The sequence below is a fragment of the Odocoileus virginianus genome, chromosome 23 (genome assembly GCF_023699985.2).
Source record: "Odocoileus virginianus isolate 20LAN1187 ecotype Illinois chromosome 23, Ovbor_1.2, whole genome shotgun sequence".
In the NCBI taxonomy this organism is placed as follows: domain Eukaryota; kingdom Metazoa; phylum Chordata; class Mammalia; order Artiodactyla; family Cervidae; genus Odocoileus; species Odocoileus virginianus.
In genome coordinates, this window is record NC_069696.1 from 13,490,118 (window position 1) to 13,559,433 (window position 69,316).

The 69,316-nt window shown below is 56.8% G+C and overlaps 2 protein-coding genes and 2 long non-coding RNA genes across 7 annotated transcripts in view; 2 read left to right on the forward strand and 2 right to left on the reverse strand.

Annotated features, from left to right (window-relative positions):
* Positions 1–364: 364 nt before the first annotated feature.
* CERK (ceramide kinase) lies at positions 365–38,008 on the reverse strand. Its single transcript, XM_070454168.1, has 15 exons — positions 37,824–38,008; positions 36,911–37,740; positions 31,970–32,107; positions 17,838–17,951; positions 17,319–17,441; positions 15,750–15,875; positions 14,463–14,526; positions 12,709–12,854; positions 10,250–10,324; positions 9,573–9,725; positions 7,650–7,755; positions 6,283–6,359; positions 5,390–5,595; positions 4,438–4,649; positions 365–2,365 (listed from the first exon to the last, which is right to left on the reverse strand). Exons 1-15 carry the CDS (start codon positions 38,006–38,008, stop codon positions 2,293–2,295), a joined length of 2,628 nt encoding a protein of 875 aa, XP_070310269.1. The 3' UTR covers positions 365–2,292.
* Positions 38,009–53,095: 15,087 nt separating this feature from the next.
* On the forward strand, positions 53,096–61,200 carry LOC139030581 (uncharacterized). 4 transcript variants are annotated; one of them, XR_011482968.1, is made up of 4 exons: positions 53,096–53,180; positions 54,323–57,700; positions 57,930–58,096; positions 58,170–61,200. It is a non-coding gene; the product is annotated as an uncharacterized lncRNA (long non-coding RNA). The 4 variants fall into 4 exon arrangements; XR_011482969.1 differs by having other exon boundaries at positions 53,117–54,426; positions 54,734–57,700; XR_011482967.1 differs by having other exon boundaries at positions 53,117–53,596.
* A 4,329-nt stretch (positions 61,201–65,529) lies between these two features.
* LOC139030670 (uncharacterized) lies at positions 65,530–66,349 on the reverse strand. The gene is made up of 2 exons (XR_011483085.1): positions 66,127–66,349; positions 65,530–65,728 (listed from the first exon to the last, which is right to left on the reverse strand). It is a non-coding gene; the product is annotated as an uncharacterized lncRNA (long non-coding RNA).
* A 73-nt stretch (positions 66,350–66,422) lies between these two features.
* Positions 66,423–69,316, forward strand: part of TBC1D22A (TBC1 domain family member 22A) — a 261,290-nt gene continuing 258,396 nt past the window's right edge. The window contains 1 exon segment of the mRNA XM_070453523.1: positions 66,423–66,673. Coding sequence (XP_070309624.1) covers positions 66,612–66,673 — 62 coding nt within the window. The 5' untranslated portion in view covers positions 66,423–66,611.

Sequence of the window (69,316 nt, forward strand, 5' to 3'; positions counted from 1 at the left end):
CACAGGGAAGGTGTCGCCCTGCAGGCAGACGGTGGGGGGAGGGGGGAGGCAGCGCTGTCTGCATTGGTGGCTGCGTCACTGTCTTCTGCTCAGAACACCTTCATGCCCAAGTGGCCCACGTGGGGTGCTGTGTTCCGATCCCCTGACGTGGAGAAGCAAGGGATTCCCTCCTCCGTGGGGGCAGGGGAGGCTCCATCCACAAGGGCACACGGGGAGGAGCCTGGGGGTGAAGATCAATTCCTAGGCATGGGTGGTAGGTTCACCATTGCTCAATTTCTTTAAATTGTACCTGTTTTCACACACACAAAAAATACTCTGCTTTGAAAGACAACAGGAATTTGTAAGAGAGAGAAAAAAGGCCACATTCTGCCCAAAGTAACAACTTTATTTGTCTTCTCAAACATATCAGAGCAAATTCACCGTTTTCTAACCTTGAAGCCAGCAAGATTAGAAAGGAAGTTAAGCCACTTTCCGTTCCCACCGCCAGTTCCACGGGGCCGAAGTGAGGGCAGCGTCAGCCGGTGCTGGCCGCCCTGGCCTCTGCATAACCGGGAGCAAGGGAACCGCGGCCCCACTGAGCACGGCGGAGGTCACGACCAGACCAGCGCTTCCAGCGACCCCAGGTTCTCTCCGTCCAGCCATCAGTTCTGATTTTTCCTTAAAATCCTGGAGTTTAGGCGCTGTGGTTGTTCCACCAGAGTCCTGGCTCGTGGGAAGGTCGGAAAGGTACTCTGGTCCCGGGGTGGGGTCGTCCGCAGCTCCTGGGGTCAGGGTGGGGGCTCAGACAGTCACATGACCCCCAGGGACAGTTCCAGAATCTGCGGTTTTGTAGGTCAGCAAGCAGTTGGTGGATATGGCCAAGGCCACTGGGGAACCATGTGGCTTATGGGGGTGGGGGTGAGGGGTTCCTTCTTGAACAGAACATGCTTACTCTCGGCCTAGACTGGTTTTCTAGAAACGGCAGTGGGTTTCGGGGCAGACCAGTGATTGACGTTTCCCAGGGACAATCGAGACTGTGGAGACCCTCTTGGGGACCCAGTAGGAACACGGTCTCCTGAAAAACCCCTGTCGAAGCTGCCCTGGGTGGGAATGAGTGATGAGACAGGACATTTCACACGTACGAGTTCTGAGAATGAACGACATCTGTTAGATGCGAGGGTGCCCACCGGACCCTGTATGGCGGCTGGCGGCTCTCAAACCACTTCTTGTAACAGTCGAGCTCCCTTTTCACAAGTCCAAGTGGGGGCAGCATCCTCTTAGGTCTCAGATGAAGCTGTTGCAGACGTGTCGTCCACGCACTGAAGCACAAACGCAAACAAAACTGGGCCGAGCAAGGCGCCCCCCAAGCCCGGTCCAGGGTGGGGCCCGTACTTGCACAGCAAACAAATGAAAACACGGCCAGCGAGGACACTGTGTATGCTCTTCTGGTTTACAGGACAAATCTTGCAATAAATACATGGAAGGAAGTGTGAAGACAACAAAGGCATGGACCTGGGTCACGTGTACAGACTCGGGGCTGCGGGAAGGGCACCCCGGGATGTGGGACCCTCTCCCCAGGGCGGTGGGGCGCTCGGTCTGAGGTTCACGGGCTGCTTCCCATCTGCTCACCAAGCTCAACCACGGCAGCCCCCGCCATGGGGACAGCGCTGGGGGCGTCTAAGCGTTAAGACACTTGCCAGGGCTTCACGAGTGGCCGGTTTCCGGGGCGCCTGACCTGTCCTCCCACCAGATTGTCTAGAAGCACTGCTGTGATGGGAGAGGGGACTGAGCTCTTCACAGCTATGGGAGAGCAACCCGGGGAGTCCCTCCCGCTCTCTGGACCAGGCTGCCCTGGAGGCGGACTAGGACATTGCCTTGTAGATGCGCGAGACGGGAAGGGTCCAGGTGGGCCGCTCTAATCGAGAGGGAAGAGTCAAGTGCTACAAAGAGAACCATGACTCAGCAGGCGCTGACCACCCCACTCCAGAGCAGGTCCTGCCGAGCAGCCCAGGGACCCCGAGGACGCGCGCGACAGAACGCACCACCCCTGAGCTGCTCGTTAGAGCCAGGGCGGGCCGTCAGCGCACCCCAGCCGGCACGGGCAACCTGCTGGGGCTGATGAGACACATGAGATACAGCCACAGACGCACACAGAACCGAAAATGCCAAATGCATCCACAAAAATTGCTGACAAAAACGTTATTTTTTCTAAAATCAATATTCAACTATCAAAAATAAATTTCTAAATTTGAATGTATCGCAACATAATTGGTCTGTCGTCATTGTCTGAGACACGGTCCCCACGGCCAGCGCTCAGCCGCGGGACTCCTGCTTGGGGCTCTCTTCGATTCCTCGTGCGAAGAGCCGGACCAGCTGGCAGTGGACCCTGCGGAGACAGAGGGCCACACTGAGATCCCGACCCCTGGCCCCGGGGAGAGGCGGGCCTCAGTCACCAGGGGGGCGGGTCAGGGGCTCGGAGAAATGTCCGGGCACCCCTGAGAGACCGAGTTTGCAAAGGGCAGTGACGGCCAAGCGGAGATCCAGGACTGCGCAGACCCACCCATGAGCAGAGGGAGAGCCCCACAGGCCAGCTCCCCGCCTCTCCTGGGTCCGCTCATCAGAACTGAGCCGACAGGGCTGCAGGGCGGGTCCCACGAGGGCCACTCGGAGCATCAGGAGACGCAGTCCCGGAGGCGAGGGCCCCCACCTTCCACCGCAAGCACAGCATGTGAGCCTGGGGCTGGGAGGTCTGCAGCGGCTCCTGGGTTCCCCTCTCTGGCCTGGCAGGGCCTCCTCCCCAGGTTATGAATGACGTCACAGGCGCCTCAGAAATGCTGCGTCATAAAAACCCCCAAAGTGACGTTCTGTTCCAGGCACTGTAATCTTTATCAGGATGCATAGGATCTACTTCGTGAGAGAACGCCTTTTCTAACTGTCAACCATTCCTAAGCTGGCATTAAACCTACTTCCATCTCCTGAACTTGTGCCCTGAGTCTACCGAAGGCGGAGCCCCACACACAGGCCCACGGGATGGGTTTTCCTGGGACCGTGGAGGCCCCCTGCCCTGAGACGCAAGGTGGGCAGTCACGGCCACACTGGCTGCGCCCCAGCTGCGAGAGCAGCAGCAAGCAGGCCGGGCCTCGGGGAGACTGGAGAGCCTGCTTCTGCCCGTGGCTTTGCTTGGACGCTAAGGGTAGAGAGACCCGGCTGGGTCAGTGGCTGGTTGCCTGAGAAGCCATCTAAAGCGGGGTTATAAGCGAGGACACACGTGGCATGCCGGAATGTGGAAGGTGTGCCCACCTGTCCTTCCACGCTGCAGGGGTGGGGCTACGTGCTTGCTTGTGATCACCTCCCTCGTGTAACCCACTCACTATGGTCAATGAGGGTCCAGTTTGGTTTCCTTAAAGTAGGCTTCCCTGGTGGTCCAGATAGTAAAGAATCTGCCTGCAATGCAGGAGACCTGAGTTCTTCCAGGAAGATCCCCTGGAGGAGGAAATGGCAACCCACTCCAGTAATCTTGCCTGGAAAATTCCATGGACAGGAGCCTGGCGGGCTACAGTCCAAGGTGTCGCAAAGAGTCGGATATGACTAAGCGACTGACACTTTGGCTTTCACTTTTCTCTCAAGATCCTAAAGGCATTTGTAACAGAATAGAGAGAATCCTTCTAGAATTAAACAGTTCCCCCTCAATCTCTTGGGGTATTCCCAGGGGGAACTAGTGGTAAAGAACCTGCCTGCCAATGCAAAAGATGTAAGAGATACAGGTTTGATCCCTGGGTGGGAAGGATCCCCTGGAGGAGGAAATGGCAACCCACTCCAATGTTCTTGCCTGGAGCTCCCCATGGACAGAGAAACCTGTCGGGCCACAGTCCACGGGGTCGCAAAAAGTTGGACACGACAAAAGTGACTTAGCGCACTTACACCCACACCTCCATCAACAGCCCTTTTAAAAAAAAAAAAAAAGAATGCATTTGACTATGTCCTTCCATGGGGAAAAAACCCTTCTTGGCACTTATATTAAAAAAAAAAACAAACAATCTTTCTTGGCACTTATATTTCACCTGGTTATGTAATACATATAACCAGAATGCAGATTCCCAAGTCCAGATACAATAGGCCTAACGGATCTGGAGCTGGAGGGTCAGACCTGGCACCTGGACCTTAGCTTGGTCGTGGGTTCCTTGGGCTGGAGCACCTCCTGGTGGAGTTAGTAGACCCAGGGCTCCAAAAGTGCCCACAAAGGGAGTTTGTTAGTTTAACTCGTTAGGAGACGAGAGGGAACAACAGTGCAGGACGCGGCAGAGAAAGTGAAACGGAGGGGCTTCCACCCCCAGCATCTTCCCAGCACTGAGACAAGGGCGTCTCCCGGGGACTGTCCCTGGGCACGCCCGTGTGTTCATGGCGGGCTCTCACACTCCAGGCGGTAGGGTGCCATGCTCCCGGGGCCCCTCCGCTCACCTGACCTCGATGGCCGGGCTGCTGAGCACCTCCCCGTCGCAGTTCCAGGTGCTGCTGGAGGCGCGGCAGCAGCAGGCGCTGGGGTGCTCGCTGCACAGCTGTCCCAGCCGCTTCTTCCCGCGGCCCAGCACGCTGCTGTCCTCGTCCTCCGCCGGCTTCGACACAAACTGGAACTTCTTGACGCGATAGACTTCCACGAAGGTGAAGTCAAACTAGCGAGAGACAGCCAGACGGGAACGCGCTCTCAGCGGCGCTGCGCTGGGGGCATGGCCACCGTCAGGGGGCCTCCCAGCGAGCCCCGCCACAACGTGGGGACACGAGAAACGGTCACCAGCGCTCTTAAAACCCGGTCTCAGCCGCGCTGCGCGACACTCGTTACGGAGTTTCCTGGTTCCCAGGCAGTGACCTGTACCATTCTTTACCTTTTTAACAAGCGGTAAAAACACATTAAAAACACCGTTGGATCAGATCTTAGAAAAAATTTAACAGCTGTGAACTTTACTACAATCTGAGACTGATCAAGAGTTGCAACTGGCTGGATAGCGTTAGACTCAGGATCCCCCGCGCCACGTCGCTACACTCATGAGAGTGGCTAAGGGTGGGTCTGCTGGGAGGGTCTCAGCAGAACCCCTTCCCGGGAGCCTGAAGACTGTGCTGTAAGTGGTCTGCGAGGGCAACAGAAAACGGCCCTGCATCAGCCTGTCCTGTCTGTAAACAGGAAAAGAAACAATGGGGAAGTGTATGGAAACATTCACGCCGCCTAGAGGCCGTAATCAAAGACTTTATAAGTAGACTTTATAAGAAGGAAGTATGACCAAGAGTTCACAGTGGGTGAAAGGCAGGCAGAGGCATCTCTCCTGCTGCCCCGAGCACGCACAGAGGTCTCCCCGCCCGGGCCGCCAGGCGGAGGGTGCAGCTGACACCGGCGGCGTGGAGGCGGCGGTGCCCTTACCTGGTCGCCCTGGTTGGTATGCCTGACCAGAAAGCGCAGGAAGTTGAACCGGGAGCACTTCCGGATGAGGATGAGGTCGGAGGAGCCGTCCCCCAGGTGGGCGGCCGGGGAGAGGCCCTGGGGGCTCCGGGGACAAGCGCAGGACATGTTGGTGGCGTTGATGGCCAGGAACTGCCCGCAGAGGACCTTCCACTCCTCCACCTCCTCTGAAGCGGGAGGAAGCATCACCGTTCAGTTCAGTTGCTCAGTCTTGTCTGACTCTCTGCGACCCCATGGACTGCAGCATGCCAGGCCTCCCTGTCCATCGCCAACCCCGAGTTTGCTCAAACTCATGTCCATCCAACCGTCTCACACCATGTTAAATCGGGGCCCAGCAGGTGGGGGTGGGCTCCTGCCCCTTGGCATCAACACAGAGACAGCCCGCCCGAGGTCACCTCCCGAGAGGAAGTCCTCCCCAGGGTGGGCGGGGACTGAGGGGCTCTGGGACCACCATCTAGGGCAGGGGTTGCCAGATCTGGCCTGGCAGCTGAGTGTGTGTGGCCTGTGAGTTTAGACTGAGTTTTACATTTTTACATGGGTTGGGGGGGGGGGGTGGAGGAATCAAACGAGGAAAGTATTGTGTGATGGATGAAAAAGACATGAAACAAATTTCAGCATCCACAAATAGCCCGGGGCTTTCATCTAGCCCTCAGTGAGGCCACTTGCTGACCCCCGTTCTAGAGCGTCCTGGAGACAGGCGCAGAGTAACTCAGAGGGCCGCGTCGAGAGGGGCCCTTCCACAAAATCTGCTCTTCCCCAAGGTCCGGCAGAGGCCACGGGCCCTCGGCCTGGAGGGACGGAGGAGCAGGTGCTCTGCAGAGAGGGAGGGGGCCCGCCACGGCCCGGACACCTACCCGTGCCGTCCAGGCCGTACAGCGAGCGCTTCTGCTCCTCCTCCAGCTGCTGCCTGCTCTGCCTGCACACGGAGCACCTGCGGCAACGACAGCCCCGGGTCGGGGGCGCGCGCACAGCGGGCCGTCAGCCCCTCCGGCGCGGCGGGAGCGCGCACAGCGGGCCGTCAGCCCCTCCGGCGCGGCGGGAGCGCGCACAGCGGGCCGTCAGCCCCTCCCGCGCGGCAGGAGCGCGGCCTCGGACGCTTCACTTACAAATATTTCGCTTGCGCGTTAATTTCAGCTCTCAAAATCAGATTCGCTCCCAGAAATTACACAGGCAACAACATATCCTTCTCGGAAACTTATGGACGTTCCAAAGAGCCAGGCGCATCCCTTGCGGGCCCTGTGTCGGCTCCGGGGAGGGGTGAGCTCGGCCCGCAGTTGCGGGGGGCGGCACCGGCGGGAGCAGAAACCAGCTGCAGCTCCAGCCTTGGACCCGCCTGAGCCCTTGTTCCCTTCGCCCGACAGGTAACACGGCGGCCGTTTGGTCCAGCGGGTGACAAGCGAGTCAGCGGCTCAGAGCAGCGCTCACGGGAGCCGGTCGCAGGCCGAGGAGGGTCTGGGGTCCTCGGGCACCGCGGGGCTCCGGCCGCCCAATGGGCCCCGGCCGCCCAATGGGCCCGGGGCTTTCGCTGGTGGAATCAGCTCATCGGAAGCCGAGCCAGCGAGGCTACGCCCCCAGCTGGTGGATCCTACGGCCTCAGATTCTTCACTCAGAGGAGGAAAGGACTGGGGCGGGGGGAACGGCCTACTTGCGAATGACTTAAAAAGGAAGGAGGACCATGAGCCCATCGAAGCCCCGCAGCCTCCCGCGTCCTCAGACAGCGGAGCAGGGACATGGCGGGGGCGGGTGGGCCGTGGCCACAGGGCGACCCCTGACCAGGCTCCGGGTTAACCCGGGCACGTGCAGTTCACGGCAGGGGCGCGCCGGGTGAGAAGTCAGTGCAGCTGGCAGAGGGGCCCCGCTGCAGACCCGGCCTCTCCTGACCACAGGGTGTCCCCGTCCAGCCGGCTCCATGGGCGCCTGGAGGGCGCACACAGAGCTGTCTATAAGGGCTCCTCTCCGTCATTTCTCAGGCCCCCAGCAGGGGGACAGCAGACCACCCCCCACCGGAGCACACAGCGTGGGGTGAGTCCTCCGCCGGGTGGACGATGGCCCAGGAGCCGGCACGAGGGGTCGCGGTGGAAACCCTCAGGGTGTGGGGGACCCTGGCCGCTGGACGTGATGAAGCAGCACCCCCACCTGACACTGCAAGGACCGCCCACTCAGCCCCCACCAGTCCTGCTTCCATCTCCTCATCCGAACAGAAACACGTGGGTGCGCTTACCCCGCCCGGCAGGGTTTCCGGTCCCTCGGGGAGCCCACGGTGTGCTGAGCTGGCAGGAAGGACACTGTGCCTTCGTAGCAGTGATGGGAGAAGAAGGTCTTCAACCCTGAGGACAGAGCGGGAGAGAGAGGGGACGGCGCTGTCAGCCTCGCGGAGGGGCTGGCGGGTCGCCGGGGACGCTGGGGACAGCGTCCGCAGGACAGGGCCCCTCTGGCCCCGGGCTGAGCTGCCGCCACTGTCTTGGGGCGCTGCAGGCTCCCGGCCGCCAGGGTCACCTTCTGTGCTGGCAGAGGGGGCGTCTCAGCCACCGGGGACCCCTCGTGGCCTAGGGTTCCGCCTGTGAAGCCCCGCACGCACTCCCAGGCTTGGCCCTGTCTTCCTCGACTCTGGGGTCTCTGGGGCCTGCCTCTCATGACAGAACGCTAACTGAGGAGGAGCTGCTTCTCGTGGATGAGGAAAGAGGGCGGCTTCTTGGACAGAATCTAGCCCTGGGGAAGATGCCGCGGAGACAGCTGAAGTGACGAGGATGTAGATAGAATACTACATAAACTCAGCTGACAAGCAGAGGCGGGTCTGAGAGGGCTGACTCGGGCTCTGAAAGAAGGTCTACTGTGGGTTAAGCACTATCAAATTTCACTGCAGGCTACAGAGACGTCGTTTCTGGAAGAAGAGTCGATCTATGCAGCAACCTTCACTGTTGGCTTATTTTAAGAAATTGCAACACCCTGCGTTCAGCACCCCCCACCCCAATCTGCCAGCAGCATCAACTCGGGAGGCAAGACCCTCTACCCAACAAGGGTTACGACTTACAAGGCCCAGATGGCAGTTAGCGGTTTCTAACCACAAAGAACTTTCAGACTAAGGTATGCACCTTTCTGAGATATAATGCTACTGCACACAGTACGCCACACTATGAGTGAGTGAGTGAGTGAAGTCGCTCAGTCGTGTCCTGACTCTTTGCGACCCCATGGACTGTAGCCCACCAGGCTCCTCCGTCCATGGGATTTTCCAGGCAAGAGTACTGGAGTGGGTTGCCATTTCCTTCTCCAGGAGATCTTCCTGACCCAGGAATTGAACCCAGGTCTCCCGCATTGTAGGCAGACGCTTTACCGTCTGAGCCGGAAGTCCACCATACTACACTATAGTGTATACACAGCTTTTATAGGCACAGGGGAAGCAAAAAATTCATGTGACCTGCTTTATGTTGACATTTGCTTTCTCCAAGTGGTCTGGAACTGAGCCCTACATGTCTCCAAGGCGTGCCTGTAAATGTACCCAAAGTGAACCATAAGGGGAGTGACCAGGGAAACGACGCATTAAGTACAGCAAAAGAGGAGGGAATTCCCTGGCAGCCCAGTGGCTAGAACACTGCGTATCCATTGCCCGGGGCCTGAGGAGTCGGGGAGCTAAGATCCCGAAAACCCCCTGGTGCAGCCAAAAAATAAAAATAAAGAACTTAGTAAATACGGCCAGGGTGTTCGCCTCGGCCACAAGAGCGTCAAACTCTGACCTCTTTATCCTTTCAAGCTCCCTTCTGCACTGGGGCTTCCCTGATAGCTCAGCTGGTAAAGAATCCGCCTGCAATGCAGGAGACCTGGGTTCGATCCCTGGGCTGGGAAGATCCCCTGGAGAAGGGAAAGGCCACCCACTCCAGTATTCTGGCCTGGAGGATTCCATGGACTGTACAGTTCATGGGGTCCACAAAGAGTCAGACAGGACTGAGCGCCTTTCACTTCGCTCTGCATTTAAACACCGAAAGCTGGTGCTGCACACGCCCTGAAACTGCTGGCCCTCACTGGTTCATCCGGCCTGGAGTCGGTCGACCTCCCCTTGGCCCTGTACCTGGGGACCCGCGGACCCGCGCCCCAGGGAGAGCGAGGAGACAGGGGCTGGGGGTTCACGGGAGGGTGGGAGCTGGGCTACCTGAGAAGTCGTATCTGATGAGGCCCATCCACCGCTTCTTCTCACTGTCCTTGATGATGTCCCCGTAGAAGCCGTAGCCCAGCAGGGACACCGAGTACCGCAGGAGCGTGCTGTTGTGATGCACAGCCGACACGTCCATGGACAGCGAGTCCCCTGCAGGGAGAGGCGAGTGGGAGCCGCCCCCGGCCCCAGGAACGGCTCACAGGGCCTGGGACCTGCCTCAGGTTTCCAAAAGGGGCTTGGAAAGCTTTTCTGTGGGGAGGGAACAACAACGGGGCCAGGAGGCTCGCTGTCTTGTGGAGTGGGGGGGGTGTGTCCCCCCAGGATGATAAGGGGCCAAGTCCTGAGCAGGAAAGAGGGCTGAGAGCAGGGCTCCAGACAGGCGGGGCCGGGCGGGGGCAGGGCGCTTGGCCAGTGCAGGGGCTGTGGGGAGAGCCAGCCGGCGCACGGGTGCTAGGCGCCCCAAGGCTGGGTCAGGGCCCTGGAGGGTCTGAGCAGCGCTTGTGTTTCTCAAGGTCACCCAGCTGGACGAGCCGGATGGCGGCAGGGGAGGGCGGCAGACAGGGCCCTGCGGGCGGACGGGCCGGGGCGCCCGCATGGCGAGACAGACGGACACCCGCGTGCGCCTGGAGCCCTGGGGTCCCGCACGCCGGGCGTGGCGCTGACAGGGCGCCTACCCACGATGATGTGCAGAGCCGAGGTCTCCGCGTCGTTTGTGCCGACTGTCGAGTAACACACGCAGTCCGTCGACCCTGAGACGGGGAGAGGCCCTTGACGTCACTGCAAGAACTTAAGGTCCTACGTGTTTCCAAATAGGGGAGTAATAGTGCTTCCTTCTCTTCCAGAGACGGAGGAAGTACGGCGTAAATACAATCCACCTACGAAATTAGTTACTGAGGTTGTTACTGTTTGGTGTTCAGTCGCTCAGTTGTGTCCAACTCTTTGTAACCCCGTGGACTGCAGCACGCCAGGCCTCCCTGTCCATCACCAACTCCCGGAGTTTACTCAAACTCATGTCCATTGAGTTGGTGATGGCATCCAACCATCTCATGCTCTGTCGTGCCCTTCTCTCCCTGCCCTCAATCTTTCCCAGCATCAAGGTCTTTTCCAGTGAGTCGGCTCTTTGCATCAAGAGACCATAGTACTGAGGTTGAGTCATCAAGAATGCTGAGACTGACCTTGACTACTATCAGTGAGCTCCTCACAGAGCTTTTAGAGACCTCTTTCTGGGCCCTGTGTGGGGCGTGGTGGGGTGGGATCTTAGGGGGATGGGCAGGACTTGCAGCAGTGCCTGGCTGCTATGAAGATCAGCAGCAGCCCTGGGGCTCCAGACCACCAGACCCAAGGGGCTCAGGGGGAAGTGCCCACAGGACAGCTTGTGAGGGTTACAGAAGCAGCCCAGGGACCTGTGAGTCGTGAGAGACCCGGAGCCCCAGCCCAGCCCAGTCCCGGGTCGTCTGTGAAGGGCAGGTGACCTCAGAGCACCCAGCTAGCGCCTGGATCAGTGATGCTTCAGGTCCTCCCTAGGTCTGTCCTGGTTCTAATTGGGTCACCACCTGAGTGGGCAGATAATCTCCCAGGTGCTTATTTATAGCAGACTCCTGCGCCCTGCCCCACCCCCAAGATCCTGACTCAGTAGGCTGGGGATGGGGCTGAATCTGAAATTTAACATGTCTGTGGAACAGCTGAAAAACCTAGTCTAGACTTCCCCAAAGTAAACTGACAGTGCCCAGAATTGCACAATAAATATTGCACAACACGTGACCAGCACCAGCTGAGGCCCATCAGTCACCGTGCTAACAGGCACGCGAGCTCCGGCCACAGGCAGGGTCCAGACGCCGTGTCCACAGACCCCAGAACATTTTACACATCCCTCAGCCTAAGGCACGTGGGATGGAACTGCAGGTCCATGGTTCTGAACAGACGCACTGGATCGCAAGCGGCCTTGGTCATCTCTCAGAGCAACGGAATCTGGTCCAGTTTGAGATCAGGGTGAAGGCTCTTTAGGTGTTAATAGTTAATCTAAGCAAACTGATGGCTTGTGGCTGGTAACAAACTCATAACATACAAACGTACCCTCTGACTGACTGTGCAACCTCCCCAGCATCTTCAGCTAGAAGACGAGGCGACAGCACCATTCACATCCGAGCCTGACCCACCAGGGTCCCTGCCGCTGCGGCCCAGACAAGGGCGGGGAGGGCGTCCCCTCCCGGTTAGATGTATGCAAAGCCCCGGCCTCACCCCTATCCCCTTACTACAGTGGGTTCTTCGAAAGAACGAGGTGCTTTCTCCAGTCACGAAACAAGCTGAGGCAGCCAACTCGGGACAAGCCAGCCACCTTACAGCCCAAGCCCCCCCGCCCTGACACCCAGCCCCCGGCTCCAGTCACCAGGTGCTTCTTCCAGGCTGCCGCCTGCTCTCCGGGCTCCCCTTCTCCTCCACTGTGCTCCGGGCCCCCCACTGCCCACCCCCCACCAACGGCCAGCTCTCTGAGAGCACAGACCACAGCCACCACCTGGTGGGAACCTGGGGCCCGGGGAGGAGGCAGCACCCCTTCCCGCACACAGCCGTGGCCCCGCGTCAGGTGCGTGGGGAGAAGGGCACACCTGAAATGGAGTGAGCCTGAAGGCAAACACGGGCAACCCGCCCGGCCTGCACCCAGGACACACCCGGCGACTGGCCTGCATGCCCAGGGGCGAGACCTGGCACCCGCCCTGCCCAGTGGACAGACCGGGACACCCGGGCCCCCCCAGTGGACAGACCTGGACGCCGGGCCCCTACTGAGTGAACAGACCCCATCCACCCCACCCCCAGTAGACAGACCCTCCCCACCCTCCACCCGACCCCGCCCAGTGGACAGACCTCCCCACCCATCCCCACCTGTGGACAGATCCCGCCCACACTCCCCCCCCCCCACCCCCCCCACCGTGGACAGACCCCGCCCCCCCCACGTGGACAGATCCCGCCCACCCAGCCCCAGTAGACTAGACCCCCCACCCTCCGCCCGACTCCGCCCAGTGGACAGGCCCCGCCCACCGATCCCCTAGTGGACAGACCCCAACGTCTGGCCCCGCCCAGTGGACAGACCCCGCCCACCCCGCCCCCAGTGGACAGAGCCCGACGTCTGGCGGCTTACCCGCGGGGATGATGCCGATGCGCAGCGGGCTGGGTACCAGCGTGGCCCGGGGCTGGTTCTGGTCCACACCGGCGTCCCTCTGTGTCCTGCCCACCAGGCCGTGCAGGACCTCGCTGAACATGCCGTCTCCGCCCACGCACACGATGCTGCCGGCGGAACAGGGAGCGGACTCAAAACTTGATGCTGGCTCCCAGCTCCCCCAGGGTCCAGGCAGGGCCTTCCCGCCTGCCTGTGCTGCTGGGCCAGCCGGTCCCTACCCACCCACTTTGCTCCTGCTCCCACACCAGATGGCGTTAGACCCCCTGTGTCTAAGGAGGGGAGACTTCGGACCCGCTGGAGCCACAGGCTGGGCTCTGAGAGGCCGGGAAGGGTCTGGCCTGGGGGACCAAGTGAAGGTGGGGCTGGAACCAGGCCTCAGGGGACGCCCCTGCCCTCCAGCCCGGCAGCTGAAAGGTAAGCAGGCAAGACCCACACAGGCCCCTCTTCCCCTGCCAGCCCCTGACCAAGGCCCCCAGGAGCTCGGACCCTCTGGCAGGTGACACACGGCTCCCTCCCGGGCCCTCCCCCACCACGGCCCACTCCCGCCGTGTGACCCTGGACCTGCTGACCCTCAAGCGGCCTGACGTCCCCAGGGCCACAGTCACCCACTGGGGACCCAAGAGCTTTCTCGGGGCCCTGGGACCCGGATCAGCGACACTCAGGACGCCAAGCACCAGCAGAGACGGTGCCGGCGGCCCTGGTCACACAGCTGGAGAGACAGGGACCAGGGTCGGACAGACGCTGGCCGCCCAGGCCCTGAGCCTTCCTGTGACCGGACTGGCCGGGCCCTCAGCTCAACTGACTTCCTCCACCCTCCCCGGTTGGCTGCATGGACTTCAAAACCTGTGTCAGCCCATCTCACTGCTGGGTGACGCTTGGTGAGGATCCGGTCATGAGGACTAGCTGATTCTCCCCCAGACGTCCTGGAGAGCATCCCCCTGTCCTGTGTCCTCTGCCAGCGTCCAGCTGCTCCTGCCCGGGACCTATAAGCCCTGGCGGCCTCCCAGGTCCAATCCCATCTCCGTGCTATTCGCCACGTGGGTCTCAACCAACACTCCTGCGCCTATAGGGGCGCAGTGTGTGAGCTTCCCGTCTCCTCAGCACCTTTCCCCGCTCTCTGCTCATCCACCAGGCCCTGGCCATGTGCCAGAGTTGTGCCGGCATGGGGACAGCTGTGCCCGAGGCAGAGGAGGCCGGTCTGCAGGAGCTGACCAGCGGACAGGGACAGCAGAGACGCAGACTCTGGCCGGGGCCAGCCCCTCCTGCTGTGGGACACAGGGACCAGCCCTGCACCCCTGCGTCTGAAGGCCACGCCTGCCCCGGGGCTCTTCTGCTTTAGGGAACTAACGGGGCGCGGGCAGAACCGGGTCAGGACAGCACACGGGTGACGGCGTCTGTGTCAGGGCCCATCTCCTGGGCAGTGATGCCCGCATCTTAGCTCTGAAGGACATCCTCGATTTTAGGGCATACACACACATATTTAAGGACAAGAGGGGATCACCTTCAAATGAAAGGATTTCTGTATGAGGCAGTGAGACAGAAGGGAAACCAAACTTCCACGGCGGTCCTCTGAGGAACAGAGGAACGCAGGGTCCTCTGCACATTCCTGCTTTGCCCAGTTTGCAGGGGAACCAAGTTTACTTCCAGAGGGAGGGAGGGAGGGAACAGGGCCGGTGAGGATGGACTGAAAGTAGTGGATGGGGATGCTCACTCACCCATCGTACTTGTCTATGTTGAGCTCATACAGACTCTCCTTGGCATGATTGGCACGTTCAGTTACTGTGGGAGAAACAACATGGGGTTGTAGCGTTTACACTGAAGTCTGAGAATCTGTTTAAAGTGAAGGTGGGTTAAACCACTTTAAAATGAGGTCCTGTAAAATCCTCTGGTGGGTTGGCTGTAAGGAATCCTCCTTAGTCTTCCCCAAATCCCCTTCACAGAGAGGGATGGAGCTGGCCTCGGGGAGCACGACCTCCCAGAATACACTCCGCGGATAAGACGTCCCGTTATTGGCACTTAATTGCCAACCAATAACAATTTTGGGGGGAAGAGGTTACATCTTCTATTTCATAGTTTCCCCTTAGCAGCCAAAGGGCTTTGTAAATTTTAGAATGCCAAATGTAGAAAATGTCAATCCGCAGTCTGTTTACTCACTATAATTTTTAAAACTCTCTTGTGCACACGATTTTGTATCCTTTCTCCCCTAGCATCTTATCACAACCCCCTTTTTATCATTAAAACTTCCTTGTAAAGACCATTTTAAAGAACTACAAACTATTCCTCCAGATTCACCACAGTGTTATCCATGTTTCTTATTTGGGGCATCAGCGGTTTCCAGTGTTTCACTTTTATAAAAACGAGGCAACAGACGTTTGCATACCTCTCTCTCTTCACAGCTGATGGTTTCCCCTGGAAAGTTTAAAAAACCCGAAGACTCTTGACCCGCACTGCCAAGGGGCCCTTTAATAAGTTTGCACGAAGCCTCTGAGGTTCTGAACAGGAGGCACTGTCTCCCAACAGCCTCCCGGCATCGAGAACCTGCTCTGAAACTCAGCGCCACAAGTGTGGCATTGTACGTGTTTCTTAAAACGCCACTCACCGGTGAAATGATTTCTAAGCCTTACTAACTGCTTGCATCTCCTGCAAGAACTTTCTGTCTGTGGTCTTTGTCCTTTTCCCTCGTAGTGTTTTTCTTGAGGGATTTATATGCTAACTGTTGGCTGGAACAGTCTACACTCTTTACTTTGCATTTTTCTCATTCTGGCATGCTAAACCCCTGACATTCTATTTTGTTAAAAGACTCTTAGACAGGGAATTCCCTGGCGGTCCAGTGGTTAAAACTCTGCACTTCCATGTTCAAGGGTCCAGATTTAAGATCAGGGAACTGAGATCCCATGAGCGGCATGGTATGGCCACACACACAAAGTCTCATCCAGCGAAAACCTTCCCTGGATCGTTCCCAATCTTTCTTCTGCACACCGCGCAGAGACCTCATGCCTTACCGATAATGTCGGTGGTGATGGAGGCCAGTGTGAACAGCGGGGCCACCTTCTTCTCGTAGATCCGCTTGCCCTGTCCTTTCCCTCCGAGCGGGTTGATGAACACCAGTAGGTGCTTTGGTCTCGATGCTACAGAACAACAGCAGCGTGTAAGTCGCAGTGAGGGGATGCGTTCAGACTCGTCCAGAGGTCCAGCTGGACAAGCAGCGGACCGAGCGCCAGCGGTCTGAGACTCGGGGGAAGGTCAGGACGCACTGGTTAGACGGCAGGTAGTAGACACCTGTCCCATCCAGCAGAATTAGAGGGTGAAATGCAGAGACCAAGTCCCACCGCCCAGATGCGAAGCCAAAGACGTGCTTTTTCCAAGCCAGGAAGCTGCTCTGAAGCTGCTACATGGGAAATGCTGTCTTCTAATACATTAAAATTCACTTTTTAGATCTAGATGCCAAATTAATTTTAAATGATAGAAAATCAACCTAAGCACATGCTTTCTTTTCGGTGGTTGATGTCTGTACTGAGTTTTTGAGACTGTATTAAGACTATACCCACAACAGATAAGCAAAATAACATATAAAGGGTGATAAACAGTAAGCTCCTACTGCATGGAACAGGGGAACTATATTCAGTATCGTGTTATAAACCATAATGGAAAAGAATCTGAAGGAAAATACACGTACACACACACACAAACACACACACATAACTAAGTCACTGAGCTGTACAACAGAAATTAACACAACATTGTAAATCAAGTTTGTAAATCAAATGCTTTTGAAGTGTGGTGTTGGAGAAGACTCTTTTTTTTTTTTTTTTGGAGAAGACTCTTGAGAGTCCGTTGGACTGCAAGGAGATCCAACCAGTCCATCTTAAAGGAGATCAGTCCTGGGTGTTCACTGGAAGGAATGATGCTGAGGCTGAAACTCCAATACTTTGGCCATCTGATACAAAGAGCTGACTCACTGGAAAGGACCCTGATGCTGGGAAAGATTGAAGGCAGGGGGAAGAGGGGACAACAGACGATGAGATGGTTGGATGGCATCACTGACTTAATGGACATGGGTTTGGGTGGACTCCGGGAGTTGGTGATAGACAGGGAGGCCTGGCGTGCTGCGATTCATGGGGTTGCAGAGTCGGACATGACTGAGTGACTAAACTGAACTGTAAATCAACTATTCTTCAATTCAAAAAATATATATACCCAAACAACATGGGTGTTTCAGGTACAAAACGAGCAGACACCTACTGTGTTTTGAGTGGGACAGATGGACCCTCATTACACAGCAGTAATTCACAGCTGAGACACCCCCACATGGACACAGGTGCGCCCCCCGGGCACCGGGTTTAGTCCTCTGTCCACCTTGAGCTCAGGTCTCACCACCCCACTTCCCAGGAGAAGAAACCCAGGCCCACACCAAGGGGCCTGCCCAGCCTGGCATCCGTAAGTGAAGGCGCTGGCACCCAGGGGCCAGGCTGCGGGCACCCCCCCGCGCGGTCCTCTAACCAGCAACGTGTTCAGCAGTCACAGCGTCTCGCCACGCCCGCCTCTGCGCTGAGCGCAAAGCAGGCACGTACTCAGCGCCTCCAGCAGCTCCCGCAGGGTCTGCAGCCACAGATGATACAGCCGCTCCTCCGGACACCAGAACGTCACCTGCGCCCACCTCCAGCGGCGCCGCCGGGCCCTCCGCACACGGTGCACTGCGCGGAGAACACACACGTGAGCGCGGCGCGGCCCCAGCTCCCCTGATGCGCCCCTGTCCTGCCTGGTTCATCCCCTCAAGCGTCTATGAGGGAAGAGATCCTACCCCTCAGTTCTTTTAACCCATGTAAAGAAATAAAAAAGATGAACAAAACATTAAAAATAGAGCTTGGATGTGCATAACTGGTTCACTTTGCACTACAGCAGAGATGAACACAAGGCTGTAAACCAACTGTACCTCAGTAAAAAATAAAAAAACCAGAGCTTGGAAAAATGACATAGGGACCTCTCTATAAAGATAAACCAAGGACACAGTGAGTCTGGTAAGCGAATGACAAGGAAGTTCTCTTTCACGTGAGCTGCCTGGAGCTGCGAGGGACTTTCGGGCACGTCACCTGTGAACGCGTACGGCTTTTCCATTTTCTGCCATTTTCCGCTGGTGTACTGCTTCCCGTTAACGTCCGTCTCCTCAACGGTGATGATCTCGGAGACAGGCACAGAGCAGGCATCTGTAAAGACACCAGGTCCTCACTCAGCGGGCTGCAGGGCTCACCTGGACAGCGGGAGAGCGGCTCCACGGCGCTGGGGCGCCCTGCGTTCAATTCAGCAGGTGCCCCGAAGACAGAGGACAAGCTCTGTGTCATCTTAAGCCTCTGCGCTAAATAAGGCTGGGACCCCAGTCCACGCCATCTGAAGTCGGGGTGTTTCGTCCACAGGGACTGAAGTGGGCTGCGAGTTCTGAGGCCAGCTCCCGTGCTGAACCCAGGGAAAGGTGTTCACACCCCAGCACCTGTGGTTCAGTCTGCTCAGAAATGAAGCAGGAAGGAGGCCCGGGACAGACCACGACCCCGCAGTGTGCGGTGAGTCAGGGCCACACCAGTTGGGGATGGCAGGAGGCTCGGGGTCCAACCACCCACTCGGGCGCAGGAGGAGGAAGGGGGCGCCTGGGTGGGTGGGAGAGGACAGCACGGAACACCCTCGACTGGAGACCCAGTCGTCACCACGGGCCTCAGGTAAGGACACAAACACAGCCGTGGGAAGTGCGAGGTGACAGCCTGTAACCCAACGCGGGGCCCAGAAAGACCGCGCCAAGGACAGGACCTGGAAGCAGGGCGGCTGGAGGTCAAGCCCCCAGCGAGAACAGGCTACGTCCCCCAAGCCCACCGGCGAAGCGGGTCCCCGTCCACCTGCACGCAGAGGCACACGGTGACTCCTCGCGGCCCCAGGCTGGCTCGGACACCCGCAAGAGCTAAATGAAACGACGGCGCTGGGACACTTGGGATGACCTTGCATCACCTGTGGCCTAGTGGCCTAAGGAAATCAAGTTACACGAACCAGCTCAGACGCCTCAAAGTTCTGAGAGCGAGGTGTCCCCAGGGTCAGAGGTGCTGGGGTGGGGCAGGAAAGGGACACTCTTACAGCAGAGCTGGAAGCTGGCTGGGCAGACCCGACCCAGTAGAGCCTCCACCCAGGGCCTCCCACCCAGGCTCTGACTCTCCGAAGCTGTGACCCCTCTCGTACCCCCTGCTCCCGAGGGGTATCTGCCCGGCCTGCCAGCGGTCAGACCAGAGGAGGCTGGGAGGGGCTGCCTGGGAGAGAAGCGGGGGCAGGGGCGTTTGGGGGTGGAGCCTCGCAGAGGGCCCGAGACTGGGGTGCTTTCACTGGGTGGGGTGGGGGGCTCTAACACCCCAACAGGGAAGAATCCAGGCTGACTCTTGCCATCTTCTGCTACACTCAGCTGACCCACAGCTTTCTCTGCTGCTTGGGTGAGAAAAACAACACCACGTCAGCAGGATACAACCTTTTACACGCGCACCGCTTGTACACATCAACAGACGCGGTGACAAGCGGAACTATTTTCTCTAAAAGGGATAGAGATCATGGGGGTCTGGAAAAAAACACACACACACACACACACACACACACTATCTACATCTTGCTTGATCGAGGAAGGACAAGTCCAGAATCCAGGATCCGGATGGAGGCTGTCCTGGGTGAGCCTGTGCTGGGGGTTGTTGTTATTGTTAAGGCACTAGGTTATGTCCAGCTCTTTGTGACCCCAAGGACTGGATCCCACTGGGTGCCTCTGTCCATGGGATTTCCCAGGCAGGAATACGGTGGCAGTGGGCTGCCATTTCCTTCTCCAGGGGATCTTCCCGACCCAGGGACGGAACCCACATCTCCTGCTGTGGCAGGCGAATTCTTTATCACTGAGCCACCTGGGAAGTGTGGCCGGCAGGGTGGCAATCAGAAAACAGGACTTGGTGAGTGATGGACTTGGGACAGAGGCCGGTCCCACCCGGCTCCCTCGGCCCCTCCGTCTGCTAGGCCGAGAGTTCGGCCCGAACCTCCTGATGACACGTGGGCCGGCACCTGAAACCGGCAGGGGCTGTGGACGCCACCTGGTTGGGGCGAGGAGGGAGGGGTCCAGCACAGACGGCAGGTCCCTTCCCGCCTCGCTCGCCTGCTGCCCCCGGGCCTCGGAGCCTGCTGCGTGTCGCTTCACGTTTGCAGGTCCGTGTCACACCCTCGTCTTCAAAACCCTCCTCTCCAGTGAGGGGGCCTCGAGAGCCTGGGAGAGGTCAGTCCTAAGTCAGGCATGGCTGGCGGGATGACCCGCTCAGAGCCTGTCATTTTGTCTCTGGTGCTGCTGGCTGTGTGTGGCTCCAAGAAACAGTCACGGGCACGGTGCAGGGAAAGTGGCACCGCGGTCCCCGGGTCACCCTGCCTGCGCTGTCGCGGAGGCGCCTCCGGCCTCAGCAGTGCCCGTTGTGTGAACACACGTGGGAATGGCCGTCCACGTCTATAGACAGACCCGGGAAGCACACCTGGCAAAGAGCTGATGGTGGGAACTAGGACCACTTTCCTTTTCTGCGCTTATTAGCATTTCTCTCCCATGGCTTGAATTCTGCATAATCCTGCACTGCATAAAAGATTAGATAAAAAGTCCAAAGTCTTCTGTGAAAGGGTAAGTGACGCAAGGCGCTGGAGTTGCTTTCTGACCAGATGGAACCAAATCAAGGCCGGCACCAGACTCGCCGGGCGGACGAAGGGCCTGGTGCCCACGCTGGCCGCTGCGCCTTCCCCAAGCAGTGCCTCCCACCCCACCGGGGCGACATCCACGCCCAGACGGCGCTCCCCGAGCTGCTCCTACCGCAGCGGGAGGCGCCCTCGTGGTCACTGGCCGACTGTGCCTTGTCGCAGGATCAGTGGCCGAGGCTCCTAGGCGTCCCCTCTCCTTTTATAAAGTCACAACCCAACGTCCCCTTTTAAACAAACTTCTGAACAGAAGGTTCTGGAATGGACGCTTGATTCCCTGGGTGCCTCCCTGGCCCAGGGCTCCCCCGCCCCCACCCCAGCCCCTCTTCGTGGTGGGGCTGTCTATCACTGGAGGGTTTCAGCAGCACCCCTGGGGTCCAGCCACTCATGCCGCCCCCTGCCCACCGCTCCGGTTCTGCCAGAGGTCGGCCAGCGTCTCCCACTGCCTCCAGGGCTGGTGGGCTTAGCGACCCTTCTCCAAACATGAAGCAGGGAGCAAGCTGAGGTTCCGAGCCCAGTGCCAACTCCTGCTCTGATCAAACAAGGATTTTTTTTTAACTCTGGATAATCACCCCCCTATCCCCCCAACACACACACCTAAAGCAGAAGTCAAAGATTTTCAACCACGGTTCAGCCAAGTCAAGCAGGCTTGTTGGGATGGCAGTCTTACTGGCAGCCTTTCTAAAACCTCTGCTCTACCAAATTACTAAAGCAAAGTGACTTTCTCAGGGTGATTTTTTTAATTTCCTGAGATGAAGAAAAGGACTCCGCCTGTGGCAACGGCCACCCCGGGGACAAATGGTGCAGGGGGCGCCCACGACTGGGTCAGGCAGATGGAAACTGCCCTCTACCACGAGCCAGTCCTCTGTCCTCCCGGGGACCGAGCCGGGGGAGGAGGACCAGGGTTCCCTCCACCTCCTTTCACGCTTGGACAAGACCATTCAAGAGGCAGAAGACCCCCAAGGCTACCCAACCCAGGCAGGAGCCCCCTGCTCAGCTCTAGCTCCGGGAGCTCGGATTCAGTGACCTCCCAGGCTGGTGGGAGATGCAGGAGACGTGAGTTTGATCCCTGGGTCAGGAAGATCCCCTGAAGGAGGAAATGGCAACCCACTCCAGGACTCTTGCCTGGAAATTCCATGGACAGAGGGGCCCGGCGGGCTACAGTCCACGCGGTCGCAGAAGTGGACACGACAGAAGCGACTCAGCAAGCATGCAGGCTAGCAGTGCCCACCCTGGGTCACAGCCCTGCCACTGTGAGACCCCGGGGCCCGAGGGACAGAGGACCTCACCAGGTCGTCCTGCTGGGTGTGCAGTGAGCCAAGTTCGGCAGCAGAGAGAGGCTTTCCTCCCGAGGCAGCCGCGCACTGGGACAGCATGGAGAGCAAGCCTCGGGCACGCCTCCCCGAAGGCCAGGGGCTGGGGTCCCCGGGGGACGGAGCCGCAGGGCCTCCAGGGCGCAGGCAGCGTGGGGGAAGGTCCATCACCGTGCACTGGGTAACCAGGCGCCGGCCTCCACTCGGTCAGAAACGGAGGCGCTCAGCTCCCCCCGAGGGCAGAGTGTTTGGCCCTGTGATGTTAATAGGCCAGTGAGTGTACAGCCACTGTGGGAGACAGTATGGAGATTCCTTAAAAACTAGCAATAAAACCACCATATGACCCAGCAATCCCACTCCTAGGCATATACCCTGAGGAAACCAAAACTGAAAAAGACACATGTATCCCACTGTTCACTGCAGCACTATTTACAATAGCTACAACGTGGAAGCAACCTAGATGTCCATCGACAGATGAATGGATAAAGAAGTTGTGGTACATACATACAGTGGACTATTACTCAGCCACAAAAAAGAACACATTTGAGTCAGTTTCTGATGAGGTGGCTGAACCTAGAACCTATTATAGAGAGTCAAGTGAGTCAGAAAGAGAAAGATAAATATCATATTCTAACGCATATATATGGAATCTAGAAAAACGGTACTGAAGAATTTATTTACAGGCCAACAGTGGAGAAACAAGACATAGAGAATAGACTTATGGACGTGGGGAGAGGGGAGGAGAGGGTGGGATGTATGCAGAGAGGAACACGGGCACTTAGATCACCGTATGTCAAATAGACAGCCAACGGGGATTGGCTGTGTGGCTCAGGAAACTCAAACAGGGGCTCTGTATCAGCCTAGAGGGGTGGGATGGGGAGGGAGCTTCAAAAGGGAGGGGATGTATGTATACCTGAGGCTGATTCACGTTGAGGTGTGAGAGAAAACAGCAGAAGTCTGTAAAGCAATTATCCTTCAATAAAATAAAAGTCTCTGAGCGCACACTCGCGCCGGCCCAGCTGAACAGTCAGTGGTCCTGTCTCGTCTCAGCCAAGGTGCAGGGACCAGACAGAGCTGACTCCAAGCCTCCGGGAGACACCCAGGCACACGTTGTGTTGTTTACGCTCTGCGCTGCCTGGAGGATGTGCAGTTGTGAAACCACCTTAATTATGGATGCAGGTGCAGCAGATCCAACTCAAACCCACCGTGTCACCCCGACACCCCCGCCTGTCCGACGGCACAGACGTCCCTCCTGCTCGGCCCCCGGGCCCTGTGGGAGCTCCCTCCCGGCTCTGCGCGTGTCTGCGTGTGCGTACATCTGTGTGATGTGTACCCATATGCTGTGCAGCTGAGGAGTCACGGACCGACAAACACCCTCTGCCACGGCTCGCTCCAGGCAGAGCCGTCCCCCAGGTCCTACAGGACACACGGGGCCTTCAGCTGCACCCCCCAGCTCTGACCCGCCCTGCCAAACTCTTGCCCGGGCCCCCCAACCTGGGCTCCCCGCACACCCTCATGAGCCAGCTGTGGTGGAACCATCCACAGAACCACCACGAAAACCAACACACAGCAAGAGGGCTTGGACGCAACCACTGCGAAAATATTCTCCTGTCACCTCAAGCCAAAGGCTTCCCAAGAATTCCGTGCTGCAGCTCTGAGCTCACAAGTCACCAGTTTAAAACCACAGGCAGCAAGGCTCCTGGGCTTCCCCGGTGGCTCAGAGAGTAAAGCGTCTGCCTGCAGTGCAGGAGACCCGGGTTCGGTCCCGGGGTCGGTAAGATCCCCTGGAGAAGGACGTGGCAGCCACTCCAGTGTTCTTGCCTGGAGAATCCCATGGACAGAGGAGCCTGGCGGGCTACAGCCCACGGGGTGGCAAAGAGTTGGGCACGACTGAGCGACTAACACGCTAGCAAGGTCCCCACTGGACAGGTATTTTACCAGCGCACTTGGGGGAGACACTCTGACCCAATGCCACAAGGCAGCCCCTGACACTGGTACTTGGAAAGGATGCTCACGATCTGAGGGACAGTCCACAAGGCTGTGAGAGCTTTTGTTCCGTCACACCTGAAGGGCCTTGAACATTTAAGAGAGAAAGTCTCATCGGGCGCGCTAACGGAACGCGCTCTGTGCCACCTCCCAGGTGCCCAGCGGGCAGCGCCGGGCGTGCTCAGACACGCCTTCACCTGGTCCTCCCGTGTGGGCAGTGGACTCTGCCGGTGCACACCTCGGGGACGCTGAAAACACCCACCCTGAGTGTCCTCTGTCCTCATCCCAATGCGGCTTCACTCCTGGTCTTAAGAAGACTCGATGTGGAATCCAACAGAAGCAAAGTGTTTAACTACTCTCTACAGACATTACAGATTTTGAGAAACAGCTCTTTAGGCAACTCGGTCATAAAACAAAGAACTATAGACCTCCTGTTTATTAAGGACAAGACCGTCTTTCCATGGAACAGCATGAACTACCTCCGTGATAAAAGTGTTTAGAAAGAAAACAGCTGGACGTGCAGAAAGAACCACTTGTGTCCCAAGGGTAAACGTGAGTGATGCGGTCACAAGTCATCACCCGCTGGAGGACGCAGGGCAGGACTGGACGACAAGCCGCGCAGACAGAACCGCCGCTCGCTCACCAGAAGTGCTTCTCCCTGCCGCCCTCCTGCCCTGGGGGGTTAAACGCACGTGGCACAGTGCTGAAGTTTAGGATTTGTGATTAAACTGCAGTTTAGGATCGCATTTTTTAAGTTTAAAATGGAAATCTTCAGTGGTATCAACCTTTGCAATGCTGTAAAAACTAAGCAAATTCAAAATAAAAGAAGACAAATAAAGAAGAGGCAACTTTTTCATAAAATTGGAAAAAAAAAACTCTTGTTTGAATACGTCTTTGATTTTTTTTTTCTTTATTATTAAACCTCTTGAAAACCTAATGTCCAGCTACGACCCTCATTTTGGTCATTTTTGTTCATTCACGGTGAATTCTACAACTTATCTAACACATTACAAATCACAAGAGAAGTAAGGGATGAATTTATAAGGCTTTACTGGAATGTATGATCACAAAGAACTTGCTTGGATGTTAAGTAAGTGTGCTCTGGCCACACACTCACAGGGGACCTCTGCTATCCCTCAGCCAAGCCACTGGTCCCCACCCTTGCTACCCGCCCCCCCACACACACCAGATACACACACATCACACCTGGGTACACAGACACACACCCAGATGTACACACACCACTTACATACTGAAGCGAGGCGTCCCCTCACCCACAGCCATGCTCCCCGACTGCAGGATGCGGGACCGGCAACCAAGTGTGGACGTGAACATCCACAGAGCCACTCAGAAATTGGTGAAGAAAAAGACCTTAACAAAAATAACAACAATAATCAAGCAGCCACGTACAGCAAACGGTTGGGATATCTTTAATGTTGAAGGACGTAAGCTTTCACTTACAAGACCATCCTTATCAATAGTGTATCAGGGTGGGTAATTTTGTTAGGTTTTGCACCTTGCATAAAATCATGCCTGTGTGCTAAGTCCCTCAGTCGTGTCCGAGTCTTTGCAACCCTGTGGACTGGAGCCCGCCAGGCTCCTCTGTCCATGGGATTTTCCAGGCAAGAAGACTGGAGTGGGTTGCCATGCCCTCCTCCAGGGGATCTTCCCGACTCAGGGACTGAACCCAGGTCGCCGGCATTGGCAGGCTGACTCTTTCCCACTGGGCCCCCTGGGAAGTCTGCATACAGTCACATTGTGAGTGATTTCCATTTCTCCAGGAATGCGGCTCAGTGACCGACACCTGGCGACTCAGAGACTGAGATCTGCTCCCAGTTCTTCACTTTCAGGTCCTTCGGCCAAACTTGAAGGTGCCTCTCTCTGCGCCTTTCAGTCCAGCATTAATTTTTCTTCTAATAACAAAGCAGTCTATTTCTTAGGGCCATTAGTACAAGCCATTAGCAAATATTATCATTGTTAACAACTCTAAACACTCTTCTCCCGTAACACAGTCTTTTCCAGAAATGGACCGAAATTTTGTAACCAAACCTGGGCTGGAAGCCTCAAGGCTTCTGCTGACAAGAGACTCGGTTCTCTGGCCTCCCCTCCCCGTTCCCAGGGAGTGTGACCTCGCTGGTGTGACAGGTGGTCACCTCCCTCCTGGGTGGGGGCCGAGGGGCCGCGTGTTCCAGAGGGACCACGACGACGAGGCTGCCCAGGAGATGCTCCCAGGGTGGCTGCAACGCCCGGGAGCTGCAGCCACCACCAGTCTCGGCTCCGTCCTGCCCTTCCCAGCGCTGGCCGTGACCTGCGGACACTGGGGGCTTCAGAGCTGCGACTTGGAGTAGAAACGTCCCCACCATCTGTGGGTCGCTTCTCTTACAAGGTCCCGGATGGCCAGGTGCGCGGCTGCCCACCCCACAGCGCACACCCACCTGGACGGTGGTGGGCGGGGGCCAGGTTGCCCCCGGGCCCAGTGTCAGGCTCAGGTGGCCCCGGCCACCCCCCAGGGCTTTTCTGCATCAGCGCCCGCGACAGGACAGGACCGGACCTTTCAGGAAACGCTGCTGCCGCACCTGCTCAGGACGGGCTTCTCTGTGGGTCCCCGGGCCATGGGTTCCAGGGACAGGCTGCAACAACCCTTGCCCGGTAGACCTTACCCCTGCGGAGCTGTGTTTGCACACACAGGACGCGGCCGGTCCCCAACTCCCTCCTGCACAGCCCTGTGCTCCTCCGAGCACAGGCTGCCCCGGGTAAGCGCCCCAGCCTAGTGATCGGGACTGAGGGCTTGGGGGCCCGAGGGGCACCCCCTGGCCGCTGAGGGCGCAACCCCTGACTCCTGCGCCCAGATCCCTGCTCTCCCCACCCCCCGCCAGGAGAGGCAGTGGGGGCCGCTGAGAGGAACCCCAGAACCTGTGTCCTCGCAGGGGGCACACCCCAGCATCTCGGGGTCCGGGCTCTAGAAGAGCCCCCAGCTGGCTCCGAAGCGGGGCAACTCGAGGGCAGCTCCCTCACTGCGGCCAAGATCGCCCGCGCGAGGCGGCAAACACCATGGCAGGCTCGAGAGCGCCGGCATCGGCGGGGCTAGCCCAAGACTCCAGGGCCGCCTGCGGCCAGCCTCTCCCCGCGGATTGTGACCAAGAGGTCTGGGCAAGATGGGAGGCAGACAGTTAACTGAGGAGCCCAGAGCAGACAGCAGCAGGCCGGCTGGCCAGAGCGGCGCCCCCGCGCAAGGAGCGGCCCTCACAGGCCCTTCCCTCTGTCTCCATCCCTCTGTCTCCATCCCTTTGTCTCCATCCCCACCTCCGGGGCTTCCCTGGTGGCTCAGCTAGTAAAGAAGAGACCTGGGTTCGATCCCTGTGTTGGGAAGATCCCCTGGAGAAGGGAAAGGCTCCCCACTCCAGTATTCTGGCCTGGAGAATCCCATGGACCGTACAGTCCTGGGGGTCATGACTGAGCGACTTTCACTTTCACTTCCACCTCTGCTCCAAGGGCAGCCTGAGGTCTGGAACTGCACGCTGGATGCGTGTGTGCTAAGTCGCTTCAGCGTGTCCGACTCTGTGTGACCCCCTGGACTGTAGCCGGCCAGGCTCCTCTGTCCATGGGCTTCTCCAGGCAAGAGCACTGGAGTGGGTTGCCATGCCCTCCTCCAGGGGATCTTCCACACCTCCAGGGGATCCTCTCACGTCTCCTGCACCTGCAGGTGGGTTCTTTACCACGAGCACCACCTGGGCAGCCCAAGCCCGCTGGATGCAGAGAAAGAAAGCCCACCCCTCTGTCCAGAGGAGCCAGAGCGCGGCCGGCAGGGCTGGGAGGGCTCCCTGGCTCTGCCGGTGGACGGACACGTGCCGGCTCCCTCTCGGCCTTCGCGAGCTGAACACGTGGGCCGTGCAGAGGGGCCTTGGGAGCTGAACTGGCGAGTCTGTCAGCTCCAGGTGCCAGCCTCACCCGAGTGACCAACACCAGGGAGGCCTTAAGAGCTGGACTGATGTGGAAGCCCCCTCCCACCCCCCTGCTATCTGTGTGCAACCAGGCTGAGCACCTGCCTAAGAAAGTCCTCCGGGGACTCACAACGTAATACCAAAAACGCCCAGCCTGCAGAATTAACCAAGAACCCGGTGACCCTGAGAGGCCCGGGGGAAAGCCAGGCGGCAGACGCCCCCCCGGACGCCCCAGGCATCCGAGCAGCAGACACAAACTTCAGTGAGGTCGTTAGAGCCGGGCCCCGTGAGGCGCTGCTCTGAACGCTCCTAAAGTGAACGGAAGGGCAGAAGCTCCCGGGACAAAAAGAGGCGACCAGAAGGAACCAAATGGAAAAACTGAAAGGACAACATGTGAAATAAAACAGCCACCAGCTGGGATCAGGAGTGGAGTGGCTGTGACGAGGAAAGTCAGCGAAGCCCCACAGCTCGGCAGGAATAACCTGCGCTGAATAACAGGGAGGAAAAAATGTTTTAAACACAGCACAGGGGGCTTCTGCTCTGAGATGAAGGGCGAGACTGCTCCCCCCTGGAGTCCCATGTGACAGTAATGCCAGGAGACTCTGGAGGGCGGGCAGAAGCAGGAAGCTGACCGGGGCCCTCGGGCAGGAAAGACGGCGGAGAGTTCTCTGGGTTTCTTCCTGCCTCACGTTACCTCAGATTTGAAGACTTCAGCAACTGGAAATGCCAACGGATACAAACAAAAACCTCCAACCAAGGTCGCTCTCTCTGGTCAAAGGACCAGGAGCGGGAGAGCCCAGTGAGACGAGAAACTTCTGGACAAGAACTGTCCTCCTCCAGCAAACACTCAGAAAACCTGGCCCCCCCACCCCCGCCTGCAAAGTCTGCCTGGGAGTCTAGACCTCTATCCCCCGGGTGGGGGGAGGCACCTGACACTCCCCCAGGGCGGCGTGAGGGAAGCCAGCACTTTCACCCCAGCCGGCGGCTGGAGCCTCACACCGCACAGGGCTCAGAGGACCTCCGCCTCCTCCCAGCACGAGTGGGGGGCCCCTCACCTTCCTCGCTGGGCTGGTGTCAGGGGACCAAGGGGAGTCAGAACTTGCACCACCACCAACCTCCAGCCGCCCTCCATGGCGCAGTCACGGGGCATCCCTACCCTGCCAGCCAGGAGGTCTCAGTGGAGGCCGAGTGGGGGGTTCACCCCGCAGCAATGGGGAGCACCCCCTTGGCTGCTGATGAGGCCGAGGGAAACCTGGAATTCTTCCCCGATCTGGCAGTAACTAGTACCCCTCCTCCCTGACCGCACAGTGTCAGAGAAAGTCAGCTAAAAGAGGAAAGTTAAATAAGATCCAAATTTTCATAACGTAAGGCAGAAATGTCCAGGTTTCAATGGAAAATCAATCACCATGCCAAGAACCAGGAAGATCTCAAAATGAGAGGAAAAAAAGACAATCGCTTGATGCCACAACTGAGATGACAAAGATGTTGGAGTTATCTGACAAGGATTTTAAAGCTGCCATGATGAAAATGCTTCACGAACAACTACACACTTAAATGAAGACATATAAAGACTCAGCAAAGAAAAAAGTCTCAGCAAAGAAACAGACGATTACAAAGAAGAACCAAATGAAAATTTTAGAACTGAAAAAATACAATAACCAAAACAGAAAACAAATGGGAGGACTCAACAATAGCATGGAGACAGAGGAAAATCAGTGAACTAACTGGAAGATGTGACAAGAGAAATTACTCAAATTGAGCAACAGAGGAAAATTATTTAAAAAAACAAAACCCTGAACAGAGCCTCAGGGCCTGTGGAATCACAGCAGGGATCTAACATGTGTCACTGGAGCCCAGAAGTAGAGAAGGAGAGGGGATGAAAAAGTGCTCAAAAAATAATGGCTGAAAACTTCCCCAAAGTTTTGACAAAACTTCAAATATCACTAATTCAAAGAAATCCAGTCCAAGACACATCAAAGTCTGGATTCCAAAAATCAAGCACAATGAAAAAAATATTAAAATTAACAGTCAAAGAGAAACACCACCTTACCTACAGGGGAAAGAATTTTGAATGACAGTGGATTTCTCCTCAGAAATTATGGAAGGCAGAAGCAAGCAGCACAATGTTTTTCCAGGACTGAAAAGAATCTTATACCCAGCAAAAATACCCTTCGGGGATTAAAGGAGAAATCAAGACATTCTCGGAGAAAAACTAACAGTCTTATTGCCAGCAGACCTGTCCTAAAAGAACAGATACAAGAAGTAGAAATGATAAAACAAGATTCCCTGAAAGAGAAATGAAAACAGAAGAAAGAATACAAAAAGTAAAGATACGTGAAACCACAACAGTATTTCCTTCTCTTCCTGACTTTCCTAAATTATGTTTGAGGGTTGAAGATACAGCTATAACACTAACGTGGTTCCAAATGCATGTGGAGGAAATAATTAAGACGATTTTACTATAAAACGGGAGAGTAAAGTGATGCCGAGAGAGGGGAGGTTTCTGCACTTCCTCAAACCGGTAAAATGACAAAATCCCGCTATACTGGGATGAGACTCGTACACACAAACCAACACCGCGGGCCACACACAGAGCTGCACTCAAAAACAGCAAGGACCTTTTACCACCACAAACAGCTGATTTAAAAACAGGTGAAGACATACAGACAAATCAATATGGAAGCCTATAAACAGATTTTTAAGCAATTCGCAGGAAGGCAGGAAAAAGCAGAGAAATGAAAACTAAAAAACAAAAAATTAAATGGCAGATTTAAGGCCTAATATGTTTACATTTAAAAGACACAGACTGGCTTAGATGATTAAAAAACATGAGCCAACCCTATGGAGTCTAAAGAAACTCACTTCAAATCTAAGGGTGTAAGCAGGTTGAAAGTAAAAGGACAGGAAAGACACGCGGAGCAGGCGTGGCCCTGTCACCCCATAAAGTGGACTCTAGAACAAACAGAATAGTCAGACAGAGACAGGCACTACACAACGGAAAGAGTCGATCCAGAACGAAGGCTTGGCCATTCTGAATGTGTACGCACCAAACGAGGGAGCAGGAAAACACGCAGTGATGAATAATGGTTTACAGCAGGGTCGGCAAACTGCAGGCCAAATCCCGCACGCTGCTCCCTTCTGTAAATAAAGGTTGATTGGCACGAAGCCCCGTGCATTCACTCACATGCTGCCTGCAGCAGCTTTTGCACTAACGCAGCAGAACTGAGTGGCTGGGACCCACAAAGCCTAAAGTTATTTGCAATCTGGCTTTTTTTTTTTTTTTAATTTTTTATCCACTGATCTGATCTCTGGCTGTGCTGGGTCCTTGCTGACGTAGGCGCTTTCCTCCAGTTGCGGGGTGTGGGTCCCTCACTGCGGAGGCCTCTCCCGCTGCGGAGCACGGGCTCAGCGGCGGTGCGCATGCGCAATTGCTCTGCGCTTGTCCAATCTTCCCGGACCAGGGATCGAACCTGAGTCTCCTGCACTGGCAGGCGGATTCTTTATCACTGAGCCACTTGGGAAGCTCTGCCCTCTGACTTCTTAAGGAAACATCTGCTGACTTACTTTGGAGTAACAAATAAAAGTTAGCCTGGGAATTATCTCAGCGTAATTACGCTATTTATGACCACATTCAGCTGCTCTGAAGCCACCTAATCTGACCATAGCTGAGGCAGGTGCCTAGAGAGATGGAGGGTAGGCAGGACGGCTGTTTTTCTGACAGCTGCTTTTCAAAACCACAAAAGCCTGTATGTCTCTTCCGATAAGTGAGTCATATGCAAATCTGGAAGGAGATTTTTTTTTTTTTTTCCTGAAATAGGTAAACAAGATAGCCATTTATTTCCTATTCAGATATCCTGAGATTCCTATCTAACTCCGCAGGTTGCTGGCTTAACATAATCTGATATCATCTGCAGTACTTCTGACCTCATCAGCGGGCGGAAGTAAGAAGTATGAGGAGACACTGAAGCACAGGGCTGTAAGACTTGTGCTGTGAATGGTTTAGGGGATTCTGTAGGGTTTGTGGGTTCTACCCAAACTGTTCAGCTTCCCAGCCCCTCCCAATGGTTTTAAACTCACTCTTCCAGAGAAAAGTAAAGACGCTTGGACAGCAAGCAGCCACTTCGCCCCCACGCTCTCCACCAGTGGCCTAGTCATCCCCCCACGGCCGGGGCCCAGTCCCCAGCTGGCCACCACTCTCCACGCAGCCAGGGACGGGCCGGACCCTGCCTCCCACAGCCAGCGACTCACACGGTGCTCGGTCAGCACCTGCTGTGCACACAGACACGTGAGGCCCTCCGGGAAAACGGGGAGGAGAAACAAGGAAGGGAGTCCTTCCCACGCTGGATTCTGCCCCGAGAGAGCACAGCGGAGATAAGGCAGATAGTCCTAAAAAAGAAAAAAGAGAAAACCCGTAACACAAAGCAGAAGGAAACAGCTGGCATAGAGGGACGAACAGCTGGACAAACAAACATATCCAAAGAACGATGAGGGAAGGGCCAGGTGCCAGCAGGGCTGGGCCTTGAGCAGAGGTAAGATCTGAACACAGGGGTGGGGGGCCCGGGGGGAGAGCAGGGTTGTCGTGTGGGGACTCCTGTCTGGCTCAGCGGGGGCCTCAGGAGTCAAGGAGGCTGGAGTCGAGGAGCCCTGAAAGTGAGGCAGGCACAGGCAGCTTGCGAGCTAGTCGGCAAGCTGCCCGGCACGTGAAAGAATCTTCTAGAAGGGCAAGCATCCCAGGAGGAGACGATCAGGGGGCAGAGTGCCTAGCCAGGGGCTTTGGGGCTATACTAGACGGGCTTCACGGTGCTTTCTAAACTTCCATCCGCTAACCTTGGGGTCACCCATCAGAAGGTGCTCGAGGAAGGGGATAGAGTGAGCAAGGATGGACAAGGCAAGCCCGGAGGCAGGGCTGCAGGAGGCACCTGAGCCGGCCTGGGGCTTAACGAGAACCACACGGGAGCGGAGAGCGCGGAGCCCCGACACGGCCGGGGCTCACAGACCCGGGAGCCGGCTGGCTGTCTCCTGTGGGCCGTGCCAGAAACTCGGAACCAGGGCTCAGGAGAAACTGGGACGGATGGTGAGTTCGGAGGAGAATGCACAGGGCGCTGCGCTCAGGAGGGCGAGATAGGATCCCGAAAGTGAAGCCAGCTCGTGTGCCCGGTCGCTCAGGCGTGCCCGACTCTGAGACCCCGTGGGCTGTAGCCCGCCAGGCTCCTCTGTCCATGGGGACTCTCCAGGCAACAGTACCGGAGCGGGTGGCCGGGCCCTCCTCCAGGGGCTCTTCCTGACCCAGGGGTCTTCTTCATTGCAGGCAGATTCTTTACCATCTGAATCACCAGGGACGCCCAAGGCCACCTTACCCTGGACCCACCCACATGCTCACAGAACAGCACGCGAAAGGCGGAGAGCAACTAGGTTCTCTAGAAACGTCTGCTGTGCAAATATCTACACCAGTGGAGAGGATAAATAAACTGGGTTGGGGACAGAAAGCAAAAAAACCGCCATCAGTACCTTAACAAACACACAGGAAATATATCTCCTAAAGTATAAAACACAGTTTCTTAAATACTAGTCTTTTATCCTTAGGCTAGATGTTAAAAAATGGCAAATTCACCAAATTACATCCTTAAAACGCGTGAGTTTCATTGTATGCAAATTACACCTCAATAAAGCTAATGTGAAAAAAAATCATGTTTTAAGAGAGTAAACAGAAATACGCACACTTACATAGAGACCAACACCAAATATTATTTAACTCTTGAAGATTAAGACTGCGGGTGATTCTTTTCCTGTGTGCTTTTCTGTGTTTTCTTAAACCAACATGAATTACCTTCATAAGCAGGAAAAAAAAATTAGTTTTAAGTATCCATGGCTTGCCTATGTTTTCATGAGCATGGTGCAGGGGTGTTGGACTGTAAATACAACGGTAACCTGTCCAAGGAGCTTCCCAGCAACCCGGGGCATCCTCGGTGGGAGAGGGAAGCTGCCGGAGGAGGGTGGGCATAGCCCCACCTCCACCCCACGCTGCCAACACACACACACACACACACACGCGCGCGCGGGCGCGCGTCCCAGCCCCAACTCGAAAGGAACGCTTCCAGAGTCTCTCTGAGCGTGTTTTGCATGGCCCTGGGGTACACTCGGGTACAGTTTCAGCCTGTTTCAGGTTCAGCTAGCCTGAGCCACCGTGAGAAGGCTGGTCCGCGTTTCCTGTTTTCAGTCGGCCCCACTTCCGACTGGGCTGCTGCCGGGGAGCCTCGCAGCTTCCTTAAGAGAGCAGCCCTCGCGGGGTCCAGAAGGCGCTGCCTCCCGCTTCTTGGTCCTACCTCTGCTCGGAGCCCCCCACCGAGGAGGAAGCCTGGACCTGGATTAAACGCCAGCTCCCTTGTGTACGTTACATACCGTCCATCGCAACCCACTCACAACTCCCGTGTTTCCCCTTCTGGAAACAGGAGCGACACTGGAGAAGCTGCGCAGGTCAGACAAGGCGGCCGCGCCCGCTGCCCATGGTGGCCCCAGCCCCGGGCCCCCCTCGGTCCTTCTTCTGAGGCGGTCTCAGTCCACTCGGCTTCTGCACGGCCCTCCCCCCTTCCCTCCCCCGCCAGGCCACCGTCCACCCCGCACACAGGCACACTTGGGACTGCGGCAGGGCCGGGCGCTGCCACTCTGAAACGTCCCCTGGACTGGCTGCCGTCTGCCCTCGGCCATGGGGTCACCTCTCTCGGGCCTGGGTCCTCTCGGGGAGCAGCTATGAGGGGCCCCCTGAGCTGCAGCAGCTGACCCAGGGCCTCCTCAGGGCGATGGGTGGCACGGGGTGGGGGGGCAGGGCCCCGATAGCGCCAGCCTCTCCAGGGAGGGGGCACCCATCTCTCGCACACCACTCAGGAAAGCTCCGGGTGAACCCATACACGAGGGCCTTCAGGGTTTGCGAGAGGGAAGCAACCACCATTTCAGGAAAGAGGCGGGCCGCTGTGCAAGTGAGGAGCTCGGAAAAGCAAGCTGACCCAAAGTGCACAAAACCCAGAATCTGGGGGCCGGAAACCATAATGACAGCTGGCCAAGGATGCCAACGCTGAAAGCCTGGCAACGCGAGTCCCCCACCCAGACGCCCCAGACGGGCGGGGTGCATTCGGTGTCCACGTGGCCACTGCAGCCTGAAGGAGGCCATGGCACCCAGGCACAGCGGCTGAAATCGGACCCACCATGCTTCACATGCCGGTTCAGCCACTAGCTGGGCCGGTCTCTCCCACTCCTGAGGCTCGGCCTCTTCATCCGTAAAATCCAGGAGAAGCTGCCCGGCAGGAACGTGCTGTGTGGGAATGTGACATAGGACAGAGCACGCGGCTGGACCAGGAGCCCCGTGAAGTGGCAGCGCTCCATCCCAAGGCAGAGAGATTCACAGGGAAGTTCAAACGCCCTCGGGGCCAGGCCAGGGGAGACCTAGACCTGCTTCGTGGTGCCAGGAGGCTGAGGCTGATGTTCTAGGACGACACTTCCTCCCCAGGGGACAACAGAAAGCTGGAGGAAGGGTGAAGTCTCAGACCACTGGCCACAGAGGAGCGCTCTGTAGACCATGCTTCCGGTGACCCTCAGGCTGCAAAGCAAGAGTCCGAGACCACCTTGACTTTCTGGCCCCAGCAAACTGGCCGGGTCTGCCCAACCCACCCCCACCAGAGCCATACCACCCCAGGGATGAGAAAGCCCCCACAGATCCAGTGCAGCAGCCCAACTGCCCCCAAGGCATCTAAAGGGCATCCCAAACTCACCATGTCCACTAGAGAATCCAGACCTACCCTGCATCCCCTCAGTTAAAAACTAAACCCCCGCTCATCCTGCAACTCCAGTAAGCACCAACCTGGACCCCCGTTCCGCTGGCCCTTCCCCTCTAAGTGGACAGACCCAGCCCTGCTCAGCGCCCCTCTGCCGGACAAGGCCAGCAGCCTCCTGCCTGCGGCCTCTGTCTGCTCCCCACCAGGCCCACAGGGTGCCTTTCACCAGGTGAAGATGGATAAAGCCCTCTGGGGTCCCCATTTCAGCCCCTGCCACCCAAAGAGCCCCGTCCCCTCCCCACCTCCTGCGTCTCCCCTGCCCTGCGCGGGTCTGCGGGCCAGCCTCTGGCCATGGCCCCTGTGGTCCTGCTGCCTGGACCGTCTCGCCGGGGGGTGCACAGGCCTCTGCAGGGCTCTGGTTCGGTGCCGCCCTGCAGGTGAGGAGTCCAGGGACCCCCTGCCCCACCCCCTTCTCTCACGTCCATGGCCTTGTGTCCCCCCCAGAACGCCCCGTCTCTCCCTCTGATGGAAACTGCCCCACTGCGATGGCGTGCTGAGCCCGGGCGAGCGTGCTGCCCTGCCCGCCACGACAGGCCCTTCATAAAAACTTGCTGAAGATGAGTTAATGAGATAGAAATATACCCACGCTCTCCAGCCACTGGAAATATCCACGCTTGCCAGCCGCCAACCCCCCCTGCACCCCGCCCCGGCTGCCTCTGCCAGGGAGGCCTCCCAGCTCTCACTGTCCCAGCAGGCCCCTCAGGTAACCCCCCTCCTGCCCAGGGTCAACTGACATCTCCTCCATAAGCCGCTGCCCATCCTGCTGTGGCGGGGCAGCTCGGCAGGGGACCCACTGGCCCCTTCTCCTTGGGGACGGACAGCGCCTGTTTAGTTAAACCACGGCTTCCCCAAATCAGAGGGCCTCCGCAGGTCGTTTGTCCAGCCTGTAGCAGCGAAATGAGCACCCCCCTCCCCCCTCTCCCTCCCCCCAGGGAGCACATCCCAGACTGAAGGTCACCAGCCCTTGCTTCACTGCGGGGACAGGAACTCCGGACCCCGCTCTGGATCGGGTTAAACTGACATCGAGCGCGGGCCGCCGGCACCCCCTCGGGGTCCCTCCGTCACCAACATCACAATCGATCCGAATGGTGCCCTTCAGACGCCGGCAGGCGGGTCCCAGAGAGGCGGCCCCGTCCGGGCGACACCTCCCAGGCCCCCAGGCCGCAGACCTCCCCGGGCCTTCACGACCCCGCGCCCGTCGCCCTCGGGGGTCTTGTCCCCGCCGCCCCCCCTCCCCCCCCGGCTCTCCCCAGCGCCGGCTCTTTGTCATCGGGTCCTGGCCCTTCCCCGCCCGCCGGCCTCCCCGGGGCCCCTACCCCCCGCCCCAGCCCGACCGAGCCCGTGGGCCGGCGGCGACACTCACCCGTGCCCGGCTCCCCGGCTCCGGGCCCGGGACTCCGCCACCAGCGCAGCAGCGCCCGCGCGGGGTCCAGGCTCACGGCGCAGCGCTGCTGCTTCACCCAGAGCACGGAGCGCAGCGGCTCCGCCGCCCCCATCGCGCCCGGCGCCCGGGGCGCCGCCTGCTCCGCCGGGCTGGGGGCGCGCGCGGCGCCGAGGGGCGCGGGACCGTTAGCGGCCCCCTGGAGCCGGCCGGGGCGCGGCGGCGGCGGCGGCGGCGCGGAGCGGGCGGGGCGCGGGCGGGCGGGCGGCGCTGCGTCACCCCGTACGCGGAGCGGCCGCGGGCACCGAGGAGGGGCCGCGGGCAGCGCGCGGAGGACGGCGAGGGCGGCCGGACGGAGCGGAGGGCCGGGCTGGGGGCCGGACGCGGAGGGATGGGGGGGGCGGCCGAGGGAGGCGGGGCACACCCCGGGGACGAGGAGGGGTCCGGGATCCTGTGGGGGACCCGGCGGCGGGGAGAGAAGGAGGGAGAGGAGGAGGGAGGCGGACGAGGGCGCGGGGTTCCGAGCAGAGGAGCCGAGGAGGGGCCTGCGCGGAGGAGGAGGAAGGCGAAGGGGGCGGGCGGGGTGCGGGTAAAGCGGAGGGGGCGGAGAACAGGGGAGGGGGCGGGCGATCGAGGACGCCGCTGGGCTGGGGTCGAGGCGCCAGGGGGCCGGCTGAGCTCTGGGGTTTAGCTCTGACCGGGGAGGAGGCGGCTTCCCCTGGCAGCCGACCGTAGGGACTCCGGGCCAGGGTGACCCGGGGGCGTGGAGCTCAGTAGCGCCTCCCTGGCTGGTCGTTGGGACAGGCGGCGCCCTCCAGGGGCGCAGACAATGCTCCCCGGGCGGTCCTGAAGGTGCGGCCGGAGGGGCCTGGTTTTCGGGTGGGCGTGGACTGACCTGCCCCTGCTCACGCGGCCACCCTGGGCAGCTTGGCCGCCGGCGTCGGGCCGCATCTTGGATCCCCGTCTTCTCCTCTTGGAAATAAACCTGAAGACCTGGCAGGCACCCTCAGGAGGTGTGGACCCTGTTGGCCCCAGCCTGGCAGTGGACACCACCTCCTCTGCTTCTGGGGCCATCATCATGACCACCCGGGGTGCTCCAGGACCCCCCCCCCATTCCTAAGGGGGGCAGTTTCAGGCACTGAGGGCTGAGCAGGAAGAGATGGAGCCAGCCTGTGAAGCAGGCAGTCTGAGTCAAAGGGCCCTGCCGGGCCCGCACACCCAGACGGGACAGAGGGCCCCTGAAGAGGCCTGTCCTGGTCACAGATGGCAGAGGCGCGGCTCACAGGCCCGCCAGGGTCCAGCCACCCCTTCCTGCCCACTGGGGTATGTGTCTGGGCTGGGGCCTGCCAAGAGCAGCTCAGGGTCCCATAACCCAGGTTCTCAAGGTCAGCCGTCCTGCGCAGGCTGGGGTGCTGGGGAAACCAGTGGAGGGGAGGGACCTGCAGGCCGGCAGGCAGGAGGGCTCCCTGGAGGAGGTCTCCCCCTCAGGGACCTGGGAGGAAGCTGGAGGGGGCCGCTGAGCTCTCCCCTCCCTCCTGAGCAGGCCCAAGGAGAGGGGGCTCCTGTTCTGAGCCAGAAGGCACCACCCTGGCACCCCCGGACTCTCTTTCTCACCTTCCTGCTCAGCTCCACCGGCCCCTGTCTACAGGGGGCCTTCGCTGAGCACCCCGTCAGGCCAGCGGGGCTCCAGCCCCACTCTCAGAGCACATCCCACCCCCCGCCCTGCCCTCAGCTACATGAGGACATGGACTTGCCTGGCGCCATGGCGCCAGCCCTGAACACACTGGGGCACGTAATAAGGGTGCCCACGTTTGTCCCGTGAGTGCACCTGTCGCAGACTCCTCACTGAAGAAGCTGCTGTTGAGAGCAGCAGCCTCCCAAGTGACAGGTCTGGCTCCAGAGGCCTGAACCGCCTGTGCCTGCTCCCTCCCCGCCTGCCCCCAGCTCTCCTTGGCTTCTGTGGCACAGGTCTTCCCTCAGATGGCGGAAGGGCGGGCACGCGGCCTTGTTGCCCATGCCTGGCACCAGGGAGCCACACGTACTGGTCTTATCCTGCCAGCTCCCTGTGACTCACTCCTGCTGGAGCCCAGCCCCCGTTCAGCCTGGGGCAGGGAGTCAGGAGCCAGGACAGGGCAGAGGGCGGGGGCGGGTTCTAGCTCCTCCCTTGGGCACAAGGTACCTGATCTCCCAGCCTGGTAGGGCCCTTGGCAGCGAGGCCTGTCCTGCCCCCTCCCTCCCATGGCTCTGAAAACGTGGATATGAAACTTCTCTGGAAATCTTGCGCCAGCACCGGGCGGGGGTGGTATCGCAGCGCTGCCCTGAAGTGTAATCAGTACATCAATCCTGAATATTCATTGGAAGGACTGACGCTGAAGCTGAAGCTCCAGTACTTCGGACATGTGAGGCAAGGAGCCATTGGAAAAGACCCTGGTGCTGGGAAAGATTGCGGGGAGGAGGAGAAGGGGACGACAGAGGATGAGATGGTTAGGTGGCATCACCAACTGGATGGATATGAATTTGAGCAAACTGGGAGACAGTGGAGGACAGGGAAGCCTGGTGCGCTACAGTCCATGGGGTCGCAAGGAGTTGGACACGACTTAACGACTGAACGACAACAAGAACTGTGAAGAGCTATGGCAGGAGCCAGCCGGTGGGCAGGGACTCCGAAATGCCAGCCCCACCGTGGGACCTCTGCCTGGGGCCTCCCTGGGCTGGGCCCCTTCTGCCCTCTCCAATCACTCATGTAGGGTCCTTGAATGCCATGGGTCAGCTCGTACAGTCCTGCATCCAAGGGGGCGCCCAGAGAGGACTCGGGTCCCCCTGCCCCCCACCCTCATCTCCTCCTTGGGGGAGGCCCCAGCATCAAGTTCAGAACACTGGGGGGGCCCCAAGGGACCGCCTCTCCCCCCCTCGGTAGACCATAGGCCAGGCCAGGGTCTCCTAGTGGCTGCTGTGGGCAGTGTTGTGACTCCTAAAATCCGCACGCTGTGGTACTAGCCCCGCAGGACCTCAGAAGGTGTGTGTGGAGGTGATTAAGGTGAAGTGTGGCCTGTGGACCCCCATCCAGCATGGCTGGTGGCTTTAGCAGGGGGGAGATCTGGACACTGCCACCGGGTGTGCTGGTGCCCCGAGGGTCAAACACAAGAGGCCCCACTTGCAAGTCACCGAGAGGGGCCTCAGAGGAACCAAGCCTGTTGGCACCTTGACCTCGGACTTGTAGGTTCTCTGAACCGGAACTGGGGAAATAAACTTTTATTGTTTAAGCCACCCAGTCTGTGGCATCTTGCAGCCCTGGCAAAGCTCTCCTGTGGCCCTCTACGCCAAGGCGTTGTCCTCGTCAGTTTGGAGAGGGGCCTGGCCAATGCAGGATCCCCATGCTTAAATGGGGGAGAAAGTATAGAAATAAAGTTCCCAGAAGACAGGCTTCCTGGGCTTGAGCTGCATGGGGAGAGGGCTGGGCTGGGGGTCAGGCCCCCCCAAGGGCTGTGGGCCTGTGACTCAGCACAGCGCTGGGGGCCGGGAAGAAGGAGGCGGCTTCACCTCCAGAGCCACTGGCAACCCCGCCCCCACCCCTGCTGTGCCCCAGGTCCTGATGTGCCCCTCAGAGCTGGCTGCAAAGAGGAATCAGGAGCAGACAGCAAGGACCTTCACACGGCCGGGGCGGCGTGGCCCTCTGCTCAGGAAGTGCCCTCAGCTCCCTGGCTGGCCTTCCGGCCACCTCGCCGCTCACCTGTCCCATGTGGGGCCCTGGGCGGATGCCCTTCCCACCCGTCTGCCTGGCAAGTCCCGCTGGCGGTCTCCTCCAAGGTGGGTGAATCAGGGGGGAGCTCCGTGGGGGCCTCCTCTGGGCTGCCCGTGCCTGGCCCCTCTCCGCGGCAGCTCTGCCGGGCACACTGTCGCTGGCCCGCTGGGTGCACAGTTGGCCGGTCCTCGGTGGGGCTTCCATGAGCCCTGGCAGCCGGCTGGGCCAGAGGGCAAGGGCTCAGCCCGGCAGCCTGCAGCCCTGGCCCTCCAGGCCCTGCCACCTGCCCTGTCCCGTGTCCCCGCTGCCAGCTTGGGCGGCTGCCTGGTGGCCCATCTGCCCTGCAGCCCGCAGTGGCCAGCTTGTCTGGGCTGGACACCTCTGCCAGCACTGGCCAGCACCCCCTGGACTGCGCTGTGCCTGCCCAGGTCACCTCACTTGTGGGATGCTTGGTCTCTGAGGCACTGTCTGGGCGCACGAGCGCCCTGCCCGCCGGCTCATTCCTGCCTGAGGCCCACTAGCCTCTGCCCACTGAGCCCCGGCCACCTGCGGGCACCTGGCACCACCAGCTTCTTCCACCACCATCCGCTCCATGACCTCTGACCGACTTCCTCGCTGTCCTGGGAGCCCCTGGCCGTGTGGACCGCGACATCTGCCTGCTTATCTTCCCAGGCTTCCTCCCCACGAAGTCAGCACCTGACTTGACATCAGAACCCTGCGGGGTGTGGAGGGAACTCCTTCCCCAGCCGCACCTGCTGCCCGCAAGGCCACCTGCCACCCTCCACCCTGCACCCTTTGTCCTGGAGGAAGAGCTTCCAACTGCTGCGGGTCAAGGTCGACTGCCTGGAAGAAATGTCCAGGGCAGAGTAAGCTGATAGTTACAAAAAAGCACGTCCCTACATTGCTCCTGTGGGGGCTTCCAAGGTGTCACCAGTGGCAAAGAACCCACCAGCCAGTGCAGGAGCTGTAAGAGACACAGGTTCAATCCCTGGGTGGAGGAGGTTCCCCTGGAGGAGGGCATGGCAACCCCACTCCAGTATTCTTGCCTGGAGAATCCCATGGAGAGAGGAGCCTGGCGGGCTACAGTCCACAGGGCTGCACAGAGTTGAACATGACTGAACGACTTAGCATGCATGCACACACGTTGCTCTTGTGACACAGTAACACCTCTGCAAGTGGGAGTCATTAGCCCCATTTTACACACGGAAAGACTGAGGCCGCAAACTAACCTGGCCTGCTCACATTCTACGGAAAGGTCACCAGCCGGCTGGGCGCCCCAGGGCCACGCCGGCATAGGAGACTCTGGAATGTGAGGACAAGGGCACTCCAGGTCAGCCTGTGCCCCGGTGGGTCCCACCCTGGGCACTCCAGCAGGGCCACCCCTGGGGGCACACAGGACCGTCCTGCCTGACCTGCTCTTGTGGGTCCTCATCCAGACTCCCAGAGGACGGACTGCAGAGGCTGTCTGCCCACCCAGGAAAGCCCTGAGTTTGGGCTGGTGTGGAGGGTGGCCCTCGGGGGTGGTGGTCGGAGGGCCGACCTGAGCTGGAAGGGCCGGCTGGGGGGTGGGGCTAGCCGAGGATAACTCCACAATGGCCAAGGATCAAGGCCGCTCGCACCCCTGGGCACCGTGAGGAGAAGCGTGCCAGGGGAGGGTCAGGCCAGGATGGGGTCCAGTCTGGGCCCCAGGTGCCCCCAGGGGCCCCCAGGCCTGCTCGGGTGAGCCAGCTGGGTCAGGCACTGACAGGGTGCCTGGCCGTGTGTTCAGCAGTAGCTCATCTTGTCTCCAGGGTGAGCCTGCGGTGCAGGGGAGGGGACGCGCGGGGTCAGGGCCAGGGTCACCCAGCAGTGAGGGGAGGAGCACGGAGTGACACGCGGGGTGGTCGAAGCCCAAAAGGTGCCCTCAGACAACCCGGCCGTCCTGTCAGCAACATCCGGGTTTCTCTGCCAGTGGGGACCAGGCCCAGAGGCCCTGAGAGAGGGTCCGCCTTGTCAGAGGTGGGGGCGTGCTGTTTGCGCTGCAGTAGGCTGTCTTGGAGAAAAGGCCAGATTCCCCCGGGGGGAGGGTCTTGGACTCTGGGGAGACTCCCCCTCCCCATCTCTGCAGCGGGGGGGAAAGCCTGCCGGCTGGCTGGGCTCCTCAGAGGCAGTGTGAGCTCAGTGAGGGCAGCGGGAGGCCTCCCCCAGGTCTGCAGAGATCCACTTCTGATTCCCACAGTGTGATCCTAACTCCTGTGTGTGCTGGGAGGGGGGGGAGCTGCTACGGTGTCCAGCCTTGGGGGGTCAGGGGAGGAGGGCCCTGGGAGGTTCCCGGCCAGGTAACATCTATGGCCCAGCATGCAACCGGGCCGGCAGAGTGGCCTTGATCGGGTGGAGTGGACTGGGGTAGGGAACATCTGTTGTGGCGCCCAGGGCTGCTGGGGACGTGGCGGAGGCAGTGACAGCATAGGACAGCCGTCCGCCGTGATCTTCAGCCTGATTGGAAAAGGCTGGAGAGCGCACCTGGATAGACACTATCCAAGCTCCGTAAAAAATCAGAGGAAATTGCAGACATGGGGGAAAGATGATCTGAGTGAGCCACGCAGTAGGGGAGGGCGACGGTGATGTCCATGAACCAGGAGGAGTAGGTCGGTGGGTCTGGGGACAGACGGCAGGGGATGGGGCTGTGCTTGGAGCCTGTGAACCCGGGGGGGAAGGGGGGAGGAGAAAACCTGCTTCAGATAAACCCAGGAAAATGCAAGTAATGCCTTCTGGAGGAAAGACAATCTTAAAGATGAAGAATAAACAAACATAATCTGAATTCGGTCCAGGAGTTCTGCAGCACAAGAAATCTACTGTTGAGTCCAAAACAAAACAAAACAAACAAAAAAAGGTGGGGAGAGAAGAAGAATCAGAAACAACATTGAATTGCCAGGGCACCGTAAAGAATGACTGAAATCAGGGGAACCAAGACAAACCCGGCCAGACAGCGCTGAGCAGTGCCAGCTGGCCAGAGCACAGCATGCGTGGGAGGACACCAAATCAAAGGCGAGCTGGAGACCTGCACGCTCGCATGCACGGTTTGTGTGCGGCAGAAGCTGGGAAACCAGGGAGGAGAGGGGCATGAATGGTGAGCTCAGGGCACGAGGCTCAGATCAGGGACCGTGGGCCACTGTGCTCCACCTCCTGACGGATGGAGTCACTGAGGCCAGAGACGGGCAGCAACCTCTGAAAAGTCCAGGCAAGCAGCCATCCCACTGACGCAGGCTCACTGGGCCCTGCTGTGTGCCAGGCCCCGGCAGGTGCAGGGACCCAACCCAGGGGCAGAGTCCGGCAGGGCCTCCTGCACGAGCCTCGCTGTGGGCCCCAGAGAAGGATCAGGGATGAAGGTCTGAACAGAGTAATGCATTTCACAACTTGCAGAACAGGCAGGAAAGGCACCTGCAATGCAGGAGATGCAGGAGATGCGGGTTGAATCTTTGGGAGGAGGAAATGGCCACTCACTCCAGTAATCTTGCCTAGGAAATCCCTTGGACAGAGGAGGCCGGCAGGCTCCAGTCCACAGGATCGCAAAGAGCTGGACATGACTGAGACTAATAACAAGAAACGGAGGGAAGTCACCAAGTCCTGCAGCGGCGGTGATGCCCACCTTTATTCATAGCCTGCTCTGTGTCAGTCAGGACCTGGTTCATGGCCTTCCCTGGAGATGAAGGCAATTGTGCCCATTTTACAGATGAGGGGCCTGAGGCTCAGTGGGATGTGAGCGCTGCTTTGTCTGAACTAAGACGCAGGCACGGTCTGTTTCTATAGACAGACTCCTGCATCAGCCACCAGAGTGCTGTAACATCTGTTTGTGTTAGGGAAACATCCAAAAAAAATCCTCAAGCAGCCAGACAAAAAGACACACAAGAACCCTTTAAACTCTTTCTCAGATGCTACGAAATCTCAGAGCTTTGTTTGCGTGGCTGGGGTGAGAGGCAGCTGTCCCCACGAGGGTCATTTTCTTGCCAAGCTGCCATTCAGAGTGAAGGTGACAAGGGACGTGGGCAGATGGTCCATGTTTAGGGAGATGTCCAAGTCTTGCATCTTATCCGCAGGACCCCTTGCAGGAAACCACTGTGGTTTTAGGAGCTGAGATCCACAATTCCGTCCAGACCCATCAGAAGGGTCAGCACACCTGGGGAGGAGAGGGCATCCAACGAGCCTCCTGGACATGTTGCTCTTCCAGCTCCCGCTCAGAGGCCAAAGGAACCCTCTTCAAATGGAAATCCAGTTTTCTCCTGAATTCTGTCTGTCCCCCTCAGGGCCCAGCTGCTTCTCTGCTCTTGACTTGGCTCCTGGTCAGGGGAGGTTACTGGACCTGCGTCGGCGGGTGGCTGCAGCTGCTGGAGTAACGGGCGGGGCTGAGGCTGTGAAGAGGCGTGAGGGCGGATGGGCAGAGGCTGGGGGTGAACCAGGCGAGGGACTCGTCTTCACGTTTGTCTCCCCGGTGCCCACACAGCACCTGGCAAGTTCTGTGCGTCAGTCGCTCCGTCGTGTCCGACTCTTTGCCACCCCACGGAGCCCACCAGGCCCCTCTGTCCATGGAGTTCTCCAGGCAAGAATCCTGGAGCGGGTTGCCATTTCTTCCTCCGGGGTCCTCTCGACCTGGGGATGGAACCTGGGCCTCTTGTACCTCCCGCACTGGCAGGTGGGTTCTTGGCCACTGAGCCACCTGGGAAGCCCTCGGCAAACTCTCTGCTTTTCAAATAAATGTCTGTTGAGTGAATGAAAACGCGAGCACGGGAAAGTCAATGGAGCAATTTCAACTTGAGGCAAATTTGGGTTTAAATCAGGGGCCGTATATAGAAACAGTGGCTGGGGCAAACGTTAGGGCATGGTGGGGACTGAGGCACCAGACTCACCTTTCCGTTGAAAGACGACAGGGCCCTTCAGCTCCTGTGAAACAGGGACTCTCGCTGTCAGATCGCTGGTGTTTTTGAGATAAGCCAGAAACACACTTTTGTGTGTGTGTGTGTGTGTGTGTAACCTTATGGTTTTTAAATATTGACTACTAACTCCAATCCAAAGTATAAACCCTTCGGCAGGACAAGAAAGCCTGGAGGCTTTCAGAGACCAGCCCATTTGTGACGTCTCACTGAAAACCACATGAGTGAATCTAGATTTAAAAAGTCATTATTCAACGATAGAGATTGATGAGTACAGGGCAGCAGTCAGCAGGTATATATGCCCCCAGTGGCAGAGAGAAAACCGTAAAGGAAAGGTTTCTAGAGAGGCAAGGATAAAATAACATTCAGGAATGTACTACATGCAAACGGATTCAGCCTGGACAAGAGCCAGAGCCCAAGGGAGCCTTGGTGGTCATGCCAGAGGCCCTGGTTCAAAGTCCAGGGTGCCGGGCTCACAGGTGTGGGCAGACGCCACGTGGGAGCCAGGGCCCCAGGTGGGAGGGAGAGTCTGGGTTAAGCAGAGCATGGAGGTAACGAGCTGCCTGCCCTGTACGTAAGCGAAGGATTGCTGTGACCATCTAGCCCTTGGCCGCTGCAGCCCTGCCCCCAACACTGAGCGCCCAGGGAGGATTCAGGATGGAGAAAACGTCACCAAGACGCAGATCAGTGGTGTGACTTCCGTGAGTCCAGACTCTTACATCTTTCCAATCTTAGTAAAGTGCTCAGTTCAAAACCTAAGACGTCTGGTTTTCTTTAATCAGCATTAATCTTTTGATGTTTGACTACTTGGGTTTTTTGTTTCTGTTTTTTGTGCAAAACCTCCTATATATCCCGGCTGCTTCCTACCTTCTTTGGGACACTCGCTCAGAACCATCCGAGAGCCTGCCTTCTAGACTCAAGTCCTCAGTGTCTGTGTGTGTGCTCAACTCTTTGCGACCCCACAGACTGTAGCCCACCAGGCTCCTCTGTCCGTGGGGTTTCCCAGGCAAGAACCCTGGAGTGGGCTGCCATTTCCTTCTCCAGGGGCTCTTCCTGACCCAGGGATTGACCCCGCATCTCCTGCATCCTCCTGCATTGGCAGGCAGATTCTTCATCGCTGAGTCCACCAGGAAGCCCCAAGTCAGACCTCTTAAGAAACTTAGCTCTTCTCTATGTCTGGGAAGATGAGGGAGCCTGGGCTCATGGAAATCGGTCCTTAGAGACGCATCTCTGCTATGTGGCCAGTGTCCTGGCCAGGATGGTCTTTCTCGTTCTGAATCCCCGCAGGGTGCTCTGTGGGGGAGGGCAGCAGCTCCAGCGGCTGTTGGGCTGATGGCCATGCATTCTTTATTTACTGAAATGCCTCCTACCCCGCAGGAGTACCCCACTTCCTCCCCTTTCCTGCCCACACCCTTAGGCAAATACTAGCCTGCTTTCTGTCTCTATGAATTTGCCTATTCTGGATACTCCATATAAATGAAATCACATAATACATGTGGCCTTGTGTGACTGGCTTCTCTCACCTTTCGTAATGTTTTCAAGATTCATCATGTGGTAGCCTGTGTCATTCTATTTTACTTTATAAAATAAATTCCACTCTAATTTATAAGCAAATAATACTCCATGGTATGACTAGCCCACATTTTGTTTATTCATCGGTTGATGGACATTTGAGATGTTTCCAGTCTTTCACTGGTGGTGAATTGTGGGGCCGTGAGCATTCATGGACAAGTTTTTACGTGAACATGTTGTCACTTCTCTTGGGTACACGCCTAGGCGTGGAATCACTGGGTCACACGGTAGCTCTGTGCCCAGCTGCTGAGGAGCCTGCCAGATTCTTCCACCACAGCCGCCCCATTCTGTCCTCACCAGCAGGGCGCAAGGCTTCCATACTCTGCATGTCCTTGTCAACACCTGCTGCTGCCAGCTTTTTTGATTATAGCCTTCTGAGAAATGGACCATTTCTTGCCATATCAGTAAACAAAGGACGTCCCAGTCACCAGCGATGTCACCAGTGATTGCAGCGCTTCAACATGTGCTGGTGGCCCTGAGCAAACTCAGGAAGGAAAGAATACCTGCTATCATGCAAGCCAGTCCCAAAGGAGAGCCCCGAGGAAAGTCAGGGAAAGCCCAGGATACTGGCCCCAGAGAGGCGAGGAATGATTTCAGGGGGCCCAGGCTCTTGCATCTTCCCATATACAGAAAAGCGCTAAGTTCCTTGACTTGGGATACCTGGCTTTCCTTAATTAACCATCATCCTTTGATGTTCAGGCTACCTGCCCTCTGTTGTAAAACTTTTATTTAACCTGGGTCCTCCCCTCGTCTCCTCAGAGCTGTTATCTCAGGGTCACTTGAGATGCTGCCTCCTGAACCTGAAGTTCTAAAGATTCCCACCAAATAGAGCATAACTCTCAATTTTAGAGCTGTGAACATTATTGCAGTCAACACATTCCAGTGGGTATGAAGGACTGTCTCCTTGGGGGTCAGGGCTGGCTTTATCGGTAATAAAGCTGACAGTTTCATCTGTTTGACTTCTGCGTCTTGTCTCTCACGTGGTTCAGAATGTGGGAAGGATGTTATCAACCAGCCCCTAAATCCCATCACGGCCTCCGTGCCCCCTTGGGTTCAAGAGAGACCCCCTCCTTGGGGGCTGCTGTCCCCAGTGTAGACTCCTGCCTTGGCACCCGAAAATGGGGGGTCCACTCATGCCTTTTTCTTCTCCTCTTGGATGAACTCCTCCCAGGCAGGAATGCAGTCCAATTGCCCAATTGCTTGGGCAATAAAATCACTGGGCTTTCCAGTGCCGTGATTGATTTGATTGGTGACATCTGCCTTTGTCCACGGCAGGGGAGAGTGCCGTGATTGATTGGTGATGTCTGCCATTGCCCACAGCCTGGGACAGGGCAGCGGCACACACGTGGGAGGGGGGTGAGTCAGAGTCCCAGGAAGCTCAGCTACAGAGCCTGACGCTGGGATCTGTAGAAAGGCTTTCACAAAACCAGATTGAGACTAGTCTTGTCTGGATTGAGATCTGAAATAGCCACCACATGAAGAGTCAAGGGCTAGATGATCTCAAATATATGCTGACATTTCCCCCAAAAAGATTTACAAATGGCCAGTGAAGTGCTAGAAAGACGGTCAGTATCATCAGTCCTCAGGGAAAAGTAAATCAAACCCACAGTGAAATACCACATTCCTCTGTGGCTCAGCTGGTAAAGAATCCGCCTGCAACGCGGAAGACCTGGGTTCTATCCCTGGGTTGGGAAGATCCCCTGGAGAAGGGAAAGGCCACCTACTCCAGTATTCTGGCCTGGAGAGTTCCATTGACTGTATAGTCCATGGGGTTGCAAAGAGTCGGACACGACTGAGTGATTTTCACTTTCATACATATCTTCACGTCTGCGTCTGCTAGGAAGCTATAATTAAAAGATGGAAAATACCAAGTGTTGGTTGGGCTATGGAGAAACTGGAACCCCATACACTGTTGCTAGGGATGTAAATTGGGGTGGCCACTGTTGAAAACAGGTTGGCTGTTCCTCAACAAGTTAAACATAGAGGAACACATGATTTCCATATGATTCAGCAATTATTTGAAAGCAGGAACTAGGGACTTTCCTGGTGATCCAGCAGTTAAGACTCCCAGTGTTAAGTTGGGAGTTAAGTTGGGAGTACTCAGTTAAGTGCTCCCAATGCAGAGGGCCTGGGTTTGATTTCTGGTCAGGGAACTGGTCAAACCAGTCAATCCTAAGTAAATCAACCACTCTCTGACATAAATCACAGCAGGATCCTCTATGACCCACCTCCCAGAATATTGGAAATAAAAGCAAAAATAAACAAATGGGACCTAATGAAACTTAAAAGCTTTTGCACAACAAAGGAAACAATAAGCAAGGTGAAAAGACAGCCTTCAGAATGGGAGAAAATAATAGCAAATGAAGCAACAAAGGATTAATCTCAAAAATATACAAGCAACTCCTGCAGCTCAATTCCAGAAAAATAAATGACCCAATCAAAAAATGGGCCAAAGAACCAAACAGACATTTCTCCAAAGAAGACATACAGATGGCTAACAAACACATGAAAAGATGCTCAACATCACTCATTATCAGAGAAATGCAAATCAAAACCACAATGAGGTACCATTACACTCCAGTCAGGATGGCTGCTATCCATAAGTCTACAAGCAATTAATACTGGAGAGGATATGGAGAAAAGGGAACCCTCTTACACTGTTGGTGGGAATGCAAACTAGTACAGCCACTATGGAGAACAGTGTGGAAATTCCTTAAAAAACTGGAAATAGAACTGCCATATGACCCAGCAATCCCACTCCTGGGCATACATACCGAGGAAACCAGATCTGAAAGAGATACGTGCACCCCAATGTTCATCGCAGCACTGTTTATAATAGCCAGGACATGGAAGCAACCTAGATGCCCACCAGCAGACGAATGGATAAGGAAGCTGTGGTACCTATATACCATGGAATATTACTCAGCCATTAAAAAGAATTCATTTGAATCAGTTCTAATGAGATGGATGAAATTGGAGCCCATTATACAGAGTGAAGTAAGCCAGAAAGATAAAGACCAATACAGTATACTAACACATATATATGGAATTTAAAAAGATGGTAATGATAACCCTATATGCAAAACAGAAAAAGAGACACAGATGTACAGAACAGAATTTTGGACTCTGTGGGAGAAGGCGAGGGTGGGATGTTTTGAGAGAACAGCATCAAAACATGTATATTATCTAGGGTCAAACAGATTACCAGCCCAGGTGGGATGCATGAGACAAGTGCTTGGGCCTGGTGCACTGGGAAGACCCAGAGGGATCGGGTAGAGAGGGAGGTGGGGGGGGGGGGGGGATCGGGATGGGGAATACATGTAAATTCATGGCTGATTCATGTCAATGTATGACAAAACCCACTACATTATTGTAAAGTAATTAGCCTCCAACTAATAAAAATAAGTGGAAAAAAAAATAAAATTAAAAAACTAAGTAAATCAACCCTGAATATTCACTGAAGGACTGATGCTGAAGCTGAAGCTCCAGTACTTTGGACACGGGATATGAAGAGCTGACTCATCAGAAAAGACCCTGCCTGACGCTGGGAAAGATTGAGGGCAGGAGGAGAAGGGGACGGCAGAGGATGAGATGGTTGGATAGTATCACTGACTCAGTGGACATGAATTTGAGCAAACTCCGGGAGATACTGGAGGACAGAGGATCCTGGCGTGCCGCAGTCCATGGGGTCGCAAAGAGCTGGACACGACTCAGCAACTGAACAACAATAAGAAGGAACTAGATCCCACACGCCATGACTAAGAGCCTGCATGCTACAACTAAAAGATTCTGTGTGCTGCAATTAAGGACCTGGCCCAGCGAAATGAATAAGTACTTTAAAAAAGGAAAGTAGGGACTCAGACAGATACTTGTGCACTCATGTTCACAGCAGCACTAATCACAGCAGCCAAAAGGTGGAAATAACCCGAGAATACATCAGTAGGTAAACGGATACACAGAATGTGGCATATCCATGAAATGGAATACCACTCAGCCATAAAAAGAATGAAACACTGATACAACATGGATGCACTTTGAAAACATGCTAAGTGAAAAAAAAGCCAGACACAAAAGACAACATATTGTACAACCCACTGACATGAAATGTCCGGAAAAGGCAAATCCAGGGAAACAGAAATAGATCAGTGGTTGATGGGGGCTGAGGAAGGGAAGGTGGGGACTCATTGCTGCTGGGTTCAGGGTTTCTTTTGGGGAAAATGCTCTGGGACTAGATAGAGGTGAGAGTTGCCCAACGTTGTGAATGCCCCAAATGTCACTGAATTGTACACTATTTTTTTTTTTGGCCGTGTTATGTGGCACGTGGGATCTTAGTTCCCTGAACCCTGAACCTTGCCCCCTCCTTTGGAAGTGTGAAGCCTTAACCACTGGACTGCCAGGGAAGTCCCAGAATCGTATACCCTTAAATGGTTAAATGATGAATGTTACGCTATGCATGCTTGACCACAGTTAGAGCTGATTCCTCCTACCCCTGTCCATACAGGAGAGTATGGTGTCCCCAGGGTGGCCGCAGACGTGGAGACAGGTGGATTCAGGTCAAGGTGGTCAAAAGACAGAACTGACATACACGGTGATTGACGGGATGTGGGGGCGGGGACAGAGAGCAAAGGATCTGGGTTGACCGCGCCCTGTGTCTGGGTGGCCGGGCGCCTGTCCCGTGGGTGGGCAGACACAGGAGGAGCAGTCTGGACATAGCGACCCCTGTGGGGCCCCGGCAGGCAGTGGTGTGCGTGGGTCTGGGCTGGAGGTCACGTCCAGACTCCTCAGTGAACAGATGGGAGTGGATCCGGCCCGAGCAAGGGAGGGGGGCCAGGAGTAGGATTGGGGACAGTCTTAGGGTACCCCGACTGCACCCCGCCTTGCAGCAGGTGCCCCTTCCCCTCTCGGAAGGCTCCCTGCTGGGTGAGGACTTGTGTGGTCACTGAGCACATTTGAGGGGAGCTTTGGAGAGGAGCCCGTGAAGGAAACTGAGGGGGGAGGGGAGGGGAGCCCACAGAGGGTGGACTGGCCTCATGGAGCCCCAGCACCACCTGCCCGCTCTGACACTTTGCACACAGGTGTCTCCAGGGTGATGAGAGTGAAGTGGCCGGAAGCTCAGGGTTCAGATCCGCCCCTCTGCCCCGGATTATCTAGGAAGACTGGGCAGGCTTCTGCACCTTGGTACTGATGCTAGGCGGGTCATTCCGGGTCATTCTCCGTGGTGGGGCCGCCCTGCGCACTGTAGCACGTTCAGCATCTCTGGCTTCTACCCACCAGGGGCCGGGAGCCGCCCCAGGTGTGACAATCAAAGATGTCCACATTGCTAAATGTCACCTCCGCAGAGAGCGCTGCCTTAGACAAAGCACTTCTCTCGGGGCTTTGGTTTCCCCTCTGCAGATGCAGCCCTAAAGCCCACCTCCTGGGATGCAGTGAGGTTCAGACAATTCCGTAACCAGAGCAGGTGGCGCATCATAAGGACTCTAGGTCGGTAAGACAGTAAGAGGAGTGTGAAGTGTCAGGCCCGGCGCGGGAACCCAGCAGGTGTCACTTTGAGCAGGGTTGGCGAGGCCCTGGGTTTGGGAAGCTGGCTTTAGGGCAGGCGATGAGGACCCCAAGGCGGCCCTGGGAGAAACTTCAGGAACCTCTTCTGAGCATCGTCGCTGCTGACGCCTGTGCCCTGGGCCATCACACACTCAGGAGGCCCCAGCCTGGCTCCGCAGCAAGCCCGGGGGAGCGCCCGCCTGGGGTCTGCTGTGAGCGGCTGGCTCCAGCCATGAGCTGTGAGGCTGAGAGGCGTGGGCTCCATGACTTCCAGGGGCCCCCTGCCCGTCTCTACTCTGAGCAGCCCAACCCCGGCTCATCCAGCAACTTGCCCCACGGAGCAGGCTCCCAGGATCCTCTGCTCCTGGGGACCCGCCCCAACCCCTCCGCCCCCCGGCTGGCCTGCGATGCCCTGGTTTTGGCCCTTGAAACCCCAGGTCCTGGCGAATCTCTCCTTCCCGGGCAGGCAGCCACCTCGGCAGTCCCAGTCCAGGTACGTGCAGCCAGGTCCTGGGCCGTCGAGCTCGCCAGCTGGGATCCCTGCAGGCGGAACGGTCGGGTCACCTCATTAGGGCTGGAGCAGAAATAGAACCGGCAGCGCCAATTAGCAGCTGCTCATGTACCCAGGGCCAGCAAATCCATGGCTGCCTCCCTGAGGACGGACGCTGGAGGGTCATGGAAAATTCCACACGCAGTCTTCCTCCCCTGGAGGGTGGGGCTGTGAAGACGCCCCATCCCTGGGAATGCTCCGGCTTCACCTCTTGCCTGTCCACAGGCCTGGGAAGGGGAGAGCCTTTCAGGGCAGGGGAGGCGGGACCCCAGAGACCCTGCTTCCATCAGTGGGGGGCAGAGTGGGGGGATTTTGACGTTCGTTCACACTCTCCGGGTGAGACTGCTGAGGGAGATGAGGTAAGCCCTGCCTCTTCCTGTCCCATCCAGAATCTGGGGTCCGGGCTCTGCACAGGCCCTGCACCTGGGCCCGGGGGACCCCCTGCTCACTCCCCTGCCCTAGAGGCTGGCTGAGGAGCAGATGCCTGGACGGGGCCTGGCACACAGCCGGCACCAGATCACTGCTGCCGGGAGCCAGTTTCTGCCTTTCCAACTGTCTCCAGCCTCGTAGCCTCGTAGGGACCCACGGCAGCTGGTGTGGGCAGACACCCCTGCGAGAGGCTGAGGACCTGCTCTGATCCAAGCTGCTCTGCTAGCCGGCCGGGGACCTGGGGCCATTGCCATGTCTCTCCATCCCGCTGTCCTCTGGCCGTCCTCCCTCGCTGCTCCTCCAGAGTGAAGGAGGGACAGCAGAGACAGCTCTAGCTGGGCCGTCAGAGATGCTGGGGGGAATCCAGCTCAGACTGAGCCGTGGCGCTGGTTTCCGGGCCTCCAGTCGCCCATCCACAAAGTGGGGGTGCAGAGTGAGGACTCTGAGGCGCCCCCAGCCCCGGGCTCCGGCAGTCCAAGGCTCCCAGGCGTCGGGCCCACTGTCTGCCCTCATCTGTCCTCTGTGCTCTGTGGCTTCCCTGGGCGGGGCGCGTGGGGGAGCGCTGAGGCCAGGGGCGCAGGGCTTGCTTTGTCTCCGGCTTGCACTTCTGCAGAAGGAAACCCACCCCTTCACTACCCTCTTCCTCTTCCAACAAGGAAACAGGCTGAAGCTGGTACGACCACGCGTCACAGTGTGAATTCAGATCCACAGGAAGACGTGTAAAGGAGGGGCCTTCCTGGGGGGCCCCTCTCCCACGGGGGTGAGTGGCCTGCAAGTCTGGGCTAGCTGATTCCCACCCCCATCACAACTGCCACCCCCTTCCCCCCACCAAGCCCCAGCCCCCAGGCGGGGCAGGAATTCCCGGAGAGCCTGGCCTGGTCGAGGAGTCTGGTTGCAGTTGAAAAGCGAGGGCTTCAGGGTTGTGTAAACTGACTTCTCTGGTGTTCACAGAGCACCTCCCAAGTGCTAGAGCCCAGGTCCCCAAACTGATCAGAATCCTGACTTTGGGGGATGCCTGCGTCTCATCAAGGCAATTTCTCACGTGTTGCTTCCTTTGATCTGCACAGGAACCTGTGTGTTGTCCTGCCCATTTTACAGGTGGGGACAGGGAGGCCCAGAGAGGAACTGGGGCATGGCCAGGTGACACAGGTTTGGCCGCACAGGGTGACTCGGGGGTGCTCAGGAGACGAGGGGAGAGGACCGAGGGGAGCTCTGGGCCCCTGGTGTCCCGCACGGCAGGGGCCCTTCCAGGGCGGGGACCAGGGCTGGGGAGGCAGGCGCCGCCTCCGTGGGTGGTTACTGTGCGGAAGCTCGGATTCCTCAGCTGGGGGAAGCGCGACGGTACCTCCTCCAGTTTCTGATGCTTGGATTCCTCCTCCCTTCTGTGGGTGCTGTGACTCAGACCCGTCTGGGCTCCCGCAGGCCGCGGGCTGGACGCCTGGCTGGGGGACTCTGGGTGTGGCTGAGGCAGGCAGCCGTGGAGGAGCGTCTGGGGTCAGTGGCTGACCAAGGAAATAGGAAGCAGGGGAGTGGGCCGGGCGGGGAGGGCTGCACTCCGCCAGGCTCCACGGCGCTGGCCTTGGCTGGAAGCCCAGGGCAGCGAGGCTGGGATACTGGGCGAGTGAACCAGGTGTGAACCGGGACCCAGCAGGACGCCTCCCGCTGCTCCCAGCCCTCCTTCCCTCCACCCCCACTCCACCCCCTGAGCCTTCCCCCTCTTCCCTCCGGCTCCCTCCCTCTCCCCTTGATCTTAAGAAGAGCCCAGGGAGACACGAAGGGTGGTGATTATGACCCCATTTTACAGATGGGGAAAGTGAGGCCAGAGAGGGCTGGGACTTGTTCAGGCATCGCCCTGTGCCACCACCACCTCCTGCCCCAACGGAGAAGCTTCTCCTAGACGCCACGCTGAGAATGATAAACTCTGCAGCCTGATCAGGGAGCAAGAGCTCTGAGTTTCAGCAGATCCTGCCAAGGCCAAGATCCACCCCAGCCGAGCTGGGCTGAGGGTCCAGAAAGAGATGACAGGGTTCCAAGCCTTATGCAGCCCACCTGGGACGGGGGTCCTACCAAAAAGCCCGCGAGACCCCTTAGCAGAGTGACACGGGAGGAGAGGGAACTGGCTTGCAGAGACGCCCGCCTAACGGACCCACAAATTCGAGCCCAGGGCTCACAGAGGAGGCTCTGCAGGCGGCACCTGGGGCCCCCGGGAGCTGTCAGGCCCACCAGGTGAGAGGGAGCCTGGCCTCGTGGACTCTGGCCGGAGTCCCCTCTCTGTCCGCCTTCTTGGGCCTGGGCTCCGGCCAGGTTGGCCACTGCCTCCCCCCCCCCCCCCCCCCCCCCACGGCCTGATGCTCAAGGCCAGGGCAGGAGTGTGTCCAGTCTTGGGCTCAGGGGCTCAGAGCAGGCCGCTGGACCTGGGGGTGCCTGGAGGGCTTTGGCAAGGGCCCCGGGATGCCGTCCAGGTGTCTCACTTCAAACACGGGCGCGTTCCTGTTGACCAGGCTGCACCCCAAGCAGCCTCCTGGGCTTGTTGATTCTGCCCTGCCTCATGCCCCGCCTGCCCGGTGGCCGAATCTTTGCTTCACTCTGCGCCATCTAGAGATGGCTGGAAGGTGCTGCATGGGGGAGACGGGCCTCCAGCAGAGGCTCTGTGCATCCCCGGGTCTGGGAAGCATGTGTGGGCTGGGGGCCCTGGTAGAGCGGAGTGGGGAGGGGGAGGGCGTGGAAAGAGGGAGAGAGGGGAAGGACCCAGCCCGCTCCGCTCGAAGCGGCGCCCCGGGATTCCTGCACTGAGGCCACCCTGGGCTGGCCCCTGGGCTCCTCTCCTCCAGCCCAGGTCCAGCCTGCCCTGGGCCATGCGGTGAAAGAGGGGCTGAAGTGGGCAGAAGGCCCTTGGAGGGTGCCCTCGGGTCACTTCACAGCAGCTGTGCCCCAGGGCCGCCTTCGGATCCATCACTGGGGAGTCCCCGCCCCCCTGCGATGTCCCGGTGGGAGCTGGCTGGGCAGCCACTGTCCTCCTCTGGAAGAACCAGGTCGTCCGGAAAGCAGGCAGATGACGAGGAATGGCCGGTGCAGACCCCACAACGCATCCCTGGGCCTCGGGACTTGTTGCTCTAACTGTAGAACTGGGCGGATAAAGACCTGATCCTGGGATTTTAATTTTGTTCCCGGTGTCTGGATGTAAGGAACCAAACGACACGCCCGGGGGTGTCCTGCTCCCCGCACGGGAGTCTCTCCTGTCTGGCCTGGCAGGTCTCCTGTCCTTCTAACTGTCTCCCGTCCCCCACCTACCTGGTCAGATCGAAGTTTCCAGGGTGTAAAGTTCACCCCAACCGTGGAGCCTGGAGGCAAACACATTGGCCCACCAGCCTCCCCCAGCTTTCACCTTCTTCTCGGGGCTCCCAGAAAGAGAACCACACAGGCCGTTGCAAACAGCATCGAAGAAAACTCCACAGCCGTCAATTCAAGCAGCTAGTGTTCGGAGCAGCTGCAAGAGCAAGGCTGGGCTCAGACCCTGCTTGGGGAACGGCGTCCACACGAGCCTTCTTCGGGGAGATAATGAGGAATCCTGGGTGTGAAAGAAAGCTGAGCACTGAAGAACTGATGCTTTTGAACTGTGGTGTTGGAGAAGACTCTTGAGAGTCCCTTAGACTGCAAGGAGATCCAACCTGTCCATCCTAAAGGAAATCAGTCCTGGGTGTTCATTGGAAGGACTGATGTTGAAGCTGAAACTCCAATACTTTGACCACCTGATGTGAAGAGCTGACTCATTGGAAAAGACCCTGATCCTGGGAAAGATTGAAGGTGGGAGGAGAAGGGGACGGCAGAGGATGAGATGGTTGGATGGCATCACCGACTCGTTGGACATGAGTTTGAGTAAACTCTGGGAGTTGGCAATGGACAAGGAGGCCTGACATGCTGCAGTCCATGGGGTGGCAAAGAGTCGGACACGACTGAACGACTGAACTGAACAGGGTATGAGCTGGAGCACTCCCACTGGCCAGAGAGGATACAGCAGGCAGGAGGTGGATGAGGTATTTTGCAGATTCCTGTTTCTGGCTAGAAAACATGATGTAGATATAAAGAGCAGTTTATAGCAGGGGTCTTCCTACTTCATTTTCCCTATCAGTTAAAGAAAAAAAAGAACAGAAATCCCAGAATGTGCGTGCTTATTTATAAATACCTATGCAGGGACCTCTATTAGTTCATAAGCTAGGGCTTCCCAGGTGGTGCTACTGGTAAAGAACCCATCTGCCAATGCAGGAGACGTAAGAGATGCGGGTTTGATCCCTGGGTTGAGAAGATCGCCTGGAGGAGGAAATGGCAACCCACTCCAGCATGCTTGCCTGGAAAACCCTATGGACAGAGGAGCCTGGAGGGCTACAGTCCAGGAGGCTACCGAGAGTCGGACACGACTGAGCACACACATGGTATGTGATGCATGGACCTCTATTAGTTCATATGCTAAATATGAGCAAAATTCAATCTGCTTTTTTTTTCCAGCTACAAGAGAAACGGACAGGGAAGTTTGGCTGTCTTCGCCCCCACACCCACTGCATCACCGTGGCTGTGGTTTCTGGGACTAAGTCCGATGCGTCCCAGGCCCTGAGACCGTCCAGGACTGGCTCACGCTCTCCTCCGAGCGGGGCAGTCGCTGTTCCCAGGGCCGCCCTGCAGGGCTATGGCCAGGGAGCAGGGCCTTAAGAGGACAGGGCAGCCCATAGAGACACTTGTGTGGGGACAAGGGGCCCCAGGAGAAGGGGGTGCTGGGCGGCCTCGGGGGGCCTTTTCCTCTGCCAGAGGGCCATTTCTAAGTCACATATCAGCTCATGTCACTCTCTTTCCTAAAGTCCACTGGTAATTCCTGCTCTTCAAAGCCAAGGTTCCCATGATCTTAGCCTTCTTACTTTGTTTACATCAAAAAAAGTTCTCATCTTCTTTCATGAATGAAAAAAAAAGAAAGACAAACTCTCAGAACTAACAAGAGATTATCTCATGGGGTGGAGGGGACTGCATCCGAGGCAAAAATATCCAAATCCCACTTACATAAAACACACGGAGACCCAGCAAGGTGAGGGAAAGATTCCTACGAGACACAAAACTTCCCTGAAGCTCATAAAAGGCACGGCTAGAACCAGATAGGAGGGAGTTTTCTTGGCGTAAAGTTGGGTGAGTAATTCACGGCAAGGCGAGCCTCTCTGAAAGATATTTCTGAGTCTCTTAAAATACAAAATACTTCCAGACAAACAACTCCCTGTGGTCCCTCCACTCAGGGAAATCCCTGCAGCATTTTGGGTGCCTTCCTGTGGTGGATGTTGTGCGGTCACCCGCCCCACTCACGCCCTGCTCTGTAACTGTCACAGAGTTTGGGGGCGGCTGACCGCAAGCCTTGCTCCAGACGTGGGCCCTGACTGGCCTAAGCCAACCAGAGTGAGGCCAGCCACCTTTACAAAGGGCTTGCTTACAGGAGAGCAGGCACCCAAGTCTCAACTGGGCGGGGCTGAGCGCTCACTTCCCTGGCTGTGAATGAGGGCGCCTGTAGCCGTGCCAGCTGCTGGCAGCCAAGTTGTGACGATGAGCGAAGTCAGCCTGAGACTCAAGGCTGCCCACAGAGCGGGGACAGGATCCAGACCACCGCAGAGAAACGGATCTGCCCCCTGGATTGCATGGTGTCAAAGGCCTTTCTCATACCTGGACTTTTCTAGGCACTGAACTGATCAATCCTCTTTAGTGTTTCCATCAGCTGAATTATGTTTTCTTCATCTGGAAGCATCTTAGCTGACTCAGTGACCTTCTAGAATTTTCCTTCTGGGTCTACACGCTAAACTTCTCCCAATAAATGTAACCTGCCTCTTACACTTAACAATAAATTGTCAACCTTGTTAAAAAAAAAATGAAGATGGATTTTTAATGGTTGCACTGTTACACTGGTTGTCTCATAATTCATTCAACCCATTTCATTTGGAGCGGGACATTTAGATTGTTTCCAGCTTTTCACCATTTTCAATAATTAACAGAGAGCCTGTATATATCTTCATTCGTTTGTCCAGCTATTTCCTTTGGATAAATCCCTAAAAGAGCAGTCAGAGCATCACAGCGTCTGTGTACTTACTGGGCTTTTCCTTCATCTTATCAAATTGTGCTTCACCAGTGGGACATCTATTCACACTCCACCAACACCTCTTTCTGACACTGTTACCAACATCATCCTTGTCCATCTTTGGTGGCCTGTTGATTAGTGGTATTTATTTTTTTATTTAAAAAATTACTAAAAAGTCCTGTTTTCATTTGTTCATTTACCACTTGCATTTCTTCTTTGACTATGCCCTTTGCTGTATATATTCAAAACATATACTTAATTATAAAATCAGACTGTCTCCTCTTGGGGTCTTTCACTTCCTCATTGATAAGATTTAGCACCACGTTAACACGTTTTAACACCGTGTCAGACATGGCATACATTTTGTCCAATTAAAAAATACTGCTGAACAATGGAGCATATTTAGGTTGTCCAATCCGTTTCGTCAGATGGCTCCTGCCAGAGTTGGGTTGGTGGGTCGGGAGGTGCTGAGGTTCCTCCTCTCCCTTGCCAGCCTACCAAGGGCTGTGCTCACTAACGGGCTGGCGTGGCATTTCCAGGGCTCAGGATTGGTTTGGGGGAGGCAGCTGATACACGCAGGCTAGCAGAGGTGCCTGTGACCACAGGTGCATCATAAAGCAGCTTACCCCTCCTGGAGGCGCGACTGTTAATTCTTCACGGCGATTGCTCACAACTTTGTTACATGAAAGGAGCTGGTTAGTGGTTTGCTGTTTTGTCCCCAGTGGGGTCTGACTCTCTGCGACCCCACAGACTGCAGCCCGCCAGGCCCCTCTGTCCATGGGGTTTTCCAGGCAAGAATACTGGAGTGGGTTGCCATTTCCTCTTCCAGCGGATCTTTTTGATTCAGGGATCAAATTCATGTCTCCTGCAGTTAGCTAGTAGTCACGTATGGATGTGAGAGTTGGATTATAAAGAAAGCTGAGTGCTGAAGAATTGATGCTTTTGAACCGTGGTGTTGGAGAAGACTCTTGAGAGTCCCTTGGACTGCAAGGAGATCCAACCAGTCCATCCTGAAGGAAATCAGTCCTGGGTGTTCATCGGAGGGACTGATGATGAAGCTGAAACTCTAATACTTTGGTCACCTGATGCGAAGAGCTGACTCATTTGAAAAGATCCCGATGCTGGGAAACATTGAGGGCAAGAGGAGAAGGAGACGACAGAGGATGAGATGGTTGGATGGCATCACCGACTCAATGGACATAGGTTTGGGTAGACTCTGGCCATTGGTGATGGACAGGGAGGCCTGGCGTTCTGCGGTTCATGGGGTTGCAAAGAGTCAGACATGACTGAGCAACTGAACTAAACTGTGGTTACCTCATCTCAATTTTGGGGAACAGTTTAAGTTTCGCTTACAATTCTCAGATGAGCAAGCAAGAAGTGACCCAGGTCATGTTAGTCTTGCCTGTCTTGGAAAATAAACTAAATTAAGCTTTGCGTGTGTGACTAAACTGGTTCTGTCTGCTCAGGGCATTTTCAAGTCTGGTCTTTGTGTGTGATCTGCACGCGTCTCCCGTGTGTGGGCCTCAGAGTTACTGATGCATCCACGGGAGACCCGGCACAGCTTTGCACTGGTCCAGGGGTCCCCCTTCACAGCCAAGAAACGGGTGGAAGTGAGCCCAAGGCCACCAGACCCCCGGTCCTACATGTTCCCACCACCCAGGGGCTGCGTCCTGATGGAGAACAAAGCCCTGGGCGCCAGCCTGCAGGATGTGGTGTCCGCTCTGGGTGGAGCTTTGACCCGTGAAGGGACCCGGATTCCAGAGTGGGAATGCTTCCAGAGAAAGACACAGGCAGAGTCTCACCGCAATTCAAGCTGCGTCCTCTGCCCCACATTGTGCCAGAGATGAGCAGGCAAGGAAACAGGTCTCCCCCTGGCCACTGGGGGAGGGAGGGATGTTCCTGTGTGGCAGGGGCAGTGAGGACACGTTTGGCACCTACAGGGACCCCTGGGGTGTCTCTCTGCCTTTAATGGCAGGGGGCAAATGGAACAGCCATGGCCTGAAAGGGTGCCCTCGGCCACCTTGGCTCCGAATGAAGCCTCCAGGATGAGAGTTGGTCACGCCAGCAGGTGGTTGACCTAGAACAGCAGAGGTGCTTCTGGGGGGAGGCTGGAGTCTACAGCAGGTAACTTGGAGGGACAGGACGAGTGGCCGCTATGGCTTCAGGATCACGTCAATCTTCCTCTTGGAAGCTTTTCCAGAAAAGGGGCCAACTGGAGTCCTGGAGACGTCTTCCTAGATGCCGAACTTCTGTGAGGCTAGCAGATCTGAGCGGTGCAAAGGGCGAGCTGCGGCAGGCTCGAGAGCATCGCGACGCCCAGATTCCCCGAGGACCCGGGCTCTCGCTTCCCTCCGTCGGGGGCAGCGTTGGCTGCTGATGGCTGGGAGCTAAGACCCTCCTCGGGAACTGCCCTCGGCAGAAGGCATCTGGGGGCAGCCCCCTTTCAGCAAGCCTCCTCTTGTTCCTTCAATTCAGACCTCTCCGGGGGCCATCCTTTGGGGTTGGTCCAGGACTGCACTGCAGCTCCTCCCAGTTCAACTTCTCCCCAACAAGCCACCTGCATGCAAATATGTCTCACCACTTGCTTGCTGGGGAACCCAACCTTCGTCACAGATTTAGCTACCCCCAACCCCCACCTGTTGTGCAGCACCCAGCTTCCTCTGGCCTCAGCAACGATGCTCCCTCGACCTGGAATCTACCAGGCTCCTTGTGTTTCGTCCGGTCGCACCTACTCAGCCTGAGAGAGCAGCCACAGATCTGTCAGTGGCCCCGACCCCTCCAGGCCTCAGTGAGTGCCGTTCCTTCACTGCTGTGCTGTTTACGCTTGCCTTCTCCAGGAAAGCGTTTGAGGTGGCTCAGTGCGTGAGAGTAAGACGTTCATCATTGTATGTGTATGCTCTATGAAACAATTTATACATGCAAAAAGTCACAAAGAATAAAACAGGCAACCAAACATAGTCCACCTGCCTTAAGAAACAAAGCATAAAACGAGGCAGCTGTAAGTCAGCAGGGTTACACTGCGTGCTCAGTCATGTCCAACTCTTTGCAACCCCATGGACTGTAGCCCACCAGGCTCCTCTGTCCATAGGACTCTCCAGGCAAGAATACTGGAGTGGGTTGCCATTTCCTTCTCCAGGGGATCTTCCCAACCCAGGGATCAAACCCATATTTCTTATGTCTCCAGCATTGCCGGTGGGATCTTTACCACTAGCGCCACCTAGGAAGCCCTAGTGAAGTGAGAAGTTGCTCAGTCGTTTCCGACTGTTTGTGACCCATGTATAGTCCTAGGCCAGAATATTGGAGGGGGTAGCCTTTCCCTTCTCCAGGGGATCTTTCCAGCCTAGGATCAAATCCAGGTCTCACACATTGCAGGGAGATTCTTTACCAGCTGAGCCACAAGGGAAGCCCATAAAACAAGGAAGGCTCTATAAATTCCTCAATGATCAAAGTCCCCACCAACACCCACAGGCGACTACACTTTTAGCATAGTTTTACTTGCAGGAAAAAAAAAAGGCAATTAAATGGTATCATAACACATGCATTTTCAACTTTTTTCCCCTCAACATTGCTTGTGAGATCCATTTATATTGCTGTAAGTAATCTTTCAGTTTTACTATCATGGAGCATTCTTTGGATAACTGTGTATAGTTGATCAGTTTTCCCCCGCAGCAATGTTGTAATGAACAGTCCTGCCTTTGAACACAGGTGAGTCGCTCTAGGGTACACACCTGGCTTGTAGGATACGTGCACCTGCAACTACTAGAAATTGCCAAATGTCTGTCCGGAATTATTGAATGAATCTGCGCGCCCACCAGCAGTGAATCAGTGTATTCTGATTTATGTGCTGCTCATAAATCCACATGCTCATTGATTTTGGCATTGACAGATTTTTAAATACTTTGCCATCTGTTAAGTGTGAAATGCTATGTCCCTGGCTTTAACTTTATGTCTGCCTAAACCTCAGAGAGACGAAGCCTTTTAGGTTTGCTGCCGAGACGAACAGAAGCTCACTCGTTCACTCTGCGCTCGTGCAGCTGTCCTGGGTGCTGCCTGCCTGGGTCCCCTTCCTCGCCTCCGCCTTCCCCACTGGGTCTTCTTCCAGATACTCCTCACACATCCATCGCTACCACGGCCCCCGTCTGAAGCCATCTCTGGAGATTACCTCTATCCTGACTTTGGTTTTCAATTATGCTGCTCTTGATGCTGATCTACGTCTGACCACTAGTCCTGGGACTTCACCCTGGCCCATCCTCCCCTGGGTAACCCCGTCTCCTCATCTGGAGATCAGCAGGTCCTCTCACCAACTGCTTGGCTGAGGCCTCAGGTCTCAACCTCAAACACGTGTCCTAAGCCAACCATAAACCTGGCCTGCCCTGAGGTCTCCGCTGGCGGCACTAGTAACTCAGACAGTCCTGAAGCCTTCAAGTCAGCCTGTTTCTCCTTATACCTTCCTCTCCTAACACGTAGCAGACAGGAAAGTATGAGGTAAGTTATGAGGAGTGGCCAAACCCAAAATGTTCTGTTATACCCAACCAGTCACTGACTGCTGTTTCCCTTTTTAAACGCTAGTATCTTAGTTCTGTTGTGGCCTTGATCATTGATTTGTGCAATAAGCTATACTGAGTTGGGGAAAATCCCGTCGGTAGGGGATCCTGACAAGGAGCTGAGCTCTGAGAAAGATCTCTGGGGAGGCTCTGGGGCTGGAAGAGATCCCTGGGGCTTTCCCGAGCCCTGCTAGGGAGGGTCCCAGGGGGCTTTGTCCAGGAGCGGGTCCCTCCGCATCCACAGAGGCCTTATCAGGAGCTCTCTGGAGATTAGCAGAGGCCATGCACGCACAAGACGGGGGCAGGTGGGGGGGGGGGGGGGCGTTCCCAAGGCTTTGCAGCGGAGGTGCCCTGAGGGTCTGTTGACGTCGTCAGCAGCACTGCCTCAGGGAGATGCTATGGCTGTGACAGGAGGGGGTCCCTGGAGAGTTCGCATGGTTGTCATCCCTTTAACAAACGTTTAGAGAGGCCTTACTACTTAGCTCTAGGGCTTCCCTGGTGTCTCAGAGGTTAAAGCGTCTGCCTGCAATGCAGGAGACCTGGGTTCGGTCCCTGGGTCGGGAAGATCCTCTGGAGAAGGAAATGGCAACCCACTCCAGTATTCTTGCTTGGAGAATCCCATGGATGGAGGAGCCTGGTAGGCTACCAGTCCACGGGGTCGCAAAGAGTCGGACACGACTGAGCGACTTCACTCTCACTTTTCACCGCTTAGCTCTAACAGCAGAAGATTGGCAGGATCTTACAGGCTCTGTGTGAAGGGACATAGAATCAGCATGTACCCGGAAAACTTGCACGGTGGGGACAAGGGCAGTGGGAAGCCTTACTACTGCAAGACAGGAGAGGAAACTCGGCTGTCACAAGGGATCTGAGAAGGCCTCTCTGCTCTGCCGGCCGGGGTGGCCTTTCCTGAGGCACTGGTTGTCATATGATTGAGATAATGCACATATAGTACCTAACAATGCCCTCCACACAGCAAGTACTAAATAAAGGTTACTTATCAGTAAGCAAGGAAAATGTCAATCAGAGAACCTAATCAAGAACTGGCAGAGGTCTGCCAAGGGGCTCCCCAAAGCCATGCCGTAGCTCCAGTCAGAAACACCAGTCCTTGACCTCTCAGGCTAGGTCTACAGGCCGATAGAGATACAACGCAAACCACACAGGTGATTTCAAATGCTCTGATAGCCACGTTTGAAAAAAAAAGGAAAAAGGAATGTGAAAATAATTTCAGCAATACATTTTATTGAATCCAATACACGCAAAAAAACACATTACTTTAACGTGTAACCAACATAAACATTAATATCTTCATTCCTTCTTTTGTACTAAGTCCTGAATACTCATTGGAAGGACTGATGCTGAAGCGGAAACTCCAATACTTTGGCCACCTGATGCGAAGAACTGACTCATCTGAAAAGACCCTGATATTGGGAAAGATTGAAGGCAGGAGAAGGGGACGAAAGAGGATGAGACGGTTGGATGGCATCACCAACTCAACGGACATGAGTTTGAGCAAGCTCCGGGAGTTGGTGATGGACAGGGAGGCCTGGCGTGGTGCGGTCCACGGGGTCAAAAGAGTCGGACGGGACTGAACTATACTGAGTCTCTGAAACCAGAGTGTCTTTCACCTGCCCGTGGTCAGCGCTGAGGTGGGGCATCTTCCTGCTTCAGGGGCACCTCTTACTCGGGAAGCCTGGCCCAGCCCCCACCCCTCCTCCTCCCCGCCCAGCCCCTCCAGCCCCCCAGTCCCTCACTCGCCCCGGCCCCACCCCCACTGACCCTCACAAAACCCGTCCCCCTCGCCATGACTCTCGCCCACCTGCCATGACTGCAGGAGTTAGTCACCCACCGGGTGTTTACCGGTCCCCCTCAAGTGCGCGCGACATTCACACCCTCGACCACCCCCCGCGGACGGGTGCCTTCGGTCCCCGCGTTGTCTCGCCCTCTGGTGAGGACCACCGCCCGGCGGGACTCTCAGGAGAAGAACCCGGGGCCTCTAGATGTCGTGACTAACAAGCAGCCCAACTCCAGTGTCTCCAGAGCACCGCCCCCCGGAGGCGCCTTGTAGTGACGTCGGGCGCCCGCGTCGTGCGTCACGCTTTCCGGGGACGGGGGCGGGACTTCCGGGCGTGCGGAGGCACAAACTTCCGGAGGGAGGTGGAAGAGCCTCTCGGTTCTACTTTTTCGGGGAATCCCGGGGACCGCCGAGGGGGGAGCCAAACGGGGTACAGGAAGGGGCCGCCGCTGAGGGTTGGCCGCCCTTTGTGGTGTCGGGGCCGTGGGTCTGAGCGATGAGGAGGGGCCATGGCCAGCGACGGGGCCAGGAAGCAGTTCTGGAAGCGCGGCAGCAGCAAGGTCCCGGGCAGGTGGGTGTGACGGGGCCCCGGTCGGGGTCAGGGGTCAGAGGTCAGGGGCGCGTCGGCTCCCCGGGGGCTGCGAGAGGAATCGGGGGTGCGAAGGGGCGATCAGGGCTCCGGGGGGGGGGGGGACTGCCCAGGGTGTCCGGGGGCGCGGACCGTGGGGTCTGGGAGATGGCCGTGGCTGCACGTAGGAGCGGGGCCAGAGGGGAGGGTGTCTGTCCTGAGACCGGCAGGCTGACTTCTGTGGAAACTCTTCGGCCGCCGGGGCTGCACGTAGGAGAGACCTCTCTCCTGGAGCCGCGAGGAGTCGGTGGGACGCTGAAAGTGGCCGGGCGGCTGCCCCCGCGGGGCGGGTGAGCTTCTGCAGAGGGGCGTGGTGGCCTGGACCCACTCGATTGGCCTTCTAGTCTCCTGTGGGTTTTGCTGCTTTTGCCCTGGGCTAGGAAAAGTACTCTGAGGCTCCCTGTGAGTTTCCACCTTCCCAGCTTCCTGGCCTCAAAACCCAACTCCTGTCTTGAGTCAACAGCAGGAAGAAAATTAAAAAAACTTTTTTTTTTTTTTTTAAATAAGTGCCAGCAGTGACCTGGGTGCACCTTGGAAGCAGTACTGCTCCAAAGTCCTCCTGTAATTGATGTGTGGCCCTGCCCAGCCAGGGCCCCAAGGAAACAGGGAGACATGACTCGGAAAGTACTTAGGAAGAAATCAGCTGCTGCTGAACGTAGATTAGAGAGAAACAAGCTACAGGATTTCTAAACACGGTCCTGTTTGCAAACTAGAAGTCTCAGATATTGAAAATGAAGAATTGTGGTCTTAACTCCAAGTAGAATCATTCATGAGCACAGTTTATTTTTAAGACTGCATAATAAGCACTATGTTTCAGTGATAGAATTATAAACTTTGGAATTCACTGTGTCCAGTCAGTAAGGCTTAATATTCAGAGTGGTCTGGGAGTTAGCAGGAGCTGAGTTACTGTCTGCCCAGAACAGTGATTTTTGGATAGGGATCACTAAAGTTGGCCAAAGACCCTGTTTTACTGTATAGTATGATCTTTGAAGAACAGTCAAGAGGTTTCATCACAACCAAAGTCAGGGTCCAAGATGATGTGAAAGTTCTGAAATAACAGAGAGTAGGAGGGCCTAGTGGTGACAGGAACAGATGCTCTAGAGCACTGACTCCAGGGAAAAGGAGCCACGTGGCAGAACAGTTTTTTGTGTTGTTTTTAGGTCCTGAGATTTTGGTACCTCCTCAGTCTCAATGGTTTCTGATTCTTAACCACCAACTGAGGCGAGAGAGTAATGGGGCTTCTGTATTAGTTCTAACGGTGAATAAACCTTTGGGTCCATAACTGTGTCTCTTGGGTATTTGTCCTTATCTTGGGTTCAGTGGGACTTCCCTGGTGGCTCAGATGGTAAAGCGTCTGCCTACAATGTGGGAGACCCGGGTTTGATCCCTGGGTTGGGAAAATCCTCTGGAGAAGGAAGTGGCAACCCACTCCAGTACTCTTGCCTGGAAAATCCCATGGATGGAGGAGCCTGGTAAGCTACAGTCCATGGGGACGCAAAGAGTCAGACAGACTGAGTGACTTCACTTTACTTACTTTTTTTTTTTTTACTTTACTTTACTTTGGGTTCAATAGGGTCCCTCCCAAAATTCAGGTCTTCGGAACCTGTGAGTCTGAGCTTATGTGGAAACAAGGTATTTGCAGATGGAATTGAGTTCAAATGAGAAATGAGGCCATTCGGGATTAGGGAGAGCTTGAGTCCAGTGATTGATGTCCTTAGGGAAAGAGGGGAATTTGCACCCAGAGAGACAGATGTAGGGAGGATGGCACGGATGGTGGAGGCAGATTGAAGTGATGCCTTTACAAACCAGATAAGCTGCGGATTCCCGGCAACCAGTAGACGCTAGAGGAGGTAGGGAGGGATCCTTTCCCAGAGCCTTGGGAGAGGCCGGGGCCTTGACTTTGGACTTCTAGCCTCCAACGCTGGGACAGGATAAGTTTCTGTTGTCTCCAGCCAGTAGGCTTGTGGTACTTGCTTGTGGCAGCCACGGGAACTTGATGCTGTCCTCAATTTTCTTCTGTGAAATCCTGCATCACTGGAGACAGGCCCGCCTGTTCCTGGGGTTTTGAGTCTGTGCTGTGCCGGGGCACTGTTGAGAACAGCTCCCTGAGATCGTTCCAGACTCGGAGTGGGGTCTGTGACCCACTGCGGCCGTCGCTGCGGAGGGCAGGGCTGGGAGGAGAGGATGGCCCATGAGGAAGGGCCTGCACGGCCGCCGCGGGCCCCTTGCCTCCTGTGGCCTCGCCTCTGGCGGTGCTGCCGTTTTGGGTGCCGGGAGGAGCTGCAGAGGTGTGCCCGATCCGCGTCAGCAGATGTAGGGAGGATGTAGGGAGGATCCCCAAAGCCTTCCCTAGGGGATCGCTGGCCGAGCACCTGCTTTACCTGCACAAGAGCCGCGCGGTCAGATCCTCGCCGATTCCAGCTGCTGTGTCAGCTTTTGTGAGTGGGTCCTGTAATTAGCTTTTTCTTGAGTGTGGTCCCCAACCCAGAGAAACCCGAAGGTGGAAGAATACACCCACTACAAAACACTGAACTGTTAAAGGCTCTTTGTATGGCACAGCCCTTTATAATGAACAATTCCTTACAG

Coding starts and splice junctions, on each gene's coding strand:
- CERK (XM_070454168.1), bottom strand. CDS start 38,008: ATGATGATGGCCCCAGAAGCAGAGGAGGTGGTGTCCACTGCCAGGCTG. Junction 15,876..17,318: donor GGAGCTGCTGGAGGCGCTGA/GTACGTGCCTGC, acceptor GTTGTTCTGTAG/CATCGAGACCAAAGCACCTA. Junction 6,360..7,649: donor CGGAAACCCTGCCGGGCGGG/GTAAGCGCACCC, acceptor TCGTTGCCGCAG/GTGCTCCGTGTGCAGGCAGA.